We start from the raw sequence: 72,089 nt of genomic DNA, 5'->3' as shown, positions 1-72,089 counted from the left end.
ACTTTTGAAAATGTTCTTTAGATCAACATTTAAATTAAGCGGTTTGAATGCATTTTAATTTGCAAATCCTTAATGGGCGCTATCTAAATTGTATAGTGAATAGAGACAAAATAAAAAGACATGACAATCATAATACAAGCAAGGCACCAAAAAAAAAAAAAGAGTGCAGCATATCTGTTAATTGAATGCTGGCTCCAAGTATTTTTGCTGTATTGATTACTGTTGAATCCTAGCACCTATTCACCCAACACTCTAGAAACATGATCAATGCCAAGTGGATGACTAATTCTATGAGTTCAAATTACATTAAAAAGGGTTTTAATTTTTGTGTCCTCTGGTTTTAAATGATTACCAGCATAATCAATAGCCTAAATATGTTCCTGCAAAATGTTTTCATAGCCATGTTAAGATCATTTAATGAGAATTTAAATTTTGCACATCCTTAAGTCTCTTTAAAATAAATTATGTAATAGAATGGATTCTGTTACTTGTGTATTCTTACACACACATCCCCAAAACCTATTTAACTCCATTACTTATTTTATTTCGATATACAGTTATGTGACACAAACCCCATATTCAGTTACATATAATATCTGTGTGAAAGTTGACACCATCTCATTTCTCAGGTTTTTAAGTGTTGTTGCTAAAAAGCAAACAATGATTTCACACTTCTTTGTAGACAGCTTTGTTTGCCCACCAACAGGGACAGATCTCTTAAGGATATGTATATGTGTCCTCTTTGAGATCAAAACAAAGGCTGGTACCTTGCATCAGTGGATTCAGGACATCATTTATGTGACAGTCTTCTCATGCTCACTGTTGGTCACCTCTCGAGATGGCCAGATGGAATTCAGGGTCATTTCCATGTCAGTCATTTCTCTATTGCCATTCCTTTATCAAATTCTCCCACTTCTAAAATTCACAAATTTACTTCACTCCTTCCTAGAATTCACTGAACATTGACAATACAAGCCTATCATCTGCAGCCACATAATGATGCCCTTAAGGCTGAACCACCCAGTCTGGTGCAGATTCTTTTTTTTTTCCAGAATGAATAATTTAATTGAAGAATCTGCCATTTCTTTTTTTTATATCTTTATTAACTTGAGTATTTCTTATTTACATTTCAATTGTTATTCCCCTTCCCAGTCAACATCCCCCTAACCCCTCCCTCTCCCCTTCTCTATGGGTGTTCCCCTCCCCATCCTCCCCCCATTACCGCCCTGCCCTCCCCACAACAATCACGTTCACTGGGGCTTCAGTCTTAGCAGGACCCAGGGCTTCCCCTTCCACTGGTGATCTTACTAGGATATTCATTGCTACCTATGAGGTCAGAGTCCAGGGTCAGTCCATGTATAGTCTTTGGGTAGTGGCTTAGTCCCTGGAAGCTCTGGTTGGTTGGCATTGTTGTTCATATGGGGTCTCGAGCCCCTTCAAGCTCTTTCAGTCCTTTCTAAGATTCCTTCAATGGGGGTCCCTTTCTCAGTTCAGTGGATTGCTGCTGGCATTCGCCTCTGTATTTGCTGTATTCTAGCTGTGTCTCTCAGGAGAGATCTACATCCGGTTCCTGTCAGCCTGCACTTCTTTGCTTCATCCATCTTATCTAGTTTGGTGTCTGAATATGTATGGTCCACATGTGGGGTAGGCTCTGAATGGGTGGTCCTTCAGTCTCTGTTCTAAACTTTGCCTCCCTATGCCCTCCCAAGGGTATTCTTGTTCCCCTTTTAAAGAAGGAGTAAAGCATTCGCACTTTGGTCATCCTTCTTGAGTTTCATGTGTTCTGTGCATCTAGGGCAATTCAAACATTTGGGCTAATAGCCACTTATCAATGAATGCATACCATGTGTGTTTTCTGTGATTGGGTTACCTCACTCAGGATGATATTTGATTTTTGACAAAGGAGCCAAAACCATCCAATGGAAAAAAGATAGCATTTTCAGCAAATGGTGCTGGTTCAACTGGAGGTAAGCATGTAGAAGAATGCAGATCGATCCATGCTTATCACCCTGTACAAAACTTAAGTCCAAGTGGATCAAAGACCTCCACATCAAACCAGACACACTCAAGCTAATAGAAGAAAAAGTGGGGAAGCATCTCGAACACATGGGCATTGGAGAAAATTTCCTGAACAAAACACCAATGGCTTATGCTCTAAGATCAAGAATCGACAAATGGGATCTCATAAAACTGCAAAGCTTCTGTAAGGCAAAGGACACTGTGGTTAGGGCAAAAACGACAACCAACAGATTGGGAAAAGATCTTTACCAATCCTATAACAGATAGAGGGCTTACATCCAAAATATACAAAGAACTCAAGAAGTTAGACCGCAGGGAGACAAATAACCCTATTAAAAAATGGGATTCAGAGCTAAACAAAGAATTCACAGCTGAGGAATGCCGAATGGCTGAGAAACACCCAAAGAAATGTTCAACATCTTTAGTCATAAGGGAAATGCAAATCAAAACAACCCTGAGATTTCACCTCACACCAGTGAGAATGGTGCAGATTCTTTAAGTCTGGCTCTCTTTGTTCCTCTCTAGAAAACAATAAACACTAGGTAGAATGGACATGTCACATCTGCCTTGTAAAAAGCAAATGACATGGAGGAGTCACATAGAAAAGTATGCAATATACTCCAGGAATAATGTTTTATTTTCTCCCTGTATATACTAGCAAGTTATATTAAATATATTAGTTGTTTATAATCAAAAGTCCTTAGAGAAACAATATACTCAGTTTGTTTTTTACTCTGATTCTGTCAGGTAACGAGCTTAGAATATATATGTCCAAATCTCAGAAGATTCTAGAGGACAAAAAGAAACTGTAACTAAACACAAACAACTCAGTCAAAATGTTAACATTCCACAAAATATAGCTTGCTTATATTGGTAATATAGTGTGGCGAATTAAAATTTGGTAAAGCGTATGCAAGGATAGAGTATTTTGATGATCATAGATAATTAGAACTAAAAACAAGTGGGAAAAAACCCAACAGAGATTTTAGTTCTAACATATCAAATAAAAAAAAAGGGAAGAAATAGAAACTTTAAGTTATTCCTATCAATATTCTTTCAAGAAATGAATCTAATTAAGAATGAATCATAAATTGGCTCTTCCTGTGCAGATGAGTTTATGCATCTTCTACTGAGCTCTACTAAACTATTACAAGTCCTCTGTACTAAAATCAATTATTAGATAAATGTTTACATTGAGGGTGGAAGGGGCAGTTAAGTCATTAAAATGTCTGCTATGCAAATATGAACACCTGAGTTAAATCCATAGAATTCGCCAGAGAGAGAGAGAGAGAGAGAGAGAGAGAGAGAGAGAGAGAGAGTGAACAACCCACGTGTAGTATCATAATCTTAGTTCTAGCACTAAGAGGAAAACCCAGGCAGATTTATGTGGGGCTCTTAGTCAGTCGATCTGCTTGGTGAGTTCCAGGCCAGGCAACAGAGAGACCGTGTCTCAGAAAACCAAAGTAGATAACAAAAACCTGAAGTTAACTTCTGGCCTTCACGAGCATCTTCACACATGTTTATCCTCACAAACACAAGTTCACATTGTGTACATACCAAAACAAAAAAATATCAGCAGACCTCAGCCAAAGAGGGAGGAAGCTCATGCCTGCAATCTCATACTTGGAAGGCTGAGGCAGGGGATCCAGAGTACTAACCCAGCCTGGGCTATTTAGTAAGAACAAGACTAAGCCAATCCATATGAAATCCTGTACAATAGAACAAGACAAAAGAAAAAAAGGAAGGAAAATAAAGCTAAAATTTTAGGTTTATACTGCACTATTCATACACCCATGGAGTAAACTATTTGGACATGATCTGTCACTCTTTTCCGTTGCTGAGATTTACTAATTTTTTTTATATAATTTTGGTCAGGGAGGTGAGATTTGTCTGTAATTCTGTTCTGCATGCAGTCTTTCTAATTTTGGATGCATATTATACTCACTTCACTAAAACAACTTTGAAGGATCCTCTTCTTCCACCCCTTCCCCCTCCCCCTTCCTCTCTCCCTTCTTCTCCACCCCCTGGGCTCTGAATTTTTTTTTTAGTATTGGAATTATCTGTTCTTTGGTAGGATTCCTGGGCAAAACCATCTGCAACTAGTATTTTTGTTTTGTTATAACCCTTTAACAACTTACTGCTTTTTCTTTATCTGAACAGAAGTTGTCAAATAAAACTGGTTTTATAATCATCTAACTATTAATGAAATTTGTCATTTAGTTTTTCATTTTTCTACTTCTATTTCCTCAATCTTTATGTCTTTTATTCATTCTTTCATTCATTCATTAGTTAATTTTATTCACCTTACATTCTGATCGCAGTCCCTTCCCTCTTCTACTCTCAATCTCACCCTCACAAACAGGTTCGCTCATTACCCCCTCCCCTTCTCCTTAGAGGCCAAACAAGGCATTCCAGTTAGGGGAACAGGATTCAAGGGCAGGCACCAGAATCAAGGGAGGGTACTTGAATCTCACTCAGAAGAGGAAATAAAATAGACATCAGCGGTGACTGAAGGGAGGGAATTGGGTGGGAAAGGGGATGAGGAAGGGAACTGGGAAGGTGGTCAAGTGTGGGTAGCAGAGTAGGGGGCAGAAAGGGTGGGATAAAGAACAGAAATCAATGGAAGGAGCATTTCTGGCTCAAGCCTGAGACCGGAAACAGGAAGGCTTCTGGGAGCCTATGAGGCTGACCCTAGCTGAGATTCCTAGCAACTGTGAATATGGAGACTGAAGTGACCACCTTTCAATGGAGGAGGGGATATCAACCCACCTACAAAACTTTCATCCCCAAATTTGTTCTGCCTACAAGATGCACAGGGAGCAGATTAAGGGAATGGTCAACTTGGGCCCCATCCCATGAGAGACAGCCCATCCCTGACACTATTAGTAACACTGTATTATGCTTGCAGATAGGAGCCTAGCACAACTGTGTTCTGAAAGGCCTCATCCAGCAGCTGATGGAAACAGATGCAGAGACCCACAGCCAAACATTAGGCAGAGCTTCTTAGGGAAGAGTGTGGGACAGAACTGAGTGAGTCAGAGAGAAAAGACCACAAGAAGACCTACAGAGTCAACTTACCTGGGCTCATGGGGGCTTAGAGACTGAACCACCAGCCAAAGAGTATACAGGGACTGGATCTAGGCCCTCTACACATTTGTAGTAGATGCACAGCTTGGTCTTCATGTGGGTCCCATAATGATTGGAGCAGGGTCTGTATGTGACTCAGTCCTTTTTCACTTGCACTTCTATATTTTCTACATTAGAATAGCAAGTACCAGGCATATTTCATTGTTTTCAAGGTAGACCTTTGTGAAGGTATTAATTCATACTATTGTTGCTCGCCTCCTAAAATTCAGCTTTTATTTCCTTTTAGCTTCACTAATTCTTGCCCTTATGTATTGATTCTACTGTTTCTTTCTAGCCTATTAATGCTTAACTTCTTTTCGTTGCTCAATATAACATGTAAGATTAATTCTCTTCTTTACACATCCTAAAATTTGTATTATTTGATATTTTCATTTTCTTTTCCAGATCTTTTTTTTTGAGGTTTAAATGTAACTTAGTTGAGAATTTAGTATGAAAAGTAATAGAATTTTTTATTTTCTGATTATGCAATAGTTTATTACATGCTGATCACAAAATGTGATCTATATCATTTCACACATGTCAGTGGATTCATCTTCCATAGTTTCAGCTACCTGTAATCAGCCATAATCTGAAAATATTAAGCGGACGATTCCATAAATAAATCCTAAGTAAAGTTGAATGCAATTCTCAGTAACATGATAAAATTTTGCATCATCCTGTCCCATCCTCTCTGAGATTTGAACCACCTGTGTGTTCATCAAATCTGTACTGTACATGCCACCTGCCACTTTAATGACCTTCTCAGGTACCAAATTGTTGCAACAGTATGATGTTTGTGTTCGAGGATGCTTTGTTTTATTTGTTACTGGCTCTAAACTACAAGAATAGTAATTCTGGCAATTTTATTTCAGCATGATATTATAATTATTCTATTATTGCTGTTACTTTTTATGGTGCTTGATTTATAAATTAAACTTCATAATGAGTATGAATTTGTGCAATAAATCATACTATATCCAGGAGTCAGTACCATCTGGGGTTTCAGGTATCCAATGGAGACTTAGAATAATACTAACTATGAAAACAGGGCTAATACCTATAAATAATGTGTGTGTGTGTGAGACAGAAAGAAGTTTTCTCAACATTGTGTTTATTATTCTGTGCAGCTGTTTGGTGCACAGTCATAAATATTACATATTAATTTTACATTGTTATTTATATCTTTAAAAAGCTTTTCCTTTTTTTTTTCTTTTTTAGCTCTGAACCCCATTTTTGATAGGGTTATAGAACATATTATTTTTCTTACATAATGCTTTATTTAAAATCTATTAAAATAATTGTTTGAAAAAACAGTGGAAAGATGAAATGGTGTCATTTTTGAAAATATTTTTTTTCTTTTTTTTTTTTTTAATTAACTTGAGTATTTCTTATATACATTTCGAGTGTTATTCCCTTTCCCGGTTTCCGGGCAAACATCCCCCTCCCCCCTCCCCTTCCTTATGGGTGTTCCCCTCCCAACCCTCCCCCCATTGCCGCCCTCCCCCCATAGTCTAGTTCACTGGGGGTTCAGTCTTAGCAGGACCCAGGGCTTCCCCTTCCACTGGTGCTCTTACTAGGATATTCATTGCTACCTATGGGGTCAGAGTCCAGGGTCAGTCCATGTATAGTCTTTAGGTAGTGGCTTAGTCCCTGGAAGCTCTGGTTGCTTGGCATTGTTGTACTTTTGGGGTCTCGAGCCCCTTCAAGCTCTTCCAGTTCTTTCTCTGATTCCTTCAATAGGGGACCTATTCTCAGTTCAGTGGTTTGCTGCTGGCATTCGCCTCTATATTTGCTGTATTCTGGCTGTGTCTCTCAGGAGCGATCTACATCCGGCTCCTGTCGGTCTGCACTTCTTTGCTTCATCCATCTTGTCTAATTGGGTGGCTGTATATGTATGGGCCACATGTGGGGCAGGCTCTGAATGGGTGTTCCTTCAGTCTCTGTTTTAATCTTTGCCTCTCCCTTCCCTGCCAAGGGTATTCTTTTTCCTCATTTAAAGAAGGAGTGAAGCATTCACATTTTGATCATCCGTCTTGAGTTTCGTTTGTTCTAGGGATCTAGGTTAATTCAAGCATTTGGGCTAATAGCCACTTATCAATGAGTGCATACCATGTATGTCTTTCTGTGATTGGGTTAGCTCACTCAGGATGATATTTTCCAGTTCCAACCATTTGCCTACGAATTTCATAAACTCGTTGTTTTTGATAGCTGAGTAATATTCCATTGTGTAGATGTACCACATTTTCTGTATCCATTCCTCTGTTGAAGGGCATCTGGGTTCTTTCCAGCTTCTGGCTATTATAAATAAGGCTGCGATGAACATAGTGGAGCACGTGTCTCTTTTATATGTTGAGGCATCTTTTGGGTATGTGCCCAAGAGAGGTATAGCTGGATCCTCAGGCAGTTCAATGTCCAATTTTCTGAGGAACCTCCAGACTGATTTCCAGAATGGTTTTACCAGTCTGCAATCCCACCAACAATGGAGGAGTGTTCCTCTTTCTCCACATCCTCGCCAGAATCTTAAAAAGCTTTTCCAATTAACATTTTTATCTAATGTCTGTGTTGGAAGAGCAATATAAATTATTTACTCCTTCTCCTCCTCTTCCTCCTCTTCCTCCTCTTCCTCCTCCTCCTCCTCCTTCTCCTTCCTCTTCTTCTATATAATCTCAGTTGTGAGAATAAATCCAGGGAGTCAAAAAAGAATAAAACACCATTATGTCTTTATTAGTAGAAATGTCAGTAATTGCCATGTCCTGCTCCGCCATGGAATGACATAGTCCCTACACCCTGGAACAGATGGCTGCTGTGTGCTGCGTAAGTTTTGTTTGTATAATAATGTACATATTTTCATGCTCCTCCTTCAAGGAAAGTCCTCTCTGCCAAGGCTAGTGACACCATGATAATCAGAGACATCGGGAATCTGGGAGGCAAGGGTGTTTCGAATCTCTCGGCAAAATCATAGAACACTGTGACCTTCAGGACAGTCCTTAAGGCTAGGAAAGAACTCTGAAAACATGAGTTTGAAAATATATACCTTCTCAACTGTGCAAAATATAAAGATTCCATACGAATTGTATAAGAAGCTTCACAGATCTAAAGGAACAGAGGTGGTCGCACTATAAGCCAGCTTGACAGAAAGATACTATGGAAGGAGATAAAGAGATTTGGGGAGTGACAATCACAGGGTAAGGTCCCACCAACCTAGGTTTACAAAGTTAGACAGATTTCCAAATTCTTTTGCAATGTTAACAACAACAACAACAACAACAACAACAACAACAACAACAAAATGTGCCTGCTGTCCTTTTTCCAAGAGTCTAGGGGGTAAGGTCATAAAATGCTGATTCTATGGGATGGTCTAGAGGGAACCTGGGATAAATGACTGATTTAATATGTAAATAAAAACACCTGGGCTTTTGGTCTGCACAAGATGAGCTAGCAGAGAACAATAGCAGTTCGTTTATTTGTTTGTTTGTTTGTTTGTTTGTTTGTTTGTTTTCTTAAGAATGTTTTTCTAGCAAGAGCTGAGCTGGAGATCCAACAGCTCTTCAAGAAATTTTTCTAACAGGATTTCTGATTTTGTTTGGAAAATCCATGGAGAGTGAATATAGCTCTTTTAGGATTTTTCATAGTTCATTTAGAATTTTTTCTAATAGAATTTCTGAACATGGTTGGATATCCCAAGAATTACGTAGGGAGCTAACAGCTCTTTTAGAATTTTTCTGGCTTTCTGATTTTGATTAAAAAAAAGAATTTTAGAATTTTTTCTAATTGAATTTCTGACTTGGTCAGATAATCCAAGAATTTTTTATAGAAGCTTTCCTGACTTTGGTTGGAAAATCCATGAGCTATCCAGAGAACTTTTAGAGTTTTTTATCTAGTGAAAGAGAGCTTTGTCAAGCAGACTACAGAGCCAAGAGCTCTCTACAGAGGGCTGTCTATAGAGCCATCTTGAGAAGAACATAGGACGTCAGCTTAGGTCCATGATTTCACTTTGAGTTGTTTGTCTTGAGGCTCCCAAACACCCCTTCTTCTCTCAGGAACCCTTCTCCAAGCCAAGAAGCCAATCACAATACCTTCTCAGAACTTGGACCCAATTAACCCAATGGGAGACAGTAGAACTGGAAATGTAATAACAGAAACATGGCTTGACCTTGCCAAGATTTTGCTTCAGTTCAGCTCCTACACAAGGCAATGACTAAGACAGTGGACATATGACTGTCAATTACCAAGTTGTTATGCCATTACAATCTTATCTATTCAATTAGTCAATCTTCCTCTCTTAGACTGGACCAAAGAAGCAAAACTAGGAATATAGGTTACCCTGTTCTGCTCCTTCCAGTGATCTTTTAGTAATAAGTGCTAGTTACCTGCACAGTAGATATTCCCTACTTCTTAGCAAAATAACATTTTCTAGAATGCAATGTATGCTAGATTTTCTATCTCCCATAAAAGTAAAATGGCTAACCCAGTGACAGAATTAGTTACTTATTGAATAGGCAAAGCCCCCACTTCTGCTTTATCTCATTCAGTCCTGTGTTGTCTTTCTGCTTAAAATGTAAACAAAACCACAAAATCCTAGTGGCCATCTGGAAACCATAATGAATCCTTCTGAACAAGCTCACATCTTAGAAGAAGAGAGGAAGGATAAAGACGACATCCTCAGTGACTCAGCTCTGCCGCACCATTCCTGAACTGCCCACTTCTAGATGCCATTTATGTTCATATGCACTTGAGCCATCATATGCTCTCACCACCCCAGCAAGCCTTTGGTTACTAGCAGCTGGTGCACTTGCCAAACGCATGTCACTTACAGACGTGCGACAGAAGAGTGTGAGCTGTGCTGACAATGAGGATCGCACTGAGGCAGACACAGACACCTTCCCATCTGCTCCTCAGAATATATCATGCCACTCATCCTTTATCCCTAAGAACCCCCTAAATACTCCTTAGGATCACCTCTCCCTATTTGATGTCTCTCACTTGTCTTGCCCTTTCATATTTAGAATATGCGAGAAGCCTACACTGGCATAAAAAATAATATATTAATCCATATAACCCAAAAATATCACTTCTTAATTGTTAGAAAAATCCATATCTGTGTCAATGCTGATAATCTTTTTATGTTTTTAATTTATAACTGATGACAGACTAATCAACCAGGGTCAGAGTTGTATTAGAAAGTCAGCATCATATCGGTGATTATTGAAACTGTATCTTGGAGAGATGCTTCAAAGAGCCAAGAAAAATAGACCAAAGGCAGAAGCCAGAGGAATCTCGACTCACCATCTCTTTCTGAAGAGAAAAGAAGAGAACCTTATTGAAAATCAGCATGTGGTGAAGAGCCAAGACTCAGATGTGTATTGGCAGAAGAGCCACCTCTGGGAGAGCTGACATCAGCTGTCTATAAAGCAGCACTTCTGGTTTGTTCCCATTTTGACAATTGAGAAAAAGTTCTTCAGCTGAACCCAAACTATCAAACAAAAAGAGCTATGTTCATCTCGTAAGAGAGATAAAGAGCTTCCGGATTTATAAGATAGCAAGTTTCTGCAGGAGCAACTGATGGCTCTTAACTGGCTATTGTAAAATAAATCAATAAATGTTCTTGTGGGTTTCTGTCATTTCAAATGAGGGTGGAAGGACTCCCTTTCAAAAGATCCAAGTCAGTGTTTTACTAAGTGAAACTTAAGCTCTGTCTCTCTCCACCCACCCCAATGCCAACAGAGAATAAACGCAGGAAAAGTTATTCTTGAATTTAATGTATTTACTTCATAGTGTTACTTTATCCTTGGGGCTTATGACCTTACTTCTCTATGCCTACTCATAGCTGACAATAGTGATCGATTTTTTCCTTCATCTAACTTAAAACAAATTAATTTTTTAAATATTTTATTTAGTTACCACATTTCTTCCTTCCCTTTCCTCCTTCCAAACCCTTCTATATGCTATGCCCCTACCCATTTCCCCTTCAAATTCATGAACTCCTTTCTCACTAATTGTGTGTGTGTGCATGCGTGTGCGTGTGTGTGTGCGTGTGCGTGTGCGTGTGCGTGTGCGTGTGTGTGTGTGTGTGTGTGTGTGTGTGTGTGTATCCTGTTCAATGCTTGCTATCTATATGTATGCTTTCAGGGCTGACTGTTTGACTCTAGACAACTGATTAGTGTCCTCTTTCTTGGAGAAGGCCATCCCTCCCAACCCAGCTTTCCTGAGTTTCCTATAGTATTTTCTGCAGGCTTGGGGCCTCAAGGGCTTTTTTCCATTCAGTTTGGAATGTTTGTTGGTATCATCTTTGTTCAGCTCATGTTTGGGCAACCGTGTTGGTGAAACTTTATGCATGAGCTTCTGATAGTACTAAAGACATGATCTCCTGGCAAACTCCCCTATTCTATGGCTCTGGCAAGCTTCCTGCTTCCTCTCCTGCAATGTTCCTTGAGCCTTATGTAGCAGTGTTTTATAGATGCAGACATTAGGACTGAACTCTCTAACTCTGCATTCCACTGGTTGTGGTTTTCTGTAGAATCTCTTTTACAATATATGGAAGTATTACATGTGAATAAAATGCTGTTCACCTATTAGTTTAAGCAGAAAATCGGGAAGTGGAAGTTCTGGCACAGACAAAGGATTTCTGGGAGAGTCAAGCACAGTGCTTTTGTTCCAGGGTCTAAAGAAGACATTTGAATGAAGCTGAAGGAGAGGTAGCTGGCCATGTGACATGACTTAGACTAGTTTAAATGGGTTAATTGAGTTATGAACTAGTAGAAATGAGCCATAGCGTTTATTCTAGGCATTTGTTCATGTGTCTGAGACTCATTAAGGAACTTGGGTGTGGATGGAAAAGCCCAAGGTTTCAGTAGTGGTATCCAAAAATAAGTTTTCTTAATAGGAGGCAAAAACTACATTTATTTGTGGGCATAAGGACAGATGTAAATTGTGGTTAGGGATTATACTGGTTTAGTGAATTGGTGACTATAGATTCTCCTCCAATAGCCATGACTCACTAGCACTGAGTAGTGAACTAGGTTTCCGGACTTGACACAATCTCTCTCTTATTGAGTAGGTAAAAGCCCAATTAAAGAATTGTTGCTTATCACCAAGGTATGGATGCCACTATTGCATCCTTAAGGTTAATGTGCCATGCTGGTCATTGATGTGGTCCATAGACATCATAATTCAGCAGGACTGTTGGTTTTCTTCCTTCCTTTGGAAGCTTAGGTGGTATCTATCTTCTGGTACCACGAATTCTAGTTTTCAGAGAAAGAGCACTCAGCTCAGTTCCAGCTCAGGAGTCTCTGGCCCCTGTTTCTAAAGTTCATGTTGTCTTCTTCTTGAGAGGAAAACCAAGAGTCACAGCAATAAACTACATGTTTGGGGAACCTCTTGCACAGCCCTGGATATCAACTTAAAAGAGGAGTTCTCATGTCTGGTGCTGAGTTTTCTGTTAGGTGGTCTTCTTCTCTTGGAGGGAGCATCATCAGTCCAAGTGAGAAAAGTTCATTAAAACTATATATGTGTATATGTATATATATATATATATATATATATATATATATATATATGGAATTACGTGTGTTATAGGAAGGTTGGTAAATCATTGATAATATTTTAATCCTTTTTTTCCTTTTCTTTTTTGTTTTAGACAGGGTCTCACTGTGTAGCCTATGTTAGTTCCCACTCTAGATCTTCCCACATGAGTGGCAGACTTCTTAGGATTACATACATATTTCACCATGGTTATCTGTCCTTCCTCATTAGTGACTCTTTCCTAATATCCCAAGAGTCCCATATGTTCCACCTGGGACAACACATTGTCCTATAAAAGGTGGGATTTAGTTGTGCCAAGAAGACTGATTAGCATAGGCTCAAATTCAATAAATGAAGTACTATGTATTAGGCACCTCATAGTACATGTAAAATATACAATGCTTTTGCATGCTCAATAGGCATTGAGTTTCATCATTATCATACTCTAGACATATCCCAGGTAACCACACTTTCTCTCATCTTCAGTGATCTTTTCCCATTAATACATTTGAAGAAAGTACAATTTGTGTTACATCTAGTGAATCAACCTCACACTGTAGATGTGTCTTCTTGCTACTCTAAGCTACCACCCATGATATCTTGCTTAGATCCTCACCAAGAACACTTGGGCTACCTTCTTTTCATTGTCCTACTATAGCTGTGTATGCAACAACAGAGGGGCAAGGGGAAGCTTCACTTCCTTTCACTGCTTTATCTCCCACACTATCACACCAAGCATCTTTCCAGATATTTTAGAAGAGTGGGATATATAGAAGCAAAGTAAAAGCTATAGCTGTCATCTTTCATTTGACTTTTCTAGTGTCCAAAGTTAAAGAACCAATGTTTCCTTAAGAATATCTCAATTTCTTCATTCTTTTTAAACAATGCCTATTCTTCTACAAAAGGAGTCTGGACTTTCACTTTCCTCAATATGGTTCAATACAGCCCTATCTTTGTTTTCCTTTATATACCCAAGGTAATATGAGGGCATATTTCTCAAAAGATGAGCTATTCAATGTAGAAAAGCTAAGTATTTAAAATAGTAGTCCAGAATGGTCCTTGGCACTCAGAATGAATATCCAGTCCAGTTTCCCTGGGAGATAAGATTTCACCTCCTTCTGGGTTCTATAAAAGATAAAACAAACAAACAGATGGGTATACACATGAACTCACGCACCTACTCAGAGATGATAAAATCTAAATCCACCTTGTAAAATAAAGGAGGGATAGATATAATAACATTCACATAACTCCAAGCTGACTTTGAACTTACCATCCTTCTGTCTTAGTAAGAAGGTAGATAGATGACACAAAAGGTTGGCTGAAGCAGAAAGATGAAGGATCAAAGGTCACCCTAAACTCCCAATCAGGTCCAAGGCCATCCATGATACAAAGAAAGACATTATAGAAAGAAAGAAAGAAAGAAAGAAAGAAAGAAAGAAAGAAAGAAAGAAATTTTTTTTCTAAAAGTACCAAAGTTCCACAATGTGCTCAGCATCTCCAGGGGAGGACAAGGCAGCATGTTACATAATAATTCAAAAGCATAGAAACTCTGTGTTGTTCGTCTTATCCTCAGCTCTAGAGCATAGGAGATTTACCAATTAGAAAGTTACTTGTCCTAGTTACCATCTCAAGGGGCAGGAATTTTGAAATGAAGTGTTTAAGATTTGATTCATTCTTACAAATCAGTACATATAAGCTTCATGGATGAGAACTTTTCTTGTGCCTATAGATGTATGTGAAAGGGAAGAGTTATAGCTTTCCTGGCCAAGTAGTCTCTTCAAGAGTTAGAAGATTGTCACCTACGATACCCAAGACTCTATATTTGGTCTTTGGTAAAACATGGAAGAAAGTTGATAAAAACTGTTGCTGGGTCCTGTATGAATCTGTCCCTATTCTTCCAGCTAAAAATGTTCTTCCTAGACAAATCCAGGAAAGAAAATGGGAAATACATTAGGTTAATAATCTCCTTGGGTCTAAAATTGTATCCAATACATAAAAGCACTTAATAGTTCCAAAGTCAAACCAAAGTGATATCGAGGGCTATAGTTCTCAAAGAGATCTCCAGTTTTTAACAGTAGAAGGAAAGCCTTGTTGTTGAAAGCAGACTTGAGCATGCTTATTGGGATTTAATTGCCAATGAAAGCACCAGATTCATCAGAAGAGCACTCTCTGCAAGGTTTTATTATGGGCAAGTTTGACATCTTTATTTCTCAAACTATAGATCAGTGGGTTAAGCATGGGAACCACATTGGTATAAAATACTGAAGCAAACCTTCCCTCTTTCATTGACCCAGGGAAAGACGTGGTTAAATAGGTGAACGCCCCTGACCCAAAAAACATAGCAACTGCAACTACATGGGAACCACATGTGCCAAAGGCTTTGGATCTGCCCTCTGCGGAAGGAATCTTAAGAATGTTGGAGATTATCAACGCATAAGAGATAAAGATGCTGACACTGGATGCTGTGATGACCAGCCCAACAACAATAAAAAACACAAGCTCATTGGCATAGGTGCTGGTGCAGGAGAGCTGCAGGAGGGGGAGAACTTCACAGAGATAGTGGTGGATCCTGTTGGACTCACAGAAAGTAAGTGTCAGCATGCTTCCAGTGTGTGCCATGGCTCCAGCAAATCCTATCACATATGAACCAAACATCAGCAGAGCGCAGACCTGAGGAGACATGGTGACCGTGTAGAGCAGAGGGTTGCAGATGGCCACATAGCAATCATAGGCCATTGAAACCAGCACATAGCACTCAGAATTGACAAAGAAACAGAAGAAAAACAGTTGAGTCATGCATCCCACGTAGGAGATAATATTTTCTGAGACAAAATCAGTCAACATTTTGGGGGTGAACACACAGGAGTAACAAAAATCTATAAAGGACAAGTTGAAGAGGAAAAAGTACATTGGAGTATGAAGACCAGAATTCAACCCAATTAAGGTGATCAGTCCCAAATTGCCTACGACAGTGAGCATATAGATGCCTAAGAAGAAGAAGAAGAGAGGCAGCTGGAGAGCTGGTTGGTCTGAAAATCCCACAAGGATAAATTCAGTCACAGAGGAGCTATTTCTTGGAGCCATCGCCTAGAGAAGTGGAATAAAACACACAATGATGGCTATAGGCATGCACAATGGAAGAAGTCTCTAGAAGGTAAGTCAGTAAGTATGCATGCCTGCTTTTCTTGACCTCTCCTCCCTCATCTACACTTCTTTTCATCTTCAGTCACTCACTAATAGTGTGACTGAGCAGAGCTCATTTCCCATGAGTTGATTAAAAACAATAAGCTGTTTATTTACACGGATAAAAAGGATTCTCTTCTCGCCTAATAGATAAGGAAGCAGATGACTTCAGCTAGCTACTCACAGGCTTTCCAAAAGATAACTCAAGATCCAAGAAGGCCTGGTGCCTTATGCTTTGTTAAATGTAGATCTGCAGAACTTATTCTATTCATGACTCTCTCTCAACCACACATGAAGTTCCCACCTACAGAGAAAATCAAGTGTTCCCTGCTGGCACTGTTTTTACTGCCTTCCACCTTCAAATCCCTTTACTTACCTTGCCTAAGAGTTGACGCTAAGAGCAACAGAGTTATAAAGGATTTCTAGAGCCCTTGTGTGTGTGTTTAGAAGAAAAACATCAGAAAGAACTCAGAACTTTCCTCTCCTCCTTGGTTCTTCTCAGTGCAGGGTTCTATTCAATAGCTTTTTCCATTACCCAGAAGAAGATAGTATCGCGAGATTGCAAGTCTGACAACTCCAGATGTTCACTCTTCTTCTGGTTCTAAGAGTCTGTGCTTTATGTAACCCCAGTTTGCTGACGTGCTCATGGGGTGGACCTCAGTTAAGGTGGATTGTCACAGTTGCTCTCCATCAACTTCAAGAAAACAAGCAAGCCTTTTGACAAGAAGTAAAAGCTGTAAAAGCTGGCATATTGCAGGAAGTTGCACAGCTTGGTGATCTTGGGGACCTGATTAAGGCAGATTCCCCTGGGAATTTCTCTAAAATCAGTCTCTATGGGGATAAACAACTTCCATTAATTACAGGCTCTGTTAGATATTTCTGTTCCATCTAGAGGAATCAAGTTCTAATCAAACTTCCCCTGTACACGAAGGATGTTATATTATTATTATTATTATTATTATTATTATTATTATTATTATTATTATTTATTAGCTAAGTTTGGAAGTTCATTCTTCCTCTCCATCATTCTTGAAGCCTAAAACTAACTTTAAGACTCCCAAACTTAGTTCCTACCATTTCCTGTTTCTCCTGAGGAGCTTTGAGGGGAAGACAAAGAGAACATATAAAATGTTTCCACATCCATGAGCATCTTACAACAGGGAAACACCACCACAGGTGCCACCTATACACAGAAAGGTGTAAACAAGCCTTGATTAAAAGCCCTTGGTCCTGCCAAGACTGAACCCCCAGTGAACGTGATTGTTGTGGGGAGGGTGGTAATTGGGGGAGGATGGGGCGGGAACACACATAGAGAAGGAGAGGGAGACCAGTTAGCGGGGATGTTGGCCCGGAAACCCAGAAAGGGAATAACAATCGAAATGTAAATAAGAAATACCCAATTTAATAAAGATGAAAAAAAACATTTCTTGAAATGCTAAAAAAAAAAAAATACCATAGTATACATGAGAGAAGCACTCCTATCTGTATGGGGTAGGAAGTACTTCAGGGCTTGATCCTACCCTTATTTAGATGACAGTGATACCTTTCATCCTCTCAAACATTAACATCTGCATTTGTGAGTTTCCACTGAAGCTACCTAAAATAATCTGCTTTCCTTGAGTGGCCCTAAAAAAACATCACTTATCCTTGTATGAATATTAATAGCATGTCCTTTCACTCTTAAATATATTTCATGGTGGATTGCAGGTTTTGTGTTTGTACTACTAAAAAGAGTGCAAGTAAGTACTCAGGTCCTCTGGCCCTGTGGTTTTGCAGATTGACTAATGTTTGTCTACTTTTTGTCAACTCTCTATCTGCCACCTTTTTTACCTTTCAAAGTCCTCCTTAACTAAACTTACCCTTCCTATACAGCTATTATCACTTTTCCTTCAAACATAGAAAGGACTTAAACTACAAGCTGCTTCTGATTTACTGAAGGCAGGAACTTTAAGCAAAAAACTAGAAACTCAAGCTATATACCTAAAATAGATTAGAAAGAAAAGCCAAGCACAACCAAGAATAAAATAATAAATCAGTCGGCATTGTTTAACTTTTTTATTTAAAAAAAAGCACTTTCTATTGCTAGGTGCATGCTCAGTAAGAATATATGTTGGTCTTAACTCATGCTAGGTAGTGCTCATAGCACAATTATATATATATTATTATTATATATATGAGCCAAAAACTGAAAGCAACCTACAGGTCAAGCAACTGTAGAATGGATAATAAATAGTAGGATTTTCAAAATTTGTGGAATTGTAACAAAATAAGATTTCATTTAGCCATGAAAGTCCATGATATCAAGCTATCATGAAATAAAAGAAAGCAAGCACAAATGGGCACATGTCTGTGGCTCTATGGAATTGTGCTTTAAATACAAAATGGATTCCTGAGCTCAAGTTTGAATGTTTGGTTCCTAGGTAATTAGAATACATGAGGAAGTTGTAGAACCTCTAGGATATGGGATGGAGTCAGAGGAAGTCAGGCACTGAGGATGTGACTTTGAGGACTACACCTTGTCACTACGTCCTTCCTTTCTCTATGTTTCCTTCTACTATGAGGTGAGTAGCTTCTTCCTCAGCACATCCCACCTCCAATATTTCCTGCCAAATAACTTGTCCTGAAAAATGTAAGCTAAAATGCCTCCTCTATTAAGTAATGTCTATCAACTATTGGAAATATTTGGTCACAACAGGATTAAGCTGAACATACATACATACAATTATAGTTTATTTATTCTTAATTTGCTGTATAACCTACATGTATGTCTGCGTTTTTAGCTTCCATGTATGTGCTGGGAATTGAGCTCAGAGCTCAGGTCTTCTGGGAGAGCAGCCAATGTTCTTAACCACTGAGCTGAGCCATCTTTCCAGTCACCAAAATACCTTTTTTTTTTTTTTTGAGACAAAATTTCTCTGTGTAGCCTTGACTGTACTGGAACTCACTCTGTAGACCAGGCTGGCATCAAACTCACAGGAACCCAACTGCCTCTACTTTCTGAGTGCTGGGATTGAAGGCCTGTGTCACCACTGTCTAGCAAGCAAAACAAGCTGGACATGTTTTGGGGTGTTTTTTTTTTTTTTTGGTTTGTTTGTGTTGGTTTTTTTTGGTTTTTGTTATTGTTTCATTTTAATTTTTGAGACAAGCATACAAGTTTTTAAAACAAAAAATTAACCTGTTGTTTTAGAAGTCAAGCATCAGTTTTCTTCACTTGGGGAGTTGAAGGGTAGTAACAGGAAAGAGACACAAAAGACAGGCTGCCAGTGGTATTCTATTTCTGACATGATTACTGCTTAACTGTATCTAGTTAGCAAAACACTTGTCAGTTTATAGAAATATATGTTAGACTTAAATTAAATGTTTAAAGAATAAGTGGAGGACAAAAAAAACATCCTACCAAATTAGTTTAAGCATAAAGTTTCTAAACATTTTGTGCCATAATGTTCTCATTTGGAAAATGGGTATTTGCTGTCCTGACAACTTGTTATACAGTAGAACATGCAAGAAAAATAGCTCTGTTTTTCATTTCTCATCCATTATATGGCTCTTAAAATAAAATCCTGTTTTATTTCTCCTTATATAAAAGAAGGAAGGCTATAGAAAAGATAATTAATGCATTTGGAGCAATCACAGCATTATGTTCCAAGCATTATGCTGGATGTTTTCTAATATAATACTGTGTGTTTATAACAGCTATGGAATGTATATGCATGTGGCAGATTGTATTTGCCAAAGATGGCCACACCATCTCTCTCTCTCTCTCTCTCTCTCTCTCTCTCTCTCTCTCTCTCTCTCTCTGTCTCTCACACGCACATGCGCGTGCACACACACACACACACACACACACACACACAAATATAGCTTGAGTCTGACATGTTCTTAGTGGAACAGGACTGATGCTGTTCCAGTAAAGTGATGGAACCTTGGCTCTGTGGATGCTCTGGAGCTTCTTACACCAATAGAGTAAAATGGATACCACATGACATCCAACAAGAGGTCATACAAGGATTACATACCACATTTCTTCCTCTTTTGTCACCTTCCTGCTTTTTTTCAGCACAGTATGTTCAGAGCACTCTGGCCTTGTTCTAAAATACACTGCAAGGTAAAACTTTATGATAACTTTCCAGTCTTGAAAGAGAACAGACAGTCTTTGGGATGTGCATGAATGGAGTAGATATAAAAATAAAAAAAATAAAAAAAAAAACTCAAGAAAATGTCCAAGGGAGTAACCAGGACAGCTCTGAGTTATATGGTTCAGTGATATCTGCATGCGACATAGAAACTCCCCTTTCAGTCCTATGTTGAATGATATTTTTGAGGTTTGTTTTTATAAAGAAAATGAGAGTTTCTTCTCAGTACATGTACTTTCTTACCCACCCCATTCTTCCACCTTGGGTGGAAGCTTAGCAGCTGTGTGGCAGTGAAGGACAAAGCGTTCTCTCTGTTCGTCAGTTTAGATGCCACCTTGTTCATCACTCATCAAATACTTATCAAGAACAACTATTTCTACGGTATTAAAACACTATATTTAGAAAGATTTTTCTTGATTTTTAAAAAATATAGAAATTGTTGGTGAGATGTACAAATTTATCTATTTTTTTCCATGAAAGACCTTATAGAAACTAAGTAAAAACTTGGTAAGAATAAAGAGGAAAATCAAGAAAGTACGAATGTAGAGGGACAACCACTAGAACAGGGAACCTGTGGATTCCTGGTGGCCTGTGACTTTGGGTTTAATGAGTTTCCTATGCGGGACACAAGAGATAAAATCTGGCATGATGCTGAACCCCAAAGGAGGCATCTTATGTCTAAGTTAAAGGAAAAAACTCACAAAGGAAAATAACCAAACTTAACTTGGTCTTAAAGAAAGAAAATTAGACAAAACATCTTGCAAATCTAAAATCACCTCCATGTGTGAGGTTAAAAAAAAATCCATATCACATGTATAATAAAAAAAATCACTATGGAGAATATTATTTCAATACAAATGCAAAAGAAATTCCCCCAAATAAACATCTGGGGATCGTGAGCTCATCATGCAAATCATTAAACCAACACGAAACAAGCTGACATAAGTGAGAATCACATGAATGACACACACAAAACATGCCTTACAGTGTTTGCTACTTATAGAACTATTACGTGCGTCAGTGCCAGAGTTCTAAATAAATGCGTTGAATATGTTTAAACAAATAAAGACAAATTGAAGATTTTGTTGTTGATTTTGTTTAATGCTTGTATTATGTTAATTACATGAGGTTCCCAAAATTACGTGAGAATCCTAAAGTAAGACACTAAGGGTCCCTGCCCCAAGTTGGTTTCCATTGGTAAATAAAGTTTACAGCAGCCAATGGCTGTGCAGAAAGACGGAGGCGGGACTTTAGGATTCATGGGCAAGGGGAGGGAGAGACAAGCTAGAATGGCTGTGCAGGAAAAGTAATAAAATCCAGGCTTAAAAGCTGCAAAAGAGAGGGCATACAAATTACGTAAGAGCCAGAGAAGAGCGACCCACAAACACCCCTCCCCACTGGGTCTAGGACAGTAAAGGTGGAATATAGATTTAGTAAGTATTAACTCAAGAGTATTGAAGGGGAGGCATTAGCAACATGGAAGTTTGGGAGTGGCTCAGCCATTGAGCTGATTGAGGCATTTTAAAATAGAAGGCTGCGTGTGTGTGTGTGTGTGTGTGTGTGTGTGTGTGTGTGTGTGTGTGTGTGTGTGTGTGTGTCTGTGTGTCTGTGTCTGTGTCTGTGTCTGTGTCTGTGTCTGTGTCTGTGTCTGTGTCTGTGTCTGTGTCTGTGTCTGTGTCTGTGTCTTTCATTCAGGAATTCAGAACACTGGGGCAGGTAGCAAGGAACTCATTCCACCACGGCAGGGCGATTCAGGTAGCATTAATCGCCGACAGCAAGGTTTAATAACGGAGTCATGAAAATGCTAAAAAAAATCAAGTAGAACTTTAGACAGTAGGATCACTGAAATCGGGTCCCAATAATATAATAAAGTAGAATGATTGAAATTGGGACCACTATCGATATGTTAAATATGGTAGACAAAATGAGTAGAAAATAAAATTAATTAGCTGGAAAGTGGATCCAAGGACAGTACCTGGAAGTCAGCATTAGTTGAGAGTAGAAGAGACCATGAATTAAAGATATACCGTGACAAATCTAGAAATAAGAAGGTCCATCAGCTGAGCCAGTCTTCTGCTTTCATTGTCTCCATGTCAGAAGATTCAAAAAAAAGTGGCTCAAAAAACGTTTAGAGACTATATATGGACTGACCCTGGACTCTGACCCCATAGGTAGCAATGAATATCCTAGTAAGAGCACCAGTGGAAGGGGAAGCCCTGGGTCCTGCTAAGACTGAACCCCCAGTGAACTAGACTATGAGGCGAGGGTGGCAATGGGGGGAGGTTTGGGAGGGGAACACCCACAAGGAAGGGGAGGGGGGAGGGTGATGTCTGTCCGGAAACCGGGAAAGGGAATAACACTTGAAATGTATATAAGAAATACTCAAGATAATAAAAAAAATAAAATAAAATAAAATAAAATAAAGAAAAAAAAAACGTTTAGAAAAAAAAAGTCCCATCTATACTGAACTTGCACAAACTTGTTTCTTTTTCATTGTTCCCTAAACAGCCATTAAACAATTTGCATTGCATTAATATTGTATTAGACATTATAAATAATCTACTGATGATATAAATATATGTACATTGTATTCAAATACTGTGTCATTTTACATACGAAATTTTAAATTGGCTAATCTGTAAATCTATTCTAGTCCTTCCCCACCAAGGATACTGAGAGACAATTGCATACACAGAGCACTGAACTTAATTTAGACCCAATTCTCCGTTCTAAAAATGAGGCAGAGATCAAAATAGACACAGCTCCTGTGGCTTAGACATATAATCCAGATGGGAAACCTAGAAGAAAATAAAACCTACACATAACTGATTAGAAAACAATTAGTGTGCAGGGAGGAAATACGAATTTCCATATAAAGCTGTATACGTGAACCCTAGTAAGCCTTGAAGGTCTGAAAAGACCTCTCTAAGAAACTGATATTGAGTTGCAAAACTGGAAAGTAAGTGGAAATGAAATTATTTACTGTGATTACACAACCTCAGAATGTCTTCCATGTGTGCCTTCACTGGATCCAGACCCCAAATCATCTGACAACTCTTAGAAGCTACTCTTTACACTACATTTTGGCAAAGACGAAGAAAAAAAAACAAATGTCTCCACTAATAGCATAGGATGCTGGATAAACCAGCAGGAGCAGTCAGTGAGCCTAACCAGACAGTTCTTCCTCCTGGCTCTCCTGTCATCCCTGATTCCAGCAACTGGTTCACGAGCCAGTTCTCAGAATCTGTGACCTACCTCATTTCTTGGCAATGAGCATCCTCTTTTATTTTTATTTTTTATATTTTTTTTAGTTAACCATCATCAATTTCGCTGTTCAAAGCTAAATACTTGGCTTGCATATAAAAACGAACTTCAAAAACATCATTCAAATGCAGAATAAGAAAAGACTTTCTAGATAGTGAGCAAAATATGAGTGAGCCAAGTAACTCAGACCCATACTGTCTACTTCTCCGGCCATGACCTTAAGGGTATACTTCATGTTATCTACTACTTTTCACACACACACACACACACACACACACACACACACACCCCAACAGGTATCTTTTCTCTCTCTCTCTCTCTCTCTCTCTCTCTCTCTCTCTCTCTCTCTCTCTCTCTCTCTCTGAGCATTGGAAAAATAACCACCAAGATTTTGCATTCTAGTATATTTTGACTAAAAGCTAGAGGTAATGGTTGACTACAAGGAAACAGTGATATCTGAACACAGGGGGCAGTTACACATGTGAAGTCACGGCAGTTTTGACAACAAGCATAAGATCTGGGTAAGATCAAACCACACAAAATGCCAGCATAGAAAGGGGAGGTAGTCACGAATCCCCACCCCTAGCCAGGGAGCTATTTGCAATTGATACCTACTGGAAGAAGGAGACACAGCTTACTATAAGCCTATGGCTGCTGATAGGCTTTCCATGCCCCAGTGGGAGAGCATAGACCCAAGAGTCCATGAGCAGCAAAAGATAAACTTGAGAGGCTTACAGAGAGAAAGAGAGAGAGAGAGAGAGAGAGAGAGAGAGAGAGAGAGAGAGAGAGAGAGAGAGAGAAGGAGGAAGATGTGGGTAAGAAAGCAGGTAGAACTAGGAGAAATTTGAAGAGAGGACAAAAACTATCAAAATATATTATATGAAACTCTCAAAAAAAATAAAAAAATAAAATAAAAATAATATTCCCAATTGTAATGAACACAAGTTGCTTTGTTGGCTACAGACACATGCATTCAATTAAATATCTGGCCAGCTTTTTAGATGAAATGTCAGCTACATAAAAACAAAATGAAATTTAAGAGACAACTGTTTAATGTCTAAGGAAAACAATGGCCCAACAATTAATGTTATTAATAATTAGATGGTTAGTGTGTATAAATTATTCAGGGTTGTTTGACTATCCTGTTTTGTATGTATTGTGGGTTGGCTTTTAGGCTTTGAATGAAATAACTATTATAGTCTTACATATCATTTTTAAAAAGTCAATACATAAAATGTTTAAAATCAGTATCAAGAATAGATTTTTTACACATATTTTCAACAAATTTTTGCTAAATTTGGGAGATCTGACCAGCAAGAACCCCTCACTGGAGAGCTTATATGCCTCAGGCATTAACTTACTACTATGATTTTCCTAAACAAACATAGCTTCAAACTGCCCTCTAAAAGAGTATCTCTCTACCAATAGATCCTTGGTGCAGCATTCCAATCTCAGAGAGAAGTTTCTTTGTGCACTGGACAGTGGTTATAGCAAAAGCTAACAACTGATCAATGTGTCGAATACGTATGGAGTGATCAACCACAAACAGTATATCCACAAAAAAACCATTCCCAAAAAGGGTCAGAGGCCATCTCTGAAGAGGAGCACAAGACTTATAGAACCAGAGGTCTGGGAGGAACAGTGTCTTCTGGACATGACAGGGCTGTGGTCATGAACTCACAAGCCCCTGTAACTGCATGCAGAAGACCTGTATAGCATTAAGCAAGCTGGTCAATATTCTAGGATGCAGATGGTTGTGGGTTCATCAGACTCCACCCCTAAAGGTTGATAACTTTTGACAGTTGATGGTTTCAAAAGGAGGGAGACACAGTTCCTCTAAAGATAGGGCCCTTGGTAGGTAGACCAGGCTGGAGTTGATGGCCTCACACTCATGTGTATATGGGCATAACAAGTTGGATTCTGTGGGGTTTTTTTTAATTTATTATATATTTCTTTACTTACATTTTAAAGGTTATTCCCCTTCCCAGTTTCCTGTCCATAAGCCCCCATTCCTCCCCTTGTGCTCCCCCATATGGGTATTCCCCATATATAGCCCCCTTAATGCCCTCCCCAACATTCCCCTGGACTAGGGTTCCAACCTTGGCAAGACCAAGGGCGTTCCCTTCCACTGGTGTCCCAACATGCCTATTCTATGCTACATATGCAGTTGAAGGCCTGGGTCAGTTGATGTATAGTCTCTCGGTAGTGGTTTAGTCCCCGGAAGCTCTGGTTGGTTGGCATTGTTGTTGTTGTTGTTGTTGTTGTTGTTATTTTTTATTAACTTGAGTATTTCTTATATACATTTCGAGTGTTATTCCCTTTCCCGGTTTCCAGGCAAACATCCCCCTCCCCCCTCCCCTTCCTTATGGGTGTTCCCCTCCCCATCCTCCCCCCATTGCCGCCCTCCCCCCAAAAGTCTAGTTCACTGGGGGTTCAGTCTTAGCAGGACCCAGGGCTTCCCCTTCCACTGCTGCTCTTACTAGGATATTCATTGCTACCTATGAGGTCAGAGTCCAGGGTCAGCCCATGTATAGTCTTTAGGTAGTGGCTTAGTCCCTGGAAGCTCTGGTTGCTTAGCATTGTTGTACATATGGGGTCTTGAGCCCCTTCAAGCTCTTCCAGTTCTTTCTCTGATTCTTTCAACGGGGGTCCTATTCTCAGTTCAGTGGTTTGCTGCTGGCATTCACCTCTGTATTTGCTGTATTCTGGCTGTGTCTCTCAGGAGCGATCTACATCTGGCTCCTGTCGGTCTGCACTTCTTTACTTCATACATCTTGTCTAATTGGGTGGCTGTATATGTATGGGCCACATGTGGGGCAGGCTCTGAATGGGTGTTCCTTCAGTCTCTGTTTTAATCTTTGCCTCTCTATTCCCTGCCAAGGGTATTCTTGTTCCCCTTTTAAAGAAGGTGTGAAACATTCACATTTTGATCATCCGTCTTGAGTTTCATTAGCTCTAGGCATCTAGGGTAATTCAGGCATTTGGGCTAATAGCCACTTATCAATGAGTGCATACCATGTATGTCTTTCTGTGATTGGGTTAGCTCACTCAGGATGATATTTTCCAGTTCCAACCATTTGCCTACGAATTTCATAAACTCGTTGTTTTTGATAGCTGAGTAATATTCCATTGTGTAGATGTACCACATTTTCTGTATCCATTCCTCTGTTGAAGGGCATCTGGGTTCTTTCCAGCTTCTGGCTATTATAAATAAGGCTTCTATGAACATAGTGGAGCACGTGTCTTTTTTATATGTTGGGACATCTTTTGGGTATATGCCCAAGAGAGGTATAGCTGGATCCTCAGGCAGTTCAATGTCCAATTTTCTGAGGAACCTCCAGACTGATTTCCAGAAAGGTTGTACCAGTCTGCAACCCCACCAACAATGGAGGAGTATTCCTCTTTCTCCGCATCCTCGCCAGCATTTACTGTCACCTGAGTTTTTGATCTTAGCCATTCTCACTGGTGTGAGGTGAAATCTCAGGGTTGTTTTGATTTGCATTTCCCTTATGACTAAAGATGTTGAACATTTCTTTAGGTGTTTCTCAGCCATTCGGCATTCCTCAGCTGTGAATTGTTTGTTTGGCTCTGAACACCATTTTTTTTTATTTATTTTTTATTAACTTGAGTATTTCTTATATACATTTCAAGTGTTATTCCCTTTCCCGGTTTCCGGGCAAACATCCCCCTCCCCCATCCCCTTCCTTATGGGTGTTCCCCTCCCAACCCTCCCCCCATTGCCGCCCTCCCCCCACCAGTCTAGTTCACTGGGGGTTCAGTCTTAGCAGGACCCAGGGCTTCTCCTTCCACTGGTGCTCTTACTAGGATATTCATTGCTACCTATGGGGTCAGAGTCCAGGATCAGTCCATGTATAGTCTTTAGGTAGTGGCTTAGTCCCTGGAAGCTCTGGTTGCTTGACATTGTTGTACTTTTGGGGTCTCGAGCCCCTTCAAGCTCTTCCAGTTCTTTCTCTGATTCCTTCAACGGGGGACATATTCTCAATTCAGTGGTTTGCTGCTGGCATTCGCCTCTATATTTGCTGTATTCTGGCTGTGTCTCTCAGGAGAGATCTACATCCGGCTCCTGTCCGTCTGCACTTCTTTGCTTCATCCATCTTGTCTAATTGGGTGGCTGTATATGTATGGGCCACATGTGGGGCAGGCTCTGAATGGGTGTTCCTTCAGTCTCTGTTTTAATCTTTGCCTCTCCCTTCCCTGCCAAGGGTATTCTTTTTCCTCATTTAAAGAAGGAGTGAAGCATTCACATTTTGATCATCCGTCTTGAGTTTCGTTTGTTCTAGGGATCTAGGGTAATTCAAGCATTTGGGCTAATAGCCACTTATCAATGAGTGCATACCATGTATGTCTTTCTGTGATTGGGTTAGCTCACTCAGGATGATATTTTCCAGTTCCAACCATTTGCCTACGAATTTCATAAACTCGTTGTTTTTGATAGCTGAGTAATATTCCATTGTGTAGATGTACCACATTTTCTGTATCCATTCCTCTGTTGAAGGGCATCTGGGTTCTTTCCAGCTTCTGGCTATTATAAATAAGGCTTCTATGAACATAGTGGAGCATGTGTCTTTTTTATATGTTGGGACATCTTTTGGGTATATGCCCAAGAGAGGTATAGCTGGATCCTCAGGCAGTTCAATGTCCAATTTTCTGAGGAACCTCCAGACTGATTTCCAGAAAGGTTGTACCAGTCTGCAACCCCACCAACAATGGAGGAGTATTCCTCTTTCTCCGCATCCTCGCCAGCATTTACTGTCACCTGAGTTTTTGATCTTAGCCATTCTCACTGGTGTGAGGTGAAATCTCAGGGTTGTTTTGATTTGCATTTCCCTTATGACTAAAGATGTTGAACATTTCTTTAGGTGTTTCTCAGCCATTCGGCATTCCTCAGCTGTGAATTGTTTGTTTGGCTCTGAACACCATTTTTTAATAGGGTTATTTGTCTCCCAGCGGTCTAACTACTGGAGTTCTTTGTATATTTTGGATATAAGGCCTCTATCTGTTGTAGGATTGGTAAAGATCTTTTCCCAATCTGTTGGTTGCCAATTTGTCCTAACCACAGTGTCCTTTGCCTTACAGAAGCTTTGCAGTTTTATGAGATCCCATTTGTCGATTCTTGATCTTAGAGCATAAGCCATTGGTGTTTTCTTCAGGAAATTTTTTCCAGTGCCCATGTGTTCCAGATGCTTCCCTAGTTTTTCTTCTATTAGATTGAGTGTGTCTGGTTTGATGTGGAGGTCCTTGATCCACTTGGACTTAAGCTTTGTACAGGGTAATAAGCATGGATCGATCTGCATTCTTCTACATGTTGACCTCCAGTTGAACCAGCACCATTTGCTGAAAATTCTATCTTTTTTCCATTGGATGGTTTTGGCTCCTTTGTCAAAAAACAAGTGACCATAGGTGTGTGGGTTCATTTCTGGGTCTTCAATTCTATTCCATTAGTCTATCTGTCTGTCTCTGTACCAATACCATGCAGTTTTTATCACTATTGCTCTGTAATACTGCTTGAGTTCAGGGATAGTGATTCCCCCTGAAGTCCTTTTATTGTTGAGGATAGTTTTAGCTATCCTGGGTTTTTTGTTATTCCAGATGAATTTGCAAATTGTTCTGTCTAACTCTTTGAAGAATTGGATTGGTATGTTGATGGGGATTGCATTGAATCTGTAGATCGCTTTTGGTAAAATGGCCATTTTTACTATATTAATCCTGCCAATCCATGAGCATGGGAGATCTTTCCATCTTCTGAGGTCTTCTTCAATTTCTTTCTTCAGTGTCTTGAAGTTCTTATTGTAAAAATCTTTTACTTGCTTGGTTAAAGTCACACCGAGGTACTTTATATTATTTGGGTCTATTATGAAGGGTGTCGTTTCCCTAATTTCTTTCTCGGCTTGTTTCTCTTTTGTGTAGAGGAAGGCTACTGATTTATTTGAGTTAATTTTATACCCAGCCACTTTGCTGAAGTTGTTTATCAGCTTTAGTAGTTCTCTGGTGGAACTTTTGGGATCACTTAAATATACTATCATATCATCTGCAAATAGTGATATTTTGACTTCTTTTCCAATCTGTATCCCCTTGACCTACATTTGTTGTCTGATTGCTCTGGCTAGAACTTCAAGAACTATATTGAATAAGTAGGGAGAAAGTGGTCAGCCTTGTCTAGTCCCTGATTTTAGTGGGATTGCTTCAAGTTTCTCTCCATTTAGTTTAATGTTAGCAACTGGTTTGCTGTATATGGCTTTTACTATGTTTAGGTATGGGCCTTGAATTCCTATTCTTTCCAGGACTTTTATCATGAAGGGATGTTGAATTTTGTCAAATGCTTTCTCAGCATCTAATGAAATGATCATGTGGCTTTGTTCTTTCAGTTTGTTTATATAATGGACCACGTTGATGGTTTTCCGTATATTAAACCATCCCTGCATGCCTGGGATGAAGCCTACTTGATCATGGTGGATGATTGTTTTAATGTGCTCTTGGATTCGGGTTGCCAGAATTTTATTGAGTATTTTTGCGTCGATATTCATAAGGGAAAATGGTCTGAAGTTCTCTTTCTTTGTTGGGTCTTTGTGTAGTTTAGGTATAAGAGTAATTGTGGCTTCGTAGAAGGTATTCGGTAGTGATCCATCTGTTTCAATTTTGTGGAATAGTTTGGATAATATTGGTATGAGGTCTTCTATGAAGGTCTGATAGAATTCTGCACTAAACCCGTCTGGACCTGGGCTCTTTTTCGTTGGGAGACCTTTAATGACTGCTTCTATTTCCTTAGGAGTTATGGGGTTGTTTAACTGGTTTATCTGTCCCTGATTTAACTTCGGTACCTGGTATCTGTCTAGGACATTGTCCATTTCCTGCAGATTTTCAAGTTTTGTTGAATATAGGCTTTTATAGTAAGATCTGATGATTTTTTGAATTTCCTCTGAATCTGTAGTTATGTCTCCCTTTTCATTTCTGATTTTGTTAATTTGGACGCACTCTCTGTGTCCTCTCGTTAGTCTGGCTAAGGGTTTATCTATCTTGTTGATTTTCTCAAAGAACCAACTTTTGGTTCTGTTGATTCTTTCTATGGTCCTTTTTGTTTCTACTTGGTTGATTTCAGCTCTGAGTTTGATTATTTCCTGCCTTCTACTCCTCCTGGGTGTATTTGCTTCTTTTTCTTCTAGAGCTTTTAGGTGTGCTGTCAAGCTGCTGACATATGCTCTTTCCTGTTTCTTTCTGCAGGCACTCAGCGCTATGAGTTTTCCTCTTAGTACAGCTTTCATTGTGTCCCATAAGTTTGGGTATGTTGTACCTTCATTTTCATTAAATTCTAAAAAGTTTTTAATTTCTTTCTTTATTTCTTCCTTGACCAGGTTATCATTGAGTAGAGCATTGTTCAATTTCCACGTATATGTGGGCATTCTTCCCTTATTGTTATTGAAGACCAGTTTTAGGCCGTGGTGGTCCGATAGCACGCATGGCATTATTTCTATCTTTCTGTACCTGTTGAGGCCCGTTTTTTGACCAACTATATGGTCAATTTTGGAGAAAGTACCATGAGGAGCTGAGAAGAAGGTATATCCTTTTGCTTTAGGATAGAATGTTCTATAAATATCTGTTAAGTCCATTTGGCTCATGACTTCTCTTAGTCTGTCTACGTCTCTGTTTAATTTCTGTTTCCATGACCTGTCCATTGATGAGAGTGGGGTGTTGAAATCTCCTACTATTATTGTGTGAGGTGCAATGTGTGTTTTGAGCTTTAGTAAGGTTTCTTTTACGTATGTAGGTGCCCTTGTATTTGGGGCATAGATATTTAGATATTAGATATGGTGGATTTTTCCTTTGATGAATATGAAGTGTCCTTCCTTATCTTTTTTGATGACTTTTAGTTGAAAATTGATTTTATTTGATATTAGAATGGCTACTCCAGCTTGCTTCTTCCGACCATTTGCTTGGAAAGTTGTTTTCCAGCCTTTCACTCTGAGGTAGTGTCTGTCTTTGTCTCTGAGGTGTGTTTCCTGTAGGCAGCAGAATGCAGGGTCCTCCTTGCGTATCCAGTTTGTTAATCTATGTCTTTTTATTGGGGAGTTGAGGCCATTGATGTTGAGAGATATTAAGGAATAGTGATTATTGCTTCCTGTTATATTCATATTTGGATGTGAAGTTATGTTTGTGTGCTTTTCTTCTCTTTGTTTTGTTGCCAAGATGATTAGTTTCTTGCTTCTTCTAGGGTATAGCTTGCCTCCTTATGTTGGGCTTTACCCTTTATTATCCTTTGTAGTGCTGGATTTGTAGAAAGATATTGTGTAAATTTGGTTTTGTCATGGAATATCTTGGTTTCTCCATCTATGTTAATTGAGAGTTTTGCAGGATACAGTAACCTGGGCTGGCATTTGTGTTCTCTTAGGGTCTGTATGACGTCAGTCCAGGATCTTCTGGCCTTCATAGTTTCTGGCGAAAAGTCTGGTGTGATTCTGATAGGTCTGCCTTTATATGTTACTTGACCTTTTTCCCTTACTGCTTTTAATATTCTTTCTTTATTTTGTGCGTTTGGTGTTTTGACTATTATGTGACAGGAGGTGTTTCTTTTCTGGTCCAATCTATTTGGAGTTCTGTAGGCTTCTTGTATGACTATGGGTATCTCTTTCTTTAGGTTAGGGAAGTTTTCTTCTATGATTTTGTTGAAGATATTTACTGGTCCTTTGAGCTGGGAGTCTTCACTCTCTTCTATACCTATTATCCTTAGGTTTGATCTTCTCATTGAGTCCTGGATTTCCTGTATGTTTTGGACCAGTAGCTTTTTCTGCTTTACATTATCTTTGACAGTTGAGTCAATGATTTCTATGGAATCTTCTGCTCCTGAGATTCTCTCTTCCATCTCTTGTATTCTGTCGGTGAAGCTTGTATCTACAGCTCCTTATCTCTTCTTTTGGTTTTCTATATCCAGGGTTGTTTCCATGTGTTCTTTCTTGATTGCTTCTATTTCCATTTTTAATTCCTTCAACTGTTTGATTGTGTTTTCCTGGAATTCTTTCAGGGATTTTTGTGACTCCTCTCTATGGGCTTCTACTTGTTTATTTATGGTTTCCTGGAATTCTTCCAGGGATTTTTGTGCTTCTTCTCTGTAGGCTTCTACTTGTTCTCTAAGGGAGTTCTTCACGTCTTTCTTGAAGTCCTCCAGCATCATGATCAAATATGATTTTGAAACTAGATCTTGCTTTTCTGGTGTGTTTGGATATTCTGTGTTTGTTTTGGTGGGAGAATTGGGCTCCGATGATGCCATGTAGTCTTGGTTTCTGTTGCTTGGGTTCCTGCGCTTGCCTCTTGCCATCAGATTATCTCTAGTGTTACTTTGTTCTGTTATTTCTGACAGTGGCTAGACTGTCCTATAAGCCTGTGTGTCAGGAGTGCTGTAGACCTGTTTTCCTGTTTTCTTTCAGCCAGTTATGGGGACAGAGTGGTCTGCTTTCGGGAGTGTAGTTTTTCCTCTCTACAGGTTTTCAGCTGTTCCTGTGGGCCTGTGTCTTGAGTTCACCAGGCAGGTCACTTGCAGCAGAAAGGTTGGTCTTACCTGTGGTCCCGAGCCTCAAGTTCGCTTGCGGAGTGCTGCCCACAAGCTCTCTGTGGCGGCAGCAACCAGGAAGATCTGTGCCGCCGTTTCCAAGAGCTTCAGTGCACCAGGGTTCCAGATGGCATTTGGTGTTTTCCTCTGGTGTCCGAGATGTGTGTACAGAGTGCAGTCTCTTCTGGTTTCCCAGGCGTGCCTGCCTCTCTGAAGGTTTAGCTCTCCCTCCCACGGGATTTGGGTGCAGAGAACTGTTTATCCGGTCTGTTCCTTCAGGTTCCGGCGGTGTCTCAGGAGCAGGGGTCCTGCTGTTCCTGGGCCCTCCCCCACAGGAACCCATAGGCCTTATACAGTTTCCTCTTGGGCCAGGGATGTGGGTAGGGGTGGGCAGTGTTGGTGGTCTCTTCCACTCTGCAGCTTCAGGAGTGCCCACCTGACCAGGCGGTGAGGTCTCTCTCCCACGGGGTCTGGGAGCAGAGAGCTGCTGCGGGCCGGGATCCATGGGTGTGGGACTCCCCTGTGGGGTTTATTTTTAAAGAATAAGAAGACACATAGTTAGGCAGAGGTAAAAATGTAAGGGATAAAACTTAGGGGAGTTGGGAGGAGGAATGAGAGTGATTATGACCAAAATATACTGTATGCAGTACAGGATTCTCAAGTAATTAATTAAAATGTCACATTTTTAAAATATGGAAAATAGTTTTACTCAAAAAAAGAAAAAAACCACTGCAGGCTTTTATACAAAATATATCTTTGAGTTAATAGCATGTTGTTTGTGCTAATTCTGTTCAGAAAGAGTCTCTAATTATTATGTTGTTACTATGGAAATGCATACTCTGCTTTACCATACAGTTTGAGAAATCTATTCCTATTAGTTTTGAATAACAAATAGATCGCCAGCTCAGAAATCAGACAGTATTCTGAGCACAGAAAATGATAAAGGGGTGTGAAGAGAGTTATAAAGTGCAAAAGCCCAGTGCTTCAAATTTAGAAAATGACAATGATATTGATAAGACATGTTATACATGGTAAGAGAGTTTGGTGTTGTTACAGTGTGCAAATGCTATAAATTCACTGTTTTCTCCTCCCTTTCTAAGTCCATAATCAATTAAGAAATTATCTATAGAAGTCAAACAGAAAGCAAAGGCTTTGTGGAGGATAAATTCAGTTAGAAGTCTTGGCTTGGATGTGACCCTACTATAGGACATTGAAATCCCATCCTTGTACATCACAACATGGTTGAATTTTTTTCAAATCTGAGTCCACGTCCAAACTGAGCTGAAGAACAACTTATCTCCTGTCCAAAGAGCACATGATTGCAAGTGGGAAGCCAAAGTCCTGAGAACCTGCCCGCCCTAACAGAAAGCAGGGAGCTGTGACTGGAAGAAAGGGTAGACCACTCTGAGCCACAAATTCATTCTCCCCACTTCTTAGCATTTCTGTTGACCTGACTTCTCCACTGGGATGGGAAGAAGATGATATAAGCATGAAAGAAAGATATTTCTGTTAAAATCCAGGGTCCCTCCCCACTAGAGGATGGAGCCTGAGTGAGGCCAGATGGGCTCAGAGAGCCTGTCATCAGTTTGTATATGACTGTAATCAATGATGAGCAAGACAAAAAAATCAAAACACAGGATTCTTTAATATCTAAGGATATTACAAAAAACTCTCTAGTTAGTTGTAGTGATCATTAAATGGCTACTGTGCATGATGGAAGTAGGTTAGCCTAACTAGATGCATCCTGGGACTTTGAAAGATGAGAGAGGACTAAGGAGGTGGAATGGATGATAGAGTTTGATAGCTACTAATAAGTCATAGGGAAAGCTTACCTTAGGATTTACAAGAGAAATTTAGGACATCAGAATAACAAGTTAACAAATTTTAAACCCCTGTGATGAGAAGCACACAATACTGTCTTTCCTTGTAGCAATCACAAAGTTTTGCATACCACTGACATTGCAGTATTAAACACATTATCATCACATAGCTGGTAAAAATCATTATTTAACACACACTCAATTTTACTGAAAGCTGTGTTACATGTTTACAGAAAGACAGTAAATTATAAAACGATACCTAATGAGATCATATTCTACACATGCATATATAGCATTATGCAAAGAGGTCCGTGTTTTTCTACTTATGGAAAGAGAGAGAGAGGGATGGCGAAGTGGGGGTGGAATATTCTGAAAGAACATATACCAAAATGCCACGAATGTTAATATTTAAGCACTAGGATCATGGCGTACTTTTCTTTCAGAGATTTTACTTATCTCTATGCACTTATTATCTCACACATTCTACCATATGAGCATTTCTTTTGCAAATTTGAAACAAAAATGTTTTTAAGAATTAAATTATGAGTAAAACACTGCATAATTTAAGTATTTTAAGTTACCACTGGGGATTTGTTCAATATTCACTTAACACCTTCTGTATCTGCCAGGCATCAAGTTCCCTGAATTTGTTAGCTCACCTGGATGAAATTGAGACTATAAATAAACGACTTGTGAATATGCTTCAGTGGTATCCATAAAACGATAGTCCGTCAGTCCCCATACATGTGTTCATACTCATTCTATTAGCCCAGTGCCTTTTAGAAGAAAGAAAAACCTTTGGTGTCTTTCTTTTGACATATGCTTATAGGCAAATCGTTTCCAGCTCAGAGTAAATTCAGGCTCTTTCTCAGCTCAAGGCAGCAAGAACTTGGACTTTGTACAGGTGAATATATATGCACTGCACGATCTATTTCTTACACACCCAGATTGAGCCTTCTGGAAGGCAGCTAGTGTGAAAAATGTGGGCTCTACAGTTCCATAGCTCAAGTGCAATTCTTCATCCTGCTTCGTATTATCTGTGCAATCCAGGCAGGTCCCTTCACTTCATGATTTTTTTTTACTTTTCCTCTATAAAAATGAGGATAATTGTCTCAGAAATATGTGTAAAAAGTTAAATAAGGGTCTGTGTATAAAATTCATAGAACACAGAAAGCCTCAAAACTGTATTAGAGATTGAAAACCATGAGGGCTTAAATTAGAACGTCTCGTCCAGATATCTACTTTCATTCTCAAATACTGATAGCCTGGACAGTTTTCTTCTAAAGGGAGACATTACTGGGAAAGATGGAAAGAAGCAAATGAGACAAATGGTCGTATCTTGAATAAAACTGAACTAAATTTCATTTACAACCAAATTGTACAGCTTTTTCCTCTCATCCCTGGTTCACTGCTTTCTCTTGGCCTTGACTTCAGTGGAAAGCTGCAGAAGATGTCATGTAATTAGGTGAAAAGGGGACCACAAATGACACAACACATGGGTCACCATTTTGAATGTCAGCAGACTTTCCAACTCACACAGAATCTAGGGGCTTGGGGAGACAAATATCTAAGTGCGTGCTTTGTAAACATGAATGTTTTCTCACTAAGTACATGATCTCATAATCACACTAAACACAACACATCCTACCACACACCCATGTGTTGGTTTTAAGCATTCTCAAAAGCAGAGCCAATGTCTAACATGACAGGTCTAAAATAAATCATTTACCAGAAGGAACTAAAATTTCCTAATTCTAATAAAGGTATATTAAAAAGGACATAGAAGCCAGAACAGCTGCTTTCAGCCAAGTCATTGTATGTTGATTATTAAGCTAAGTGCTAACTATTAGGAATCATAATCCATTAGACAAAATTAGAATACACCACATCCATGATACACATGACCAGTGACTAAAAAGGACCATTGTAAAAAAAAAATTCCAACTAAAAAGTCTGTACTGGGTTTTTTGGAAATCCCCATTTCTTAAACATTCAAATCATAATAGGTTAAGGTAAGAATTATCAGTGTATGCTAAAATTCTGTGTAAAGGTTTGAAAGGGAACAACATATTTTATACAGTCCAAAAATAGCACACTATAGCTACTGTCAAGTCTTAAATGCCAAAGGAGTGACCATCCCCAATAAAGTCACGAAACAGCTCATGACAAAGCCTTTATATTATCAAATGTTTGCAGAGGAAATCCTGAAGGATATACAATACGTATTCACATCTTAGAGAAAAATGTGACAGCGTGTCCTGACATGGCAGCAGTAAGTCCTGTAGCAATAAAGAACCATGTTATGGTCTTGGAGGCTTTGTGTTCAGCAAATTCACCTTGTGAGAACAGAGACGCAGGCAGGACTTGGAAAGAACAGCCACAAAGGTGAGTGGCTCCTTTTTCTCCTTGCCTGGGTTTTCTCTCCTGTTGTTATTGGGCTACTAGTTGAAATGGGGTGAAAAATTAATTATCAAACGTTGAATTTTTTTCCAACTTTGAGGTTTTATAAAACATCCTTCCAAGGTTTAATTAGATAAAGATTCAGCTTACTCATCTTATCTAATGCCATGCATTTTAACCTAAGAAGGGGTGGAAAGTTGGGATTTACATGTCCACATTAGTCACCAGGTTAGGTGTCACAAGTAAACAGAGAATTAGGGATGGGACAGTGAGTCCAAACATGTCCATTTCTATATTGGAAGAGAAGGGCATCCTCAGGAGAATGATAACATAAATGCCCATTTAGTAAATAAGATTAAAAACTACATGCCCCATTCTTGTGTCCAATGATAATAACACCTGCCTGACACATGGTAAGCTAGGCAGGGGTGGGAAGGTATGAGATGACAACAAGGACAACTGGGGATGTGTGCACAAACTGTAGCACCCAACTTATGGTAGGGACAGATATAGAAAACTGAGCAGATAGTGGCTAAATGTTAAGTATTGTGAGAACACATAGAAAAGATGTTGACACCAAAGAGACACAGAAGTAAAGTTGTTCTAAAAGAATACCTCACCATAGATAAGCACGAAACCTGAGTCTCCACAGAGAATCTCCTCTTCCTGCAATAAAATGAACTATTTAGCAAAGAAAAATTCCCATGAAAGAAAAGAAAAATTCCAGTTTTGCTCTTTTTCTAATGCTTTTTGTTTGGTATTTTGTATATATGAGTGTTGTGCATGTAAATGTTTATGTTTGTATTCGCCTACATGTGGATTTACATGCACATATGTGTGTTTGCATGTCAAGACCAGAGGTCAACTTTGGGATTCTTCTTTCTCTGTTCCCCTTGTGAGTGGGGAGTGTGTGTGTGTGTGTGTGTGTGTGTGTGTGTGTGTCTGTGTCTGTGTCTGTGTCTGTGTGTCTGTGTCTGTGTCTGTGTCTGCCTCCCTCTCTCTCTCTCTCTCTCTCTCTCTCTCTCTCTCTCTCTCTCTCTCTCTCTCTCTCTTTCTCTGTCATATATAGGCATATATAGAGACCAGAAGTTGATATCCAGACATTATCTTCACCCACTGTCTGCCTTACTTTTTGAAACAGAGTCAGTCTCTCACTGACTCTGAAGCTCACCAACTGGTTATATTAACAAGTCCTCAACATCAATTTCTCTGTCCCACAATGCCAGGGTTACAGATGCGAATTCTTCCATACTTAGCTTTTATGTGGGTACTAGACTTTCAAGCTCCAGTTTTCATACTTATGAAGCAGGTACTTTACCCATGAAGGAATCTCCATGCTCCTTTATTTTTTTCATTTCTTTATTCAGACAGCTATCAGAAACAGATGGTGAAATAAAAAAAAAGGGAGAATGTAAAAGAAGAAGACAATAAAGTGAATGCTGCCACCACCAAAAGCGAATGTGGCACTCAGAAAGAGAACCAGCTGAAATAAACTTTCAACAAGAAATATTCAGGGGCTAGAGGGATGGTTCAGTGCATAAGATCATTGGCTGTTCTTACAGAGACCCGGGATCAATTCTCAGCACCCTTGGGTGCTTACAACTGTCCGTAAATCTAGTCTCAAGAGATCTGAAGTCCTTTTCTGACTTCCAAGGGCACCAGGCATATACTGGCACACAGACATACACGTACACATAACATTGTATGTATGGAATACATAAAATAAATAAATGTTTAAAAGAATTTTCTATAAAACTCAAGAGTCCTGCAGATGCAAGAACTGAAATATTTAGCTTTTATGTGGGTGCTAGACTTTCAAACTCCAGTTTTCATGCTTATGAAGCAGGCACTTTACACAGGGAGGAATCTCCATAGTCCATTTTTTCATATATATTCTAATAGAAGAGAAACTTAAGACTTGGTGGATATAAGTATGTTTAGCAAGCATAATTTAGAAAGATGGAAAATAATCTAATACACAAGAATAGAAGATTGGTAATTGCACAGAATACATCCATATGATGGAAAGTTGTGCTATCATGATAGTTGAGTCAGAAGCAAAAGATGAAAAAAAAATCTTGCTGTGAGCCATGTCTTTCCCAGTATTCACTGTCTGGAAGCCATGTTTTTATTTTTTTTACTACTTTTTATTTTTGTATTTCTTCTCCTGATCCCTTTTGTCCATTGCTACAGTCCTACACATGCATCTTTATTTCTTTCTGATTCATTTATTCATACTAATAGCAACTTCTTCCTCTTCTGATTAATTTTTATCAGAAGATATTTTAAACTTGTTTTTTTTCCAAAACCTACTTTTAACAAAGGTTCTCAAACACCTCGACCACCCTTCTAGTCCACAGTTCAAAGGTAGGAGAGAAAAGAAGGTAAGTAGGATAAAATAGGACAAGGGGATGTGGACCTGTTTAAAAGTAGTTCTTTGGGGCAATTTCAATTTCTGTTTGTCAGGATATCAGCAGTCTAGTTCACTAATGTCAGGATACCAAACATGAATCAGCCATCATGGCCTGATCCAGTAGAAACAGCCAGGCCTCCACCAAATCAGCATGAATCAATGGCTGTGACCCCCAGTCCAGAAGCCAGAAATTTTCTGCCATGCTTCTCTCAATGAAGTGAAGATCAGCAAAGACACAAGACAAACTAAGCATTGCAGAGCTAGCTATGCAAGCGCCCCATCATTGTCCATTGAATCCTATTTATACTCACTCCAAACATCATGTGTCCTCCCATGGGTCTTGCCTCAGCAAAACACCACAACAGTCTGCCTTAGCAAGACATTAGTGAGTCTACATCACATGACCCAACCAGAAACTTTCACTTCAAGATATATTTTAAATCATCTACTCATGGCTTGAAAACAAGAAAAATATTATGGTAAACTTTTGACATGCACCCACACTTGGACATGCATTGAGTATAAAAATAGACACCTAGGGGAAAGAAATAGACTAAGGATGGACTCTGTATGAGACTACAGGAGAACCACAAAGCCAGCAGAAATGGAGATGTCTTCTCTATGGTTTTCTTTGGTAATAATTATAAATTCTACATTTTCTTACCTTGTTTGGCCTACTATAACAAAAACTTTACAATGAGTGGCTTACAGGCAATTCATTTTTCACAGTACTGGACGCTAGGAGTGCAAGGTCAAGGTGTCAATAGATTGATTATTCTACCAGAGTCAACTTTTTCTGGTTAACAGACTGGACTTTCTTGCTCCTCCCTTACAATATCAGATACAAAGAAATCTCTTGTCCCCTCATGACATAGTCACCTCTCAAAGATTCTACCTCCTAATGTGTCATTTAATTTAGGGCAATATATTGGCATTCATATTAACAATCATGTACTCTCTAGTTAATATTCAAATAAGTATACATTATCAATAGGTGTAGAAATGATCTGGTCAAACACGGTTTTTATATGGATATTCACGGACTCAGAAAAGTGATGAGTTTATTGCCTAAACTCACATAATAACTGATATTAGTAGAGCTGATATTTGAAAAAATAGATCTAGAGAAATGAAAACAGAATTGTTGAGTGTCTAGCACTTAATTTCCTTAATTTCATTTAAGTTCATGTCCAAAAATATCACATGACCTGCTTAAAGTTACACAACTGCTGAGTAAAGGCTAGAAATCCAACTTGACTCTCCCCTCTATCCCTCATCTCTGCTCGTTCTGAGTCTTGTTGGTGCTCTGCCCCTACCTTGTTCTAGTTTCCAAGATTCTATACAGTTCCTGGATCCATGCTCATTCTTTAAGAAGAAAAAAACATTTTCCTTAGAATTTCATGCATGAATACTGTGTTTACATTATTTCACTCTATAATCTCTACCCTCTATCCTCTCCTATGTCCCTCCCCTCCATTTCAACTTCATGACCACTTCTTTAACTATTATTGTTACACATACACACAAAGACATACACATATATAACATATATTGTATATGCATATGTAAAAGTAGAGCCTGGTGAGTACTTTGAGATATATATATATATATATATATATATATATATATATATATATATATATATATATGTATGTATATGTATATATATATATATGACTGACCTTTAAGATCAGGCATCTCATCTCTGGAGAAGACTGAATCTCTCACTCTCAATAGCCATTAATTTCTTATAGTTCTTCATCTAGGAGCAGGACCTTGTGAAATTTCACCCATGAACACTGGGGTGTTGTCATGTAGCTCTTGTTTGAGCAATAATGTTAAGATTTCTTGGGGAAAGCATTCCTGTCATATCTACAAGATTCTAGCCCCTGCAGAATTCCTGGATCTCTTTTTGCATGAGCTTCTTTGATGTCCTCACAGCATTAGCATAGGAGTTGAGTTATAGGTGTAAAATTTGGGATGGGTTTTGAATGTATCTTTAGAGATCTGCATCATCCCAAATGTCAAAGCTATACCTTTGTCTGAACTTCTTGTCTTACAAATGGAAGAGACTTCTTCCAGAGATAAGCTTCACTATTACTTCACAAAAAAAATACTATCTATAATTTTTCTTCTAAGCCAAAAGGTAACAACCTTGCTCCACATAATGCTATTAGCTCAACAATTTATGAGTCTGAGGTCTTTCAGATTATCCACCTCTTACTGGGAGCTATCTCCATAACAGAGAAAACAAATGATCCATTCTAACAAAATGGTCGATGATACAATGCAAGAGCTACTTTCACAGGTTTAGGCATAGTTATGGTTAAAAGAAATCATAAAGGGACTGCCAAGCTTGACCAGTCAGCAATAGCACCAGGGAGGCACAGTGATATCTTGGCATGAAGAAACAGCAGAGGGAAGCCCAATAGAAAATGGACCCTAACTAGCAAAAGGCCCAAAAATCAATGCCACTATATCACTCTTTCCTTGTTTCTTGATTCCACTGTCAGGATTGCAGTTGGCTTGACCCAAAAAAATAACCCAGAATGAAGGGGAATTCTATAGGGGATTCCATGAATTGGGGATAGAAACTGGGTGGCAGAAAGTTGATCTGAAAAAGGTACAAGGAAACATCACACCTGGTCTCTGTTGCTTGCAGTACCTGTGACATTCGGTGAACATTTCTTTTGCTAACCGATAACAGTATAACCTGATTATGACTTGTAACACAAACAGTTGTATTAGTCTAAAATATTCTCTAGGTTCTTAACCAATAACCCTTTGTCTCACATGTCTCCATGTTAACTTTTAAGATATAATATGAAAATAGTGAAATAATATACTAATTCTTTCACTGAGCTGGGCATGATGATGCATGTTTGTAATCCCAGATCTTGAGAAGTAGAGGCAGGAAGATCAAGAGTTCAAAGTCTGCCTCACAACATAATGACTTTGAGACCAGCCTGGTGTACTGAGGGTCTTGTTTCCTAAAAAAGAAAATGTCCAACTTTCTGAAACCTAACTTGTTCTATAAATTCTTCCAATCATCATCAATCCCAGCCCTGAAAAGACCAGGTTTCACATCACTGTCTCAGGAAGTATCATGCCTACTACTCTCTAGGTCATTATAAACTTCCTCTGAACTCTGTAAAATACTTCAAGAAATTTTCTGATCGTTCATCCAAGACCATCTCGACAAAATCTTAAACCTCTTACCTTTTTGATGGAAAAAATGTTCTAGTTAAAATTAGCCCTTAAAATGTTACACAAAACTCCTTTAGTCACAACCAGACTTTAATATCCTAGCCCAGCTCACATTTGAAGTGAAGTGCTCTGTGCCCTGAGGGAGGAAGGAAGTAAGCCATAATGGAATGCAACCAATATGAGAAATATTGAACCTGTGGTCTACCTACCGTTCTGCTAAGAGACTGACACACACGCCCCAGGAAGAGACATGATTTGCATCTATTCTTGATAAGGAAAGAAACTGATTTGTCTCAAAAAGTTTGCTAAATATGAGCATTCTGTATCTTTAAGGATCTTCTAATAAACCTTTCACATGGAGATGAACTCATTCAGGAAAGAATGAAATTTTCCTCTATAGAACACACGAGGACACAGTCATTTATGAAAGGGGGAAAGAGCAACTCTTCAAAACATTATCTCTTCCTTAGGAAAATGAACTTTTGTTCAATGTTTTTCTCAGAGCAACTTTGACATCCTTATTCCTTAAGCTATAGATTAATGGGTTCAGCATGGGTACCACAATTGTATAAAACAAGGAAGACACTTTCCCCTGGTTCATAGGCAAAAGGGAAGAAGGTTTGAGATACATGAATGCCCCTGACCCAAAAAAGAGAGAAACTGCAATTATGTGGGAGCTGCAGGTGCTGAAGGCTTTAGACCTGCCCTCTGTGGAGCTGATACGAAGGATGCTGGAGAGGATGAGGGCATAAGAAATAAAGATGGTGACTGTGGGTACCCCTATATCAATGCCCACAACTATGAAGACTACCAACTCATTTACATGCGTGCTGGTGCAAGAGCGTTCCAGAAGAGGGAGGATGTCACACATGTAGTGATTGACAAGCTTGTCAGCACAGAAGGTCAGTCTCACCATGAACGCTGTGTGAGCCATGGCTCCAGCAAATCCCATCACATAAACACCTAGCAAAAGGAGTAAGCACACCTGGGGAGACATGGTCACGGTGTACATCAGGGGGTTACAGATGGCGACATACCTGTCATATGCCATTGCTGACAGGATGAAAGACTCGGAGACAACAAAGAAAAGAAAGAAGAAGAGCTGAGTCATGCAGCCAGGGTAGGAGATGATGTTTTTCTTTGAAACAAAACTCACCAGCATTTTGGGGGTGATAACAGTGGAGTAGCAGAAATCAATGAGGGACAAGTTAAAGAGGAAAAAGTACATAGGGGTGTGCAGATGAGAGTTCAGCCCTATCAGGGTTATCAAGCCCAGGTTCCCCATCACGGTGACCATGTAGAAACCTAGAAACAGGAAGAAGAGGGGCATGCGGAGTCCTGGCTGGTCTGTCAGGCCTGCGAGGATGAACTCTGGCACGGAGGCATTCTCGGTGGCCATCTTCATGGCTTTCTGATGAGACAGAGACAAGAGAAAGGGGTCATTGTAGAGAGGGGACAGACGACGTTGCTGCCCTCCCTGTCAACTCCTGTGGTCAGGAGAGTTACATATACACAGATTATGGATTTCGACAGAGCCTGGTTTCTGGTTGCCTTTGTTGTTCCCAGGGTCCCAATGACTCCACACTGCAGTGCCTCGAAGAGAACAGAAGGACCAGTGAGGTTAGAAAGGACTCCAGAGAGCCAGTGAGGGAACTCTCAGGTCTTTAATTTGGTTATGCTGTTGTTCTCCTCTAATGCCAACCTTTGTTCAAGTTTACAAAATTGTGCCAGTCTGCAGGAAGAGTTCCCAAAGGCTGAAGACTGCCGGCGTCCTTCTAATGGTTATCCTGGGACATAGCCGAAGGCTGAGGGAGTTTTTCTCCGAGCTTTGGAAATCATTCAAATCTTTCACTCAGATTCAGCCACTCATCCTCCTTCAGCTCCAATAATCAGGGCTGTGCCTCTCTTCCAACTCTTATCTTCCCGTTGCTCAGGGAGGCTGCAGTGCTAACCTGAAGTTAGACAATAGACTCTTTACCTTCCTCTGCAAGCAGGCATGCTAGAGCTCTCTCAGCTGCCTGGACCTCCTCGTATGCTAGAGATCTCTAAAGAGTTCTCCCTAAGGTTCTCTAGCTTTCAGGAAGGCTGAACAATTGCATTCTGGCTTTGCAGATCTGGGACCTGGTTAATGAAGAACTCTTGAGATTCCCTGGGGGTCTAGACAAAACACTGGATATTAACTTTTTAAAAAGAAGAAATGTTTGCTTATCCCTTGATAATAATCGAATGAGCTTTTGGTAACAAAAATGTTCGTTGAGGGACTGAGGATACAATGTAGTTGAGAGGTGTGCATCTAGCATACACATGCCCTGGGTTTAACTCCCAGTTCAAGGTGAACCAGGCGCTTGGCTGTGCTTTCCTATAATCCTAGCAATGGGGAATATGAGGCAGGATGAACAGAAAAAAAGAATTCATGTCATCCTTATAGGAGTTCAAGGCCAGCCTGGAATACAAAGGAGCCTTTGTCAGTTTGTGCATGTGTATGCATGTGTGCATTTGTGCATGTGTGTTTGTGCACGAGTGTGTATGTTTTTGCGTGTTCATTTAATATCTATACAATACTATGCAAAGGACTGCAATCCACCATATATTATTTAATGAATATTAATATCTGTTTTCATCCTAGCATTTTCTTCTTACCCCAGCATGGCAGAACTTTTGGGGAGGAGGGGGTGCAAGCACACAATGGTACACTTTTCTTCTCCCTTGAATTGTATGGGCAACATTTATTAACCCCACTTTTGAGATGAAATAATTCTCTAGATATCAATCTAAAGGGACTACATTAAACACCGTTTTCAAACCTACTCCAAATGTAGAGTCAAAATTACTTTTAATATCTCCCAACAGGAAGTTGTGCAAAGTAAGGTCCTTCCTTTCAAGGCTCCAACAATGTCTTCAAAACTATGACTTAATATCCGACTAAATATATGATAAGATCCAGAAAAAGTAAATTAAAAAAAAATGCTACCCAGTTCAGAGCAGGGTGTTCCACAGGATGCTTCCATTTCAGATCATCAGAAGAAGCCAGCCTGCCCTCTCACAGGAATTTGAGATTGGTATTAATGACTCCCATCAGTTATGAACCATTTTTCCAAAATTGATAACTAGCCAGAGAACGTGCTGTAGCTTGACTCCCTTCACTCTGCCAGACATTAGCTGTGCCAGTTCTCTTCCTTTGCTCTTTTCCTAATTCCTCTCTTGTGACAAAATTTACCTCCACAGTGCCCCAGGCACTGAGTCTTCTCTGAGTTTAATGACAGTTTAATGTCACTCTTAGGACCTCATCAATTTAAAGTGGTATTTTAGGGTATCAAAAAAGTGTTTTAAAAGTAGTTTAAAATACCCTAGCTGCACAGTTACAGAACTACAATCTTATTTAAAATGTGTATCTTGCTCCCCCAATACAAACATAATAAATAGGAATCTCTTGGAGTGAGACTTTGTAACCAATGTTGCTCTTCTAAGTCTCCCACTTGTTGTCTGGACAGTTGGCCAGGGATCCCCTGACCAATGTTTATATTTTCAGCAAGAAAAGCAAAGCTCCAGTCTTCAGAAAATTGTTTGATGATACAATCAAGAATAAATATGGGTCTCCAACCTCTACAGTTACACTGCCTTGGGAAACATCTAATTGACCTTTAGAGTTAGGGCATCAGACTTGGAATAGCATCCCATGGTCATACAGAGGAGAAACTTGAATACCACAATACCAATATAGTTGATGTGAATCCATGGACCACGTTGAAGAAGGGAGTGACCTGGTGAGATTGTGCTGAGAGAGATCAGTTCATTTAATGGGATATTCAGTATCAGCAATTTGATGAAAAAGTCCTTCTAGTGTTCTTTGTAACTTGTGATTCAGACATAATTTATTAATTAAATGAGTCATCATAAGACAAGAAAATTGAGACTGTTAGACCAAGTACTTGGCAACTGGAACAAAATACATTTTTATACATTTTTAGGATCTTATCAATTTTATGATGTGACCCTGCTTAGTAGTTGTGGTCTCTCTACCCTCTACCCTCTACTTTGAACATTTTACGAAGCCCTGAAATCAGGCCCCATTAGCCAGTGCTTTGCATTGAACATACTTATTCCTCCTTTCCTATTACTCAAGCTGTCTGTTTTGACTAGGGAATATACTTTTGCTATGGCAACAAGCTATGTCCAGTTATGGCCAAAAAACACTGCATTTTGACCCAACACTGGTCTCCTACCCTTTGTCACAGATCTCTGTAGCTACAAAATGAAATGTAGGTAATAGTGCATCAGTTTTGAAGATGTTGTACAAGCTTGACATTGTAGCTACTGTCAGGTGTCAATGGCTAAAATGTCCTTCCCTTTTCCTAATGGTTCACGTGTTGCAGTATCTCAAAGGCTCCATTAAGGTACCAATACCATTTGCTTGCGTTGACTTTTCCCTCCTCCCCCATTTTACTCATTTCAGCCCTGGGATGCTTTCTAAAAAAATTACCTACACAACACATTTCTGTCTCCAGCCTCGATTTCTGCAGAAAGTCCAGGTGAAATGTTTTTAAAGTAGTATTGGAACAGGTCACAACAAAGTATTCCTTACCTGAGTTGGGAGGATAGAACCTTACCCAGAGATGTTTGGTTCTATGTCATAAAACCAAATATGAATAACTGCATTTATCTAGAATTTCACAGTCTAGAGACTGTATCTTAACCATAGCCTGTTAATTATCAGACAGACTTATGATCTCAAATTATTATCAGCTTACTAACTAATAGAGACTAACTTGCAAAGTCCTATACACTTAATCATTAAGCATCCACTCATGACTATTATTATGACTATTATGACAATTATTGTCATTGTGACATTATGTTCATTGTAATGCCTGATCTCTCCATGAACAAATGAAAGACAAGTAAGTTCGTTCATTTTATACCATTAGGAATAAATGCAAAACATGGGTTAGTGAAATAGATGTTCATTAATGTCTGATCCCAATCCCCCCATCTGAAAACTGAGAATAGATATGATAATTGTAAGATGTCACAAGGGCCAAATTAGATCAATAAAATGGAGGATCCCAGCATAGAGGCTGACTTGTGGATAAGACGTGCTAAATGTTCTAAAAATATACCAAAGCAAAAATAAAATGTATATAATTTAGAGGTAGAATGGTTGAGAATGTGTCTGGTTGAAAGCTATGTGGATTGAAGGGGGCATTCAAGGGCTGGAGCAAATGGAGAACTGAAAGAGGTCAGAGCAACATTGAAGCAACTCATTTCTTCAAAGATTTGTCCAGTAAATAATCCTCTACTCCTGTAAGTAGCCATTGGGTTATTGAAAGGACATTTAATCAGGATGTAGGTTTCTGGGAAGAAGATATGTTTTAGTAGGGAAGAAAGAAGAAAGATTGTGGGAAAACTCAGGATATACGTAGGAAATTATCAAAGAAGGAAAAAAACTAAGATTCTTCCACCTAGCTGAATCCTCAGATAGTATCATGGTCCTTCACTGTTTTATCATCTCCTTGCTTCCTACCCCACCATCTATATCCTATTTCTCAAAATCCATATTCAATCATGCCATAAAACCTAAATCATGAAATCAAGTAAGATTTTCCTCCCAGCTTCAAGTCTTCTTTCTTGTGTGTCCATATCTAGTTTCAAAAAAAGTTCTCTTCCTCAAACACTCACAGATAAAGTGTGTGCTCTGCCTTCCATTCTCTGTCCATATCAGTTCTCTGGAAGTTTCGTTCAACCCTATCACCATGTTCTTATTTGACCTGGACCAGCAGGTCATTCATCAGTGACAGGTTCCTGAGGGAGAATCAGGGGATGAGAAAAGAAGAAAACAGGAAAGTTTGGAATCAGAAGTTCATAAACAAGTTGATGGCTCATGTAGTCACATTCATTAAGAAGTACAGCTTCTTATATATACAGTTTGCAGCAAGGACATGGGACAAAAGCAGCAGGAAGCTCATCACACAAAGTGAGCACAGGGTATCTCAAGTGTTCTACAGACCGAGTGCTCCAAAGCCTTGAGACTAAAAATCTTAGACCTTCAAAGAAGTGAGGGAAGTCAAGATTCCATGATCCAAAACCTGAGAGCCCGGGTCCCAGGGATTACTGGCCTTTCCAAACCTGTTCCTGGTTTAGACAAGGAATTAAGATCCTTCTCCATACATCAGGGGAAAGGTCCTGGATCAGCCTGGACCCCCAAATATTGTTAAAGCTTGATAGGAGTCATTCACATTCCACATGCTATTCTCTCTCTCTCTCTCTCTCTCTCTCTCTCTCTCTCTCTCTCTCTCTCTGGTCAATCTTGTTAGCAGCTGATTGTACTCCAACTGCAACTCCTATATCAGTGGTGGGTGTTAGGTGTGAGTGTTGGGTGATGTTTGTATGTGTATCAGTGCTCACTGTGAAGTACATTTCGGGACTGGGGAGATGGTTCAGTGGTTAAGTGTACAGGTTGCTGTTACAAAGAACCCAAGTTCAATTCCCAGCACACAAGCACATCTAACCCCAGTCTCAGGGATTCACTATTCTCTTCTGATCTCCACCAGCATCAGTCATGTCCATGGTACACATACATACATGCAGGCAGAACAAACGAATCTTTTAAAAATGTTTTAATGAGATGCATTTCAGTAGCTCCTCAGTAACAAGAGACCTCAAGTGTAAACCTTAGATTTAGAAATGTGTCCCTGCCTTTGATAATTATGATAAATCCCAATTCTTCTCTCAATCTCATTGTCGTTAACACACAATTAAAGAAATTAAGCCATTATTAAAAACCAGAAATGAGCCCCGTAGGAAAAGGACTCCTTGGGGTGCAGACAGCCCACTCAGATTTCATTAAAACTTGACATTTCTCCTGGTACAGCAGAGGATTCTTCTCGGGATGATAGAACAAGCAAGTAAAGTGCTTCTGGATTTATGTCACTTTGAAGTCTGTTGCCATAGAGACTGCATCTCCAAATCCTCTCCACAGGGGACTCACTACAGTCCTGTTCCCTAAGGAGCAGAAAGCAGTGTAGGAAGAACTATTCTTAACTGTCCCTTTTCTTGAAGATCTCTCTTCTTTCCTGGACATGGACTTCTGCACAGTGCCCCTTCATTTATTCACTTCCATTTCTTCGATTTTATTGCATTCTATTGTGTCATTATCTGGACGGTGAATGTAAAGGCAACAAAATGCCCCTGAGGCATATGTTTCCTCAGACTAGAAGTCTGAGGACGTTGACTCAAGAACGTCACCCATCACCACCCAGCAAGGGTGATCATATATGGTTCCCTAAGCCACTGAACCTTCCCATAGTATAAAGACAGCAAAAGGCCTGCATTAGCTCAGAAAGTAAATTGTCCTCAGGAGCTGCATGTCACTTACTACTGCATTCCCAGTTTCTGTTTCCTTTCATTGTCTTCAACTCCTTAATGTGCCCATTTATGCATAATTGTTATATATATATTGCTATATATAACAATTTTATATATATATATATATATACAAATATCATCCAATGGATTTAAAAAATCCATCTAATAATAGAATTAATTTATTTTATAAGCTAACCATGTTTTGGATGAGCACTCTGCTAAGTGTTTTACATATATTACTTAGGATTATTTTCTATAAAAATATTACTAAGTAGATACTAAGTAGGCTCTGTTATTGCCCTTTGCTGCAAGGAACACTTCTGCGAGACAAAGGAATCAAACCTTTTAGTGTGGTTAACTTGGAGCTCTTATAAAAGTCAGAAAACTAAAAAGAAGGCACGGTGGATATTAATGGGGGAAAAGAACACATATGGAATAGGGAGAGAAATGGGATAATGGGAAATCAGATAATGGAGAGGGGTCTGGGAAGGTAGGACAAAGGAAGGGGTAAGAGGGAGATAGTAGCCCGTGGGGGAGGGCCCAGGAGCGGCAGGACCCCTGCCACAGACACCACCGGACCCTGAAGGAAACAGACCGGATAAACAGTTCTCTGCACCCAAATCCCGTGGGAGGGAGAGCTAAACCTTCAGAGAGGCAGACAGGCCTGGGAAACCAGAAGAGACTGCTCCCTGCACACACATCTCGGACGCCAGAGGAAAAAGCCAAAGACCATCTGGAACCCTGGTGCACAGAAGCTCCCGGAAGGGGCGGCACAGGTCTTCCTGGTTGCTGCCGCTGCAGAGAGCCCCTGGGCAGCACCCCACGAGCGAACTTGAGCCTCGGGACCACAGGTAAGACCAAATTTTCTGCTGCAAGAAAGCTGCCTGGTGAGCTTGGGACACACGGAAGCAGAATTTCTCTAGAACCGGGCACATTCTGTGTTTACCGGAAGTCCCACACCCGCGGATCCCGGCCCGCAGCAGCTCTCTGCTCCAAGACCCGGCGAGAGAGAGACCCAACCGCCTGGTCAGGTGGGCACTCCTGAGGCTGCAGAGCGGAAGAGACCACCAACACTGCTCACCCCTGCCCACATCCCTGGCCCAAGAGGAAACTGTATAAGGCCTCTGGGCTCCCGTGGGGGAGGGCCCAGGAGCGGCAGGACCCCTGCCGGAGACACCGCCGGACCCTGAAGGAAACAGACCGGATAAACAGTTCTCTGCACCCAAATCCCGTGGGAGGGAGAGCTAAACCTTCAGAGAGGCAGACAGGCCTGGGAAACCAGAAGAGACTGCTCCCTGCACACACATCTCGGGCGCCAGAGGAAAAAGCCAAAGACCATCTGGAACCCTGGTGCACTGAAGCTCCCGGAAGGGGCGGCACAGGTCTTCCTGGTTGCTGCCGCTGCAGAGAGCCCCTGGACAGCACCCCACGAGCAAACCTGAGCCTCGGGACCACAGGTAAGACCAAATTTTCTACTGCAAGAAAGCTGCCTGGTGAACTCAAGACACAGGCCCACAGGAACAGCTGAAGACCTGTAGAGAGGAAAAACTACACGCCCGAAAGCAGAACACTCTGTCCCCATAACTGACTGAAAGAGAGGAAAACAGGTCTACAGCACTCCTGACACACAGGCTTATAGGACAGTCTAGCCACTGTCAGAAATAGCAGAACAAAGTAACACTAGAAATAATCTGATGGCGAGAGGCAAGCGCAGGAACCCAAGCAACAGAAACCAAGACTACATGCCATCATCGGAGCCCAATTCTCCCACCAAAACAAACATGGAATATCCAAACACACCAGAAAAGCAAGATCTAGTTTCAAAATCATATTTGATCATGATGCTGGAGGACTTCAGGAAAGACCTGAACACACTTAGGGAAGCACAGGAAAACATTAATAAACAAGTAAAAGCCTACAGAGAGGAATCGCAAAAATCCCTGAAAGAATTCCAGGAAAACACAATCAAACAGTTGAAGGAATTAAAAATGGAAATAGAAGCAATCAAGAAAGAACACATGGAAACAACCCTGGATATAGAAAACCAAAAGAAGAGACAAGGAGCTGTAGATACAAGCTTCACCAACAGAATACAAGAGATGGAAGAGAGAATCTCAGGAGCAGAAGATTCCATAGAAATCATTGACTCAACTGTCAAAGATAATGTAAAGCGGAAAAAGCTACTGGTCCAAAACATACAGGAAATCCAGGACTCAATGAGAAGATCAAACCTAAGGATAATAGGTATAGAAGAGAGTGAAGACTCCCAGCTCAAAGGACCAGTAAATATCTTCAACAAAATCATAGAAGAAAACTTCCCTAACCTAAAAAAAGAGATACCCATAGACATACAGGAAGCCTACAGAACTCCAAATAGATTGGACCAGAAAAGAAACACCTCCCGTCACATAATTGTCAAAACACCAAACGCACAAAATAAAGAAAGAATATTAAAAGCAGTAAGGGAAAAAGGTCAAGTAACATATAAAGGGAGACCTATCAGAATCACACCAGACTTCTCGCCAGAAACTATGAAGGCCAGAAGATCCTGGACTGATGTTATACAGACCCTAAGAGAACACAAATGCCAGCCCAGATTACTGTATCCAGCAAAACTCTCAATTAACATTGATGGAGAAACCAAGATATTCCATGACAAAACCAAATTTACACAATATCTTTCCACAAATCCAGCACTACAAAGGATAATAAATGGTAAAGCCCAACATAAGGAGGCAAGCTATACCCTAGAAGAAGCAAGAAACTAATCGTCTTGGCAACAAAACAAAGAGAATGAAAGCACACAAACATAACCTCACATCAAATATGAATATAACGGGAAGCAATAATCACTATTCCTTAATATCTCTCAACATCAATGGCCTCAACTCCCCAATAAAAAGACATAGATTAACAAACTGGATACGCAACGAGGACCCTGCATTCTGCTGCCTACAGGAAACACACCTCAGAGACAAAGACAGACACTACCTCAGAGTGAAAGGCTGGAAAACAACTTTCCAAGCAAATGGTCAGAAGAAGCAAGCTGGAGTAGCCATTCTAATATCAAATAAAATCAATTTCCAACTAAAAGTCATCAAAAAAGATAAGGAAGGACACTTCATATTCATCAAAGGAAAAATCAACCAAGATGAACTCTCAATCCTAAATATCTATGCCCCAAATACAAGGGCACCTACTTATGTAAAAGAAACCTTACTAAAGCTCAAAACACACATTGCACCTCACACAATAATAGTGGGAGATTTCAACACCCCACTCTCATCAATGGACAGATCATGGAAACAGAAATTAAACAGTGATGTAGACAGACTAAGAGAAGTCATGAGCCAAATGGACTTAACGGATATTTATAGAACATTCTATCCTAAAGCAAAAGGATATACCTTCTTCTCAGCTCCTCATGGTACTTTCTCCAAAATTGACCATATAATTGGTCAAAAAACGGGCCTCAACAGGTACAGAAAGATAGAAATAATCCCATGCGTGCTATCGGACCACCACGGCCTAAAACTGGTCTTCAATAACAATAAGGGAAGAATGCCCACATATACGTGGAAATTGAACAATGCTCTACTCAATGATAACCTGGTCAAGGAAGAAATAAAGAAAGAAATTAAAGACTTTTTAGAATTTAATGAAAATGAAGGTACAACATACCCAAACTTATGGGACACAATGAAAGCTGTGCTAAGAGGAAAACTCATAGCGCTGAGTGCCTGCAGAAAGAAACAGGAAAGAGCATATGTCAGCAGCTTGACAGCACACCTAAAAGCTCTAGAACAAAAAGAAGCAAATACACCCAGGAGGAGTAGAAGGCAGGAAATAATCAAACTCAGAGCTGAAATCAACCAAGTAGAAACAAAAAGGACCATAGAAAGAATCAACAGAACCAAAAGTTGGTTCTTTGAGAAAATCAACAAGATAGATAAACCCTTAGCCAGACTAACGAGAGGACACAGAGAGTGTGTCCAAATTAACAAAATCAGAAATGAAAAGGGAGACATAACTACAGATTCGGAGGAAATTCAAAAAATCATCAGATCTTACTATAAAAACCTATATTCAACAAAATTTGAAAATCTTCAGGAAATGGACAATTTCCTAGACAGATACCAGGTATCGAAGTTAAATCAGGAACAGATAAACCAGTTAAACAACCCCATAACTCCTAAGGAAATAGAAGCAGTCATTAAAGGTCTCCCAACCAAAAAGAGCCCAGGTCCAGACGGGTTTAGTGCAGAATTCTATCAAACCTTCATAGAAGACCTCATACCAATATTATCCAAACTATTCCACAAAATTGAAACAGATGGAGCCCTACCGAATTCCTTCTATGAAGCCACAATTACTCTTATACCTAAACCACACAAAGACACAACAAAGAAAGAGAACTTCAGACCAATTTCCCTTATGAATATCGACGCAAAAATACTCAATAAAATTCTGGCAAACCGAATTCAAGAGCACATCAAAACAATCATCCACCATGATCAAGTAGGCTTCATCCCAGGCATGCAGGGATGGTTTAATATACGGAAAACCATCAACGTGGTCCATTATATAAACAAACTGAAAGAACAGAACCACATGATCATTTCATTAGATGCTGAGAAAGCATTTGACAAAATTCAACACCCCTTCATGATAAAAGTCCTGGAAAGAATAGGAATTCAAGGCCCATACCTAAACATAGTAAAAGCCATATACAGCAAACCAGTTGCTAACATTAAACTAAATGGAGAGAAACTTGAAGCAATCCCACTAAAATCAGGGACTAGACAAGGCTGCCCACTCTCTCCCTACTTATTCAATATAGTTCTTGAAGTTCTAGCCAGAGCAATCAGACAACAAAAGGAGATCAAAGGGATACAGATCGGAAAAGAAGAGGTCAAAATATCACTATTTGCAGATGACATGATAGTATATTTAAGTGATCCCAAAAGTTCCACCAGAGAACTACTAAAGCTGATAAACAACTTCAGCAAAGTGGCTGGGTATAAAATTAACTCAAATAAATCAGTTGCCTTCCTCTATACAAAAGAGAAACAAGCCGAGAAAGAAATTAGGGAAACGACACCCTTCATAATAGACCCAAATAATATAAAGTACCTCGGTGTGACTTTAACCAAGCAAGTAAAAGATCTGTACAATAAGAACTTCAAGACACTGAGGAAAGAAATTGAAGAAGACCTCAGAAGATGGAAAGATCTCCCATGCTCATGGATTGGCAGGATTAATATGGTAAAAATGGCCATTTTACCAAAAGCAATCTACAGATTCAATGCAATCCCCATCAAAATACCAATCCAATTCTTCAAAGAGTTAGACAGAACAATTTGCAAATTCATCTGGAATAACAAAAAACCCAGGATAGCTAAAGCTATCCTCAACAATAAAAGGACTTCAGGGGGAATCACTATCCCTGAACTCAAGCAGTATTACAGAGCAATAGTGATAAAAACTGCATGGTATTGGTACAGAGACAGACAGATAGACCAATGGAATAGAATTGAAGACCCAGAAATGAACCCACACACCTATGGTCACTTGATTTTTGACAAAGGAGCCAAAACCATCCAATGGAAAAAAGATAGCATTTTCAGCAAATGGTGCTGGTTCAACTGGAGGGCAACATGTAGAAGAATGCAGATCGATCCATCCTTATCACCCTGTACAAAGCTTAAGTCCAAGTGGATCAAGGACCTCCACATCAAACCAGACACACTCAAACTAATAGAAGAAAAACTAGGGAAGCATCTGGAACACATGGGCACTGGAAAAAATTTCCTGAACAAAACACCAATGGCTTATGCTCTAAGATCAAGAATCGACAAATGGGATCTCATAAAACTGCAAAGCTTCTGTAAGGCAAAGGACACTGTGGTTAGGACAAAACGGCAACCAACAGATTGGGAAAAGATCTTTACCAATCCTACAACAGATAGAGGCCTTATTTCCAAAATATACAAAGAACTCAAGAAGTTAGACCGCAGGGAAACAAATAACCCTATTAAAAAATGGGGTTCAGAGCTAAACAAAGAATTCACAGCTGAGGAATGCTGAATGGCTGAGAAACACCTAAAGAAATGTTCAACATCTTTAGTCATAAGGGAAATGCAAATCAAAACAACCCTGAGATTTCACCTCACACCAGTGCGATTGGCTAAGATCAAAAACTCAGGTGACAGCAGATGCTGGCGAGGATGTGGAGAAAGAGGAACACTCCTCCATTGTTGGTGGGATTGCAGACTGGTAAAACCATTCTGGAAATCAGTGTGGAGGTTCCTCAGAAAATTGGACATTGAACTGCCTGATGATCCAGCTATACCTCTCTTGGGCATATACCCAAAAGATGCCTCAACATATAAAAGAGACACGTGCTCCACTATGTTCATCGCAGCCTTATTTATAATAGCCAGAAGCTGGAAAGAACCCAGATGCCCTTCAACAGAGGAATGGATACAGAAAATGTGGTACATCTACACAATGGAATATTACTCAGCTATCAAAAACAACGAGTTTATGAAATTCGTAGGCAAATGGTTGGAACTGGAAAATATCATCCTGAGTGAGCTAACCCAATCACAGAAAGACATACATGGTATGCACTCATTGATAAGTGGCTATTAGCCCAAATGCTTGAATTACCCTAGATCCCTAGAACAAACAAAACTCAAGACGGATGATCAAAATGTGAATGCTTCACTCCTTCTTTAAATGAGGAAAAAGAATACCCTTGGCAGGGAAGGGAGAGGCAAAGATTAAAACAGAGACTGAAGGAACACCCATTCAGAGCCTGCCCCACATGTGGCCCATACATATACAGCCACCCAATTAGACAAGATGGATGAAGCAAAGAAGTGCAGACCGACAGGAGCCGGATGTAGATCGCTCCTGAGAGACACAGCCAGAATACAGCAAATATAGAGGCGAATGCCAGCAGCAAACCACTGAACTGAGAATAGGTCCCCTATTGAAGGAATCAGAGAAAGAACTGGAAGAGCTTGAAGGGGCTCGAGACCCCAAAAGTACAACAATGCCAAGCAACCAGAGCTTCCAGGGACTAAGCCACTACCTAAAGACTATACATGGACTGACCCTGGACTCTGACCCCATAGGTAGCAATGAATATCCTAGTAAGAGCACCAGTGGAAGGGGAAGCCCTGGGTCCTGCTAAGACTGAACCCACAGTGAACTAGTCTATGGGGGGAGGGCGGCAATGGGGGGAGGGTTGGGAGGGGAACACCCATAAGGAAGGGGAGGGGGGAGGGGATGTTTGCCCGGAAACCGGGAAAGGGAATAACACTCGAAATGTATATAAGAAATACTCAAGTTAATAAAAAAAAAAAAAAAAAAAAAAAAGAGGGAGATAGTAAACACTAAAGATGTTTGAAAAATTCACATGAAAACCTGGTGGTTTTGAAGCTTCCTTATATAAAAGTGTGTGTGTGTGTGTGTGTGTGTGTGTGTGTGTGTGTGTGTGTGTGTGTGTGTGTGTGTGTGATGCGTTTAAATGGACTTACTGTATGTAGAAGAACAATGCTTTTCTCTGACACTATATTAAATTAAATATCACATGTAGGATACTAGCCTCCAAGGTATTTGCCAGGAGGTGTCCCATAGACCAGCTCCATACAAAACAGGTTCCTATGGCTACTATTGGCATAATTCATGCTTACCCATCAGAACTTGATGGTAAGATGGTATTGCTGAAAAAAAAATTTAAAACATATACTTATGTCATAGGTAGTGGAGAAATCAGGCTGGAAGCTTCCTCCAGACTGGCTGAGTTTAAAAGTACCAGAAGATGCTACTGACATGTAAAAGTAATCAATGGTCTTACCCAGTTATGATTCTTACAAGCTACAGTAATGACAAGCGCACATTGATGGTCACATGAATGTTACGGAGATAACCAACCTCTTTCTGATTAAATGGATGGCCTACGACATAGGTTCAAACTCATTCCTGGCAGTATAAGCCTGGTCTAAATCCCATACTGGGGCGTTATAGACACTAATGGAAATCCAACGGCCTAGTATCAAACTGCCCTCAAAATAGGTTTATCTGATTATTGCAGCCTCAGTCCTCATGAGAGAAACTCCTTTGTGCAGTAGGTGGTGTTCAACACTGTGACTCATAGCTGGTTAGACTACAAAAAATGGGTACATACATGGGACATCTGTATCATAGCTCTCCCCTTATGACTCAGGGAACATTGTAGAAAAGAACAGGGAGAGATTATAAGAGACAAGGATTGAGGAAGACTGCTGCTAAACAATGTTTCTGGATATAACCGGCTGTTGCACTTAGAAACTCCCAGAATTTGTGGCTGAATGCACATGACTATCACAAGAAGGTGCCTATCACCATTCCAGCATAGATAGGGAATAGATCATGAGGTCCCACCCATAGCTGTAGAGCATTGGCAGTTGAAGGCTGCTAGGGATAGAGCAAATCACTTCTCTTAAGGAGTGTGGCTTCTGGCCGATTGTCCATGCTCCAGTGGATGACCCTATACCCATGGACGTACAGGCAACACTGACTGGGAATCAGTGGGCTACAAAAAAGAACATAAAGGGGTTGGGGATTTAGCTCAGTGGTAGAGTGCTTGCCTAGCAAGCACAAGGCCCTGGGTTCAGTCCCCAGCACCAAAATAAAAAAGAAAAAAGAAAAAGGAAAAAAAAAGGAACATAAAGTTGGGAGAAGGATCAAGGAGGAGTTGGAGAGGCAGTAAGGGTTCGGTATGATCAAAATACATTATATACATCCATGAAATTCGCAAAGGATAAAAAATTAGACAAAAAATGTCAAAAATACAGGTAATCAAAATGTAAAACTATGGATGTATTAGAGAAGGCAAAGGTCTGTGGCCATTCTGGAAGGCTTTGTAGCCAAAAGACCTGTGTTCTAATCACTTCTTTCATTGCCTAAGTGATTTTTAAACTGTTGGGATCACAGTGATGTCATCAGTAAATGGAGATATCAAAACCACAATAAATACATTTTGGGATCAGATATCAATGTACATCTATTGTATTTCTACTTGTATTTCTATTCACATTGCAACTATATCTACTTATTTTGTCTTTTTTTTTTTTCAGAGCTGAGGACCAAACCCAAGGCCTTGCGCTTGCTAGACAAGCGCTCTACCACAGAGCTAAATCCCCAACCCCAACTTTATCTACTTATAAGAATAAAATAATTTGATGAATGTAGGCAAACTACAGCAATAAAATCAGGGTATTTAGCATTTTTCCTTCTTAAACATTCAACTTTCTTTGTACTAGGAATCAGGTGTAGGTCAGTTCCTACTATGTCACAAGCTATAGCAAGTCAAAATCATGTGTTCAAACACTATTTGCTGTGCTAGCCCAATATTAACTACAATTATGATTGTGTATATTTATCATAAATATTTACTAGATTACATAGAAAAATATGTCCAATAAAAACCCTGATTCAAAAACAGTTAATTCCAGGATACATTTCTTTTTTCCAAATACTAGCAAAGCTCATTTGAGATTTTCCATAAATAACAACAGGGTGAGTTCACTTCTAAATCTAAATAATGTAAACTATACATAATTGACATCACTGTATTTTTAAGATTTACAACTTGCAAATTTCACCCCTGACCTGACAATTGTGCCTTGTCGTACATTCCTGTTGAATATGACTTCCAGAACCAAGATGTTGACACATTAGATGGAACCTCCTGGAATTTTTAAGGACTAGCACAAGGAAAGTTTCCCAGTGACAAAAAGTGCTACAAAAAGACTTTTGAAGTTAAGAGCTGCCCAGTGCTGAGTCTCATCATAGCCCACAGTTTGGAGCTCCTAAAATAGGACTCCATTTTTAAGTGACATTCATCTCAGAAATATATGTGCTATATTCTAAGAAGCAAATTATACTAGCACTATCAAAAAATATGTGCTTTCCAGGTGTGTAAAGGGAATGACGTGGCCCATGGTTGTGTTAGAGTAGAAAACGCAAGGAGATGCCATGGCCTTACTTAAAGACTGCTTTATGGAAGAAAGCAACTTTGGCATTAGTACAGATGTCAAATGGGGCACTTCTTAGTAAATCCCAAACACGAAGACTTGCTAAGTAGAAAGCAACAGACGTCTCTGTTGGACAGAGATGTCTCAAACCCCAATTGCAGGAGAGTAAAGGCTCTTTGCTACTTTTTAAACATCTCTGCTGGACAGAAAGCCACAAGATCTCTCTGTTTTACCCAACCTTTTAAGCTTCTGCTAGGGGAATTTCTTTTTAAGGCCAACCTTATTCTAGAATTAATATCTTATAGTTCAAAGGGCCTGGAAAAGTCTAACTGTTCTTGAGTTCCCTCTTCTGTAAACAAGACAATCAAAGCCTGCTTTGTCTGTTGCGCAATATTAAAGTACATCACGCTTCATGGCTTTTCCCCTTCCTATCACGAAGGATGGCAGTTTATCAATTCCCCAGCCCTGTCTTTCTTAGCTCTTCATCTTCATGCTTCCATCCTGCCCTATAGCTTGTCATCTTTAATGTGTTAGCTATGGAGCCGTTATACCAAGTGTTCATTTGCTAAAAGGACTATCTGTACTGCCCTTCAGCCAGAAGGTATGCACTGCACAGGTCCAGAACTCTTAGAATCTTCTTAGACATCTCACACAGGGTTTCACAAACCCACATCATCTCTGAATTTAGAACCAACAGCAACATACGCATTGCTGAACAAAACCAAACTCTTACATCAAAGGAAATAAGAGATAATTTATTGATCACAACTTCAGAAAGCCACTGTGTGTGTGTGCACATGTGTGAGTGCGTGCGTGCATGTGTGTGTGCGTGCGTGTATGTGTGTGTGTGTGTGTGTGTGTGTGTGTGTGTGTGAAGAGAGAGGGGGGAAGATTTGAGAGTGTTCATGCACTCATGCAAAATACATGTGCATGTGTGTCTGTGTGTACATGTTTTTATTTGCAAATGCATGTGGAGGTCAGAAGACAACCTCAGTCCATATTTTGTTTTTTAAAAGGGTCTTGCATTTGTCTGGAGTTAGCCAAGTAGGCAAGCTCCAGGGTTCCTGTCTCTACTTTCCCAGTGTTGAGATAAGAGCACACCACCATGCCTAGCTTTTTCACATGGGTTTGGAGGGGATCAAACTCAATTCTTCATATTTATAAAGTAGTACTTTGCCAATTGAGTCCTTTTCCCAGCTCACACAAAGTTTTTACAGCAGCAAAATAAGCCAGTAATGAGGTGCTGTTAAGACAGCCCAGTATATAAGAGCACTCCCTGCTCTTCCTGAGTACCCAAGGTTGGTTCCCAGAACTCATGTCAAGTGCCTCACGACTATGTGTAATTCCTGACTGCATCTTCAGGCCTCTTCTGGTACCTAAACACATGTGACATACACTCACATGGGTACAATAATAAACATACACATAAATACAAATAAATCTTATTTGAAACTTAAAATTAAAATAAATAAATCTAGGCAGAAGGAATAGCTTCACATATAAAGAGAATTTAATGCCCCTGCAAAGTACCTTAGTTTTAGTCCCAGCACACACATTAATGTAACTATGGTTCCAGGGGGATCTGATGCTTCTTCTGGCTCCAAGTGCACTTGCATGTGTATGGTACATATAAACTCAGGCAACTGCATACATGTACAAATAAAAATTCATAAAATTGAATAACTTTAAAGTGCTTCAAATGCAGTGATGAAAACAGCAAGTATGCAGGTATGGTAGTTTGAATGAAGATGGGTCCTGTACTTGGCCCCTTAGTTAGTGAAACAGTCTGGGAAGGATTAGGAGGTGTGGCTTCAATTGAGGGTGTGTCACTGGGGCAGACTTTGAGGTTTCAAAAGACTTATTCCCAGTCTCTCTGTCTCTCTGTGTGAGAGTCTCTCTGTGTGAATCTCTTTTCCCTTTCTTTCTCTCTCTCTCTCTCTCTCTCTCTCTCTCTCTCTCTCTCTCTCTCTCTCTCTCTCTCTTTTCTTTGCCCCTACTTGTGAATCAAGACATAAGCTCTCAGCTGTTACTGCCACCCTGCCTGTGCTCTACCATTAAGGACTCTAACCTCTGAAACCTGAAGCCCAAATTGAACACTTTCTTTCATAAGATTTGGGAGGGGATGGATATTTTTCCATAGCAACAAAAAAAGTAAGAGAGCAAGTTACAACAAAACAAAGACTTCCCTGCTATACACCTGAGATGCTCTCTGGTGACATTCTTAATCTTTAGAATGATGGGAAATAAGAGGAAGGTGTACATTTCAAATGTATTTATCTAATAGGCACAAACATGTTAGGTCACACATAGTGGTGGGCAATAAACACCTGTTAGAGAATCAAAGAGAGCCGAAGATAATCTTGGTTTCCAACCTGAAAAATTCTAGCTCTCCACAATCCATCAATCAGCTTTCTAAAGCTAATGTTTAACATGGGTGTGGCTTTTTTCTCAGGACTGAAGTTTCCAAGACAGTGGGAAGATAAAAGTGTATTAAACTTACAATGAGCTTGCCTTATATACACAGTCCACTTATGTAGCCAAGCTTAAAAATGTCTAGGCTCTGTTAAAATCAGTGACAATTATGTCTACTGTTGCACTGTTACATAATCAGTTGTTTTTTTTCTGGATGGTTTTGATAGCCCTGGAAGAGCTCATAGAGCCAAGTCCACACAGCCTATCTTTGCTGTCTGTATATACTCCACTGAATTAAGCACTGACTGTGTTACACATCAGTAAGTCACGAAGATTAGCATTACACCTACAATGTAGATTGACCTACAGTGGCTAAGAGTGCCTCATGCTGTACAACTGGCAACTGACCATTCTAAGTTCATGTCTAAATCAGTCTTATAATACCAGCACATCAACAACATCTCCATAAACAGCTCACATATACCTAAAATCTACCCATGGAGATTAATTTATATTACCCATACAGTAGTCTCTTCCTATGTTCTCAGCATAAAGACAGTCATTTCTACACCTCAAATCTAGATGTCATAATGAATTTGCCTATCTCACCTCAGCAGCTCACTCACAAAGACCTAGGGGAACTGATTTTCATGCCAGTTCAACTGTATGGCATCAGCACTTACATTATAAGCTCCTCATATTTGAGAAAATATTTCACTCAACTTCCTGAGATCATTTAATCCTCAAACTTACTCTTGTTAGGGTTAAAATTAGCCAAATAACCTTTTATAACATTTTATTAATCAAGTAATTAACTTTCCTTCCTGCATTTCTCTCTCAAACCTTTATTTTGGATATACAAATTTTACAGTTTTTAGATTATCTTTGATATTAGTAAGAGAGTACATTTAAAAATAAAACTTGCTTTGTTTTATTGCATTTGAGACCAATTTCACTATGTGGCCAGACTTATAATCTTCCTACCCTTAGGGTCTTAATTTCCAGGATTACAAATATGTGTGGCCATGCCCAGCTTTAAATAAAATTTAAATCGAGATTTTTTAAATATGAAAATGCCTCATAACCTCCAGGATTCTGACTTTTACCCACTCTGAACTGCTGTGTTGTACATCATCTTCCAGATGTAGTAGACAAGATTAGCTTCCACTCAACTTGCCCTTCCTTACACACTCTGACTTTACAATCATAGCATCTAGCAGAGGAAACCTATTTTACCAGCCACCTAAACCAATCATCCATCATGTACTGACATCGGTGACTCTTAGCTTTCCTTATTATCCAGTAAAAGTCTTTGTCCACTTGTATCAAGGAATCATTCAAAAGAAAATTCTAGTTGGGTTTTTATATACTTGATTTATTGATGAAAAGAACAGGGGAAATTATATTATCAGAAGAAGTTCCACAGACAATAATGATTGTATCTAAAGTCCAAATTTTAACCTAGATGTAAAATTATATAGGTATGTGTGTGCACTTATGTTGAGAAGGGTGTCAGGAAATCAGAAAGGAGATCATGAGAGAAGAGGAGATCTCAGTGGAGGTAAAGAAATATGTGCAATAAGAAAGCAAAAGTTAGGACTAAATAGGAAAAGAAAGGGAACCAGCTGGTGGAAGTCTAAGAAATAAGAAAAAAATATAATGCCATATGTATGTGTCAAGAAAGAACCCATTATTTTGTATGCTAACTTACAAAATACACATATTCAAATACACATATATAAATAAAGTCAACATTTTAACCTCCCTTTTTGTTTTGTCTCTTTTGTTCCATTCAGGTGGTCTTGCATCTACCCCAAACATCTGTTATGTGTTATGTGTATTCAATACTTCGTGCACACATTAACTCTAATTGTAACCAGGAAAAATAAACTAACATGGAGCCAAGAGGAAAAACTAAGAGGAAAGAGAAGCAAGGTGGCTGCAGTCGTTTGGGAAGATCAGGCAGAGGGCAGGAAACCTGAGGCCCCAGCGTTGAGAGAGCACATAAAGGAAAGGAGCTGATGACATGTGCCCCACCCAGCCATCCAGCCTGACGAAAGCACCATACTTTGGTCTTAGTTATCTTCTGATACCATCATCACCTGCCTTATGTGCCCACCAAAGCAAGAAGTGAAGGTTAAGTTTTCTTTCTGTCTTATGTCCCATGTAAAATAAACCGTAGCCCAATCTGATAATGTTCACTTTGCACAATATAGAAATAGCTATCAAAACTAATACACTTTTCATTCTTAGTAGGGCCTCTTCATCCAGACTAGAATCATACACATTAATTATGAAACTCCAACTGGGAACAGCTCTGGTTTTTCTTTATAAACTTGTCCTTCAGAAAGTTCGTTGCTATATACAAAATAGAACTACTTATTTGACAGAGATAATCAAAATACTACATCTTTTTATTACATTTTTATTTAATCCTTAATATATGTGCCCACATATGCATGCATATCTTTGCATAAAAGAAAGTACATAGGTGATTTGTGTGTGTGTGTGTGTGCGTGTGTGTGTGTGAGAAGGAGAGAGAGAGAAAAACAGAGACAGAGACAGAGAGAGAGAGAGAGAGAGAGTGAGAGGGAGAGAGACAGAAAAATGGGTGCATGCCATATAAGAACTAAAATTAAAGCCAGCATTACATGGTTTACCAACTGGTGAGTGCATTAGGAGGTTTCAAACCTCCTGACTGTAAATTCTACTCTCCGCTTTGATATACTGATAAAGCATTCTAGCTGAGAAGCCAGCTTTATGGTGAGTATCAGGCAAACAAGCTTACATAGCTCTAAGTATCCTAGAATTTCAGTTTCCTAATTACCCTCAGAATAATTCAAATAAATCAATGCCATCTCAAATGAAGACAGAGAAAGAGGGAGCATAGCATTCTCGACAATCCAAAGCCTGACTCCCATGGTCTCTAATAGTTTTTTCCATCCTCGCTGCAGTCTCTTGGTGGCCATGCAACATACAGAGTCCTCCTGGGCTGTGCATACATATAAAAATTAATCTCTGTCAGATGCTATGTCAAGGGATCTGTCATAACCCATAACCACAGAGCAGGAATCCCTCTATATAGAATATGGCCACACTAATGAAGCAATATGGCCAAAGGGTCACTTTATTGCTGTGGTCATTTAGCAGAATACTACTATAGCTTTTCTCCTAGGAGCCAGAACCTCCCTAGTCTCAGATTCTTGGTCTTATTAAGAGTTTCAGGTGGTAGGTCATATCTCACAAAGCAGGTCTTAAATCCAACCAAAAATTGGTTGATTATCCCTATAGCATTTCTACCACCATTGCACCAACAGGCATATCTCAAAGGCAGGCCACTATTATAGCTCATAAGAATTGAAGCTGGATGAGATTTATGATGACTTCCTTCCTCCTGTGGGGTACATAGTACCTTCCAGAACTATGAATACTAATCAGTAAGGATGAAGCTTCCTATGGATCGCCAGCTTGATTTCTTCATCTTTAATAGCATACGTATATAATGTCTTCACCAAAATGGTCTTACTATCAGGTTGTGGAGGATAACCAATAACATTAGCAATAATCTGTAATGTTTGGGTAGAAAGGAGACCCTATGAGACCCTTTTGGCCAATGACTCAAAATAATGTAACCAGTTCCAACCAGTTCCTGGTACTGGGAGATATTTGGTTGGGTTATTGTCTCCTTCATTACATGGGGATTCTATTTAAATTTTATTTATATATATATATATATATATATATATATATGTATATATATAAAGTTTTAACAGTGGTAAGTTTTCATATGACTTTTCAAAAGTCTCCTGCTATTACTTGTCCCTTCCCATATCCCTTATATTTCAATATCCATAGATCTCAACTGTAATTTAAAAAGTTTCTTCTTGCAACACATAGTAACACAGAGACCCACACCTCAGAAAGTAAATGACTTTGGAACACTTGGCTCGAAGTGCATGTCTTTACCCTGCTTCTCTCCTCAAGGCTTATGAAAGAGGAGACAGAAAAAAAAAATGTAAGAACCAGAGATATTACACAACTTCAATGAGACAGCGTCTTCCAGACACAACTGAGATGGTCCTCCTATGAATTCCCAGAGACTGTGTCAGCATGCACATAAGTTCAAGCCAGAAAAGATCCCCAACACAAGCAATGGGACAAGGACACAAGAATCTCACCCCTAGCCAAGAAGCTGTTTGCTATGGATAGCTGCTGGGAGAAGGGAAGTGAGTTCTCTTCAGTGGAGTGACACTGGGTAGATCAACCACAATCCAGAGCAGGCTTCATGCTCAGTGGTTGGCCAACACAAAACAGGCCCCACGTTTTAGAGGGAGGTTTTTGTTGCTGGTTTTAGTTTTGGTTGAGTAGGGGGTAGGTTTTGTGAGTTTTTTTTTTAAAGAAAAAGAAGATGGAGTTGGGTAGATAAGCAAGGGGGGTCTGAGAATATTTGGGTGAGAGAGAATACAATCAGAATATATGAAATATTAAAACTCATTTAAAAATAAAAAAGGAAGCCTTTATGAAAACTATTTTTGTGAGAATACCTTACCTATATTAAATATTATAAATAGATATACATCAAGAATGATGCTTTTTTACCCAAGCTCAGCTAAGCTGTTACTGTCAGATCCTGCCTAACAGGAGGCCTAGGAGTCCGCAAGAGACTTGTTCACTCCATTCATGCTACTTGCATTGATTGTTATCTAACTTCTCTCCAAATTTTACAAACAAGTCTGTGATATGATACCCAGCAGTTATATGGAGAGATTGAAGGTAAACCCAAATGTGTGGACAGACATTAACACTTGAACAAGTTTCCATCATCATCGTCTTAGGAAATTTATGGAATCTCTCTGCATTTTACCGATAATGTCACTCACAAAACTGAAATGCTGGGTTGGCCAGGTCATCTAAATGTATCTGAATTTGGGCCACGCCACTTTATTTTACATGTTTTTACTTATTCATATAGATACAGAGATTCCCTAGATAAGAAAGACAAATAGACTTCTGAAGTTAAATAAGCCATTTTCGCCTGTCCTCTGAGATGCTCCACCCACCAGCTGACAGATACAGATACCCACAGCCAAACAGGAAATGGAACTTGGGGCTCTCATGGAAGAATAGAAGGAAGGATTGCAGCTCTTAAAGGGGTAAGAACTCCACAGGAAGACCACAGAATCAACTAATCTGGATCCAAAATCAACTAACCTGGACCACTGGGGCTTTCAGAAACTGAACCATCAACCAAAGAATATACACGGACTGGATCTAGGCCTCCCTGCACATATAGCAGATGTGCAGCTTGGTCTTCATGTGGGTCCCGAACAACTAGTGCGGGGTCTATCCCAAAAGCTGTTTCCTGTCTGTGGGATATGTTCTTCTAGCTGGGCTGCCTCCCCTGGCCTCAGTGGGAGAGGAAGTGCCTAGTCTCGCAGAGACTTGAAGTGCCAGGGTGGGGAGGTGGGGAGGGAGATACCCAGGGTAGTCCTACCCACTCAGAGAAGGGAAGGGGAGGGTGGGGGGACATATTGTGGGACGGGCTAACAGGGGGATGGGGCAGTGAACAGGATGCAAAGTGAATAAGTAAAAAATAAAAATAAAAAATGAAAGAAAAGGCCATTTTCTCTTACCTCAAAACATTTGGGAAAGTCACGTGCCAAAATACCTCAGCTGTGAGTGCACCGCAGAGTCTCCTGAAGCTGTCTGTAGAATCCTGGTACACTGACAAAGCTACAGGCAAGTTAAATCAGAAACTGAGTGCAGATCCGTTAACAGGAAGTTCTAAAGCTCCAGTGATTCAGCATGAAGTCAAGCTTGAGTGTCACTGCTAGGGATAGTTAAAACTCTCGATTAGGGTCCCTTTTCCTATCATTCCTGAGTTCTGAAATCAAGACACTTTTGGACGCAACTGAAAATAGAAAAAACATAAATAAACCCAGGACTGAAGAAACAAGAACACTCAAGAAACAAATGACCTTTTATAAGGTTTCCCTTCTTCCTCCTTCTCCTCCTCCTTTTTCCTTTTTCTCCTCTCTCTCTCTCTCTCTCTCTCTCTCTCTCTCTCTCTCTCTCTCTCTCTCTCTCTCTCTCTCTCTTTGCCTCTCTTAGTGTCTTTGTGTATTTGTGTGTGCACATGTGCACATCTCTCTGTTGGTTTCTGTCTCTGTCTCCGTCTGCCTGTGTCTGGCTCTATTTCTATCTGTGTCTTTCTCGGTCTATCTCACTCCAGTTCCAGTGGATCCAACACCCTCTTCTGGCCGCCACAGGCATTGCATGTACATGATGTACAGATACTCTTGCAGTCAAAATACCCACAAACATTAAATAAATAAATCATAGTGAAATAGATTGTCCTTAAATCAATTTTATAAATGAGGAAAGTCTAATTTACAGAGATAGTCGATTTTCTATAAAATCATAGAAACAGCCATAAGAAACCAATATAATTTTTTCACTCCAGTAACCAAATCTTACATAGTGATAATCTGTTTTCTCTGAGTTGATAATCCCTCTATGTGCTGATCTCATGGTTTTTACAAACATGTAGACTAAATGTCAGTGCTTCTCGCAGAATAACTTCCTCAGAAGCCTCCTTCTGCTGTGTTGGAACCCCCTTCCTTTCAGAAAACTTCAATCTGATGGGGGTGAGGGAAGGCACAGAAGTTAGCTGTGACTTTTCTCCTAGTATATCCCAGCATCTTTCTGACCACAGAGTGTAGTTCTACAAGCTTTTTCTGTTCTGTCCCCACAATCCTCCCTCTGTGACTGCCATCCCCACAGACCTAACATTGTGGGATTCAATATTTTAAGCAAGGGCTGACACTTTTTAAAGTAGTTTTTTAAAAAAATAGCTAATACTATGTTTTATTCAGTGCTCAAAACCTTAGGAGAGAGTATTATTTTCTGTTATTATACAAGAGAAAACACATCCCTGGGATTTTTATAGATCCACAAATTATGGGGCCTAAATTCAAAGTTCACTATATAGTTTATATAGTTGTTCATGGACAACCTTGCCATACAGCTAGAGACTGATACAGAGGACTAAAGTATAAAGGAGATGCCAACAATACACTTGAAATACGCTGAAAAAAGACCAGGCTCTAAGAAAATCAATGCTAAATGCAGGACAGTGTGTGAGGATAAATCACAGCATAGGGCAGTGTATCGAACCTGACCCCTAGCAACAAAATAAAGGCCTTCAGTGCATTTTTAATCAAATTACACATCATTTAAATGGCACCCAAAACATTCCCCCTTCCCACAATCCCCCAAACTTGAATAATGAGAGGGTAGGAAAAAACACAAGGCTCCACCCACATAAAAAGCCCAGGGCAAGCAGCAGGGTGGCACCAATACCAGGAAAAGTCCAAAGTTAGGTCCTACATCAGTAAGAGCCTACTGAAGGGCAAGCCTCCCTATAATTACCAGTGCCCCAGTCAACAGCCAGGCAAGTTATTTAAAGTATTTTCTGCTTTTAGCATAGACATTGCTCTAATCCAGGGCAGCTGTCTGAAGCCATCCTATCTGCCTGCCTCTGTCCTGACACTCCTTGTAGTAGAATGTTTTTAGCAGAAATTGCAGGATACATGTTCTCAGATACCCTAATGACTTAGAAAAGGGTCCCACCCTAAGACACTGAGCCTGGAACAGTCCCTGATTTTGGATAAAACTACTTTAAACCTGTAACTACAGGTTTCCACTTGATGATATCTTTATCAATGACCTGGCTTTTTCCCAAGTATTTTCTTATGTAAGTTGCTGCCATTGCCCACTTCCAAATTGTAACCCACAATTTAAAAAAAAAATCTTTTCTGAACTACATACTTTGTAGAGAGAGAAAAAAAAAAGAGAGACAGAAAGACAGACAGACAGACAGACAGACAGGCAGACAAAAGTAAAGAAGTTAAGCATGAATTACTATTATTTCTTAATTTTTCAATAACTCACAGAAATGAGCTATTTTAACTTCAAGTTACTTATAATTGCCTTGAAAACATTTAAATTTTTCATTAGTCATGTTTGATTGTTTAGCGCACAATAATCTATGGCTCGGAACTTCAAAGGGACCTCACCATGGTAATTATCCCTTCTGTGAGGTCTCCCATTACCCCTGAAGCTCTTGATTAGATAGCATTAGTGCCTGGTACGGACAGGTGGGATGCATGTGCTGGACAAAGACTTCCGTTTCTTCATGGTTTTCTTTTCATTTCCTTGTGAACACTACTCAGAACCTTACCATAAATGTTATTTGGACCCTCAACATTTTCAGACACCACAAAAAAAAGAGCCTCTATTAAAGAGAATATGGATGAACACAGATTTTTAGGGAGACAAATTACTCTGTAGTTTATTGCAATGATGGATACATGACATTATAAATGTGTTCAAATCCATAGTTTGTATAATACTCACATGAATGAGCCTTGGTGTAAACCATGTCTCCGTAGGCTTATCTGTGATACTAGTATACCGTTCTGTTACTATATAACAGGAATAGAGCAGGTTACCTATCCGTAAGGGCCAAGAGAAGATGGGAAAAATCAGCATCTTTCTTAATTTTGTCATTAACTAAAACACTAATTTTTTATATTTTGAATGATGTACATTTATTCACATTCTTATAATTTGCATTCCTTTTTTATTTACATTTCAAATGTTATCCCCTTTCCTGGTTTCCTCTCTGGAAACCCCCTATCTCATCCCCTTCCCCTGCTTCTATGAGGTGCTTCCCACTCACTCCTGCCTCCCCACCCTGGCATTCCCCTACACTGGGGCATCAAGCCTTCACAGGACCAATGGCTTTCCTCCCACTGATACCCAACAAGGCCCTCCTCTGTTACATATGGAGCTGGAGCCATGGGTTCCTCCATGTGTACTCTTTGGTTGATGATTTAGTCCCTGGGAGGTCTAGGAGATCTGGTTGGTTGATATTGTTGTTCTTTCTACAGGGTTACAAACCCCTTTAGCTCCTTCAGTTCTTTTTCTAACTCCTCCATTGGGGATCCCATACTCAGTCCAACCGTCGGCTGCAAGCATTTGCCTCTGTATTTGTCAGGCTTTGGCAGACCCTCTCAGGACACAGCTATATCAGGCTCCTGTCAGTATGCACTTCTTGGCATCTGCAATAGTGTCTGGGTTTGGTATCTGCATACAGGATGGATCTCCAGGTGGGGCAGTCTCTGGATGGCCTTTCTTTCAGTCTTTTCCCCACACTTAGTCTCCATATTTCCTCCCTTGAGTATTTTGTTCCCCCTTCTAATAAGGACTGAAGCATCCACTCTTTGGTCTTCCTTCTTCTTGAGCTTCATGTGGTCTGTGAATCGTATCTTGGGTATTCTGAGCTTTGGAGCTGATATCCACCATCAGTGAGTGCATACCATATGTGTTATTTTGGGATGATATTTTCTAATTCCACTAATTTTTTAAATGTTCTTTAACATGGAGAAAGAGGAGAGAATATCTGGGAGTTAGACCTGAACCTCTTCTTCCGACGTTATTTGCTTGTAAAACTGATCCTCGAGGTAGCCTCAGCCTCACATCACTTATGTGGCCCCAAAATGGATAAAAGCATAAATCCCAATTGTCTCTACTTCTCTGAGGAAGAAACAAAGCCTAAGGCATTTTGGCTACACT

General features: G+C 39.7%; 2 protein-coding genes across 2 annotated transcripts; both read right to left on the bottom strand.

The window, feature by feature from the left end:
• Positions 1-14,823: 14,823 nt before the first annotated feature.
• Positions 14,824-15,753, bottom strand: Or8b4 (olfactory receptor family 8 subfamily B member 4). Its single transcript, NM_001000817.1, is given in 1 exon segment — positions 14,824-15,753. A coding segment is annotated over 1 exon segment (930 nt).
• A 27,361-nt stretch (positions 15,754-43,114) lies between these two features.
• Or8b8 (olfactory receptor family 8 subfamily B member 8) lies at positions 43,115-44,047 on the bottom strand. The gene is given in 1 exon segment (NM_001000818.1): positions 43,115-44,047. A coding segment is annotated over 1 exon segment (933 nt).
• Positions 44,048-72,089: the final 28,042 nt, after the last annotated feature.

The sequence above is a fragment of the Rattus norvegicus genome, chromosome 8 (genome assembly GCF_021556685.1).
Source record: "Rattus norvegicus strain SHRSP/BbbUtx chromosome 8, alternate assembly SHRSP_T2T, whole genome shotgun sequence".
NCBI lineage: Eukaryota > Metazoa > Chordata > Mammalia > Rodentia > Muridae > Rattus > Rattus norvegicus.
The sequence above is the reverse complement of the archived record's forward strand: the minus strand, read 5'-3'. Positions and strand labels throughout refer to the sequence as shown.